Below are 72,089 nucleotides of genomic sequence, written 5' to 3' on the forward strand. Positions count from 1 at the left end.
TCTAAGTTCTTGAAAGAAACACTGCAAGAAGTAGGTTGTTGTGTAGAAAATCAAGGTTGCTGTGCAGAGTTTTCATATTGCTATGCAGAGTATTTAGATTAATGTGCAAAGTTCTCAAATTTCTATTGTAGAGTTGCAAAATGTTGTGTTGAGCGGTGCAGATTCATTGCAATTTTGAACAAATTTCTAAGATTTGGTAGTGCAGATTTTCAAGAAAAAGTGTAGAAACTCAATTTCCTTCAAAATATGGAGCAAGAATGGTACAGTGAGTTTGCCTAAACCATAATCTAATTCTAAAGTGAAATTTATGTAAGATTTTAGAGTTTGGTGAAAGATTAAGCGAGTCTTGATAACTTGGGACAAAGATTGCATAACAATTTCAAAGAAATTGTAAAAGCTTCAAGAGCAATGAATTACAAAGAATAGCAAGAAAATGATACAATTCTTAAGCAAGACAGTGTACAAAAACTGTTAAATCTTTTCAGAATTGTGCAAAAACAAGGTCTTATCATATATTAGTGTTAATCTTTCAAGGATTAATACTAAACACACTTCTACAACAAAGATTGTAGACTGTGTGCCCTTTGAGGTGGATTTTTCTACAACTGTTTGTTGTAAATCAAGAAAGCCTCACTGGGAGTTGAACCCAAACAATTGGCACTAGCCAATATGCTCCATACACCATAAAGTCAATATTAGGTAATTTGAGAAAAATCTCATATTTTGGGAATCAATTACTCCTTATAGTTTTGGACATATCTTAAACATACCAACTCCAAATTTTTCGGAGATCATAGATTTAGATTCTACTCTTCAATATCTTTCCAATGATATGTCACTTAGGGGGTTTTGACAAACTTTTGGACAAGTTCACCATGATCCCATTTTGCAAATGGGAATGGGGTTTTTCCCAAAATATCTAATATGGTGTTCATAAGGCTTGAGTTGTGTTGGCTGTTGGTGTGGGAATATCAGCCATTGATTGGTTAGCAACATTCAAGGATAGATTTATAGCAAGCTAGGCAGCATAGGAGGGGTCTTCTAACCTAGCTGGCCAACTGATTATTAAAGGGTCTTGACAAATGTAGGCAAAGCCTAACAGCATCACAAGTAACCAAGCAACTCTTGACAATAGCAACAAGCTCACACAATTTCTTCATTGAGCTATAGAAGCCTTTAGACATTGGTTTTCCAAGTATGCTTACAAAAGATTGAGATTAAAAGGCAAATAATTGGTAGCACATGTGCTTTGGATGTACCGGTGTGACTACTCTGAAGAAAGAGTAGACCCAGCTTACAAAGTGCAGAGAACAATTTACATAGATTTTGATGCAGCTTCTATAAAGAGGTGTGCAAAGTTGGTCAAGTCTGTGATAGAGCTTGAGGATCGTCAAGAGAACCAGGGAGATCAGGGTTTCTATTGAGTCTTGAGAACCTGGTTGTGAGCTTTGAAGGAAGCAAGAAGAGTCCAAGTTCAAGAGAACCTGGTTGTGAGCTTTGAAGGAAGCAAGAAGAGTCCAAGTTCAAGAGCTGCAGACTGCAGTGCACTCAAACGCTCCCAGACCTTATAGATCACTGTCGTTAAGCTATCTCTGTGTTTGATGTGTTTGAGCAAGCACTCTCTAGCCCACAACTATAAGCTTTGGAGAGGAGTTCGCAGCCTGTGACTTGGTGATAGCTATTGACTCTGTGACTTGGTCATAGCAACGAGGGCCTGTGCTACATGCGCCTCTCTAGGGTCAGGAATCATCTTGCGCAGGTAGTTGGCTTGTGGTTCAGACGTGTTGAGCATAAAAGCAATCAACAACAACGATCACAACTTGAGAAAAGTTAAACGTAGATGCAGAAATTTTTTTTTAAAAAAAAACGTAGCTATTCTTTCTTTCATTTCAAGTCTTACTTCCAGCGCAGAGATACTAATAAAAAATAAAAAAATAAAAAAAACTGAAAGGAGAAGAGAGCATCATTGAGCATGCAGAGCTCTCAAGTTAGCGCCCCATCCAAGCACAGAAGGAGAAGAAGAGAGTTAAAAAAAATTGGCTCCAAATAGGGTCACGTTTTGTTTTTAGACCCCAACTTAGTTTTGTTACTTTATTACTTTTGGGAGTCCATCTTTGCGTTGTCTCTTCACACCCTTACCTTGCTTTTGGTGTAGCCCAGCTTGTTTTATCCATTCACATCACCCAATTCCTACATTGCCTACTTAGCATTTTATGGACATGTATTGGGCCTTGTAGCAGCGGTTCACATGCAGTGTAACTTATGTGCCTCATGGAGGTTGTTCATGTGCATTGTGGATAGATTTGGGGTGTTCGCACGCAATGGGCAGGCATTTGGTGGATGGTGGCTACTAGGGTTGGTTGTTCATGTGCATTGGTATCACACGCACACTTTTGGCCCTTTTTTAGTGTATTTTGGGCGTTCACACACACATCTTGGCCCTTGTTCAGACATGGGCAGTCATTTTGAGCATTTTGGTCATTGTTTTGACCTTTGTTCACGTGTGGGTGGCCATTTGAGCATATTGGTGCTTTTTCCACATGTAATGTAGCATTCTTGAGCACATTTTGGGGGCATGGGGATCCATTACTACCTCTATCCTGCCTACGATCGCCATGCTACCCACCATCATCATCATCGACATCATTATTACTCCATTCCAAATGCTGATCGCGCGGCATCTACTCGTATCCTATCACTCTGGCTCCATGCCCGTCATCTTGATTTACCATTTCAAGTGTGGAGATGCATATCATTTGCCGAGTTCATACATACATTTGGCACATTGTGGCTTCGACCTCTAGATCCTTCTTCACCGACATCATGCTATTATGACACATCATATTCATGTCACATATGGATTTTTGAGCTTGAGATGTTGTTGCCTAGCTAGTTTCGACATTTATTTGATGAGGGGGATGTCTGTGCCAGATGGTCCAGATGTTCTACACATGATGATTTTGTTGAGGACCTATGTGGTTATCTTTACAGATATGGTTCGACATTGCTTGCATAGGATGATGTATGTGGGGACTTGATCGAGTGCCCTACACTCGTGAGCAGAGATGACTATATACTAGAGGATGTGTATCATGATGACATGCATTCAGTGGGTGATGATGTGGATAGTGATGATGATCATCATGTTGATGATGATGTTCATGCTATCACTATAGATTATTATATGGTTGATGATGATCATAATGATCATTCATGGGATACATTTTTTGAGTTATGGCATAACAGGATTGGATCCTTGGAGAACGTGTGTTATGTGAGTGAACTTTCTTGAGAATTTAATTATATTTATTCAATAAAAATTATAGTTAGAGATGAGAGTACATGAATATCTCTAAACAATTAGAGAAATATAAAGAAAATAAACTTATGTGATAAAAATAGCATATTTATGATAAAGATCCCCAAAAAGTAGGTCAGTTTTTGCATACGGTTGAATTTAGCAAGACTATGCCTATTCCCGTAATTTTAAGTACCAACTCAAATGTATTCTGATGAAAAACCAGAGAGATACAGTGGCTACAAGTTGCAGGCTTGTACTTGCATACAGGGAGTCAAGACAGGCTGAGACAGACAAACGTCTACAGGGAGTATTAGTTCTCTTATTATTTTCCTTATATGGTTTAATTATTTCATGAGTGAGAGAGAGAGAGAGAGAGAGAGATTAAACATGGTTTTTGCAAGTTCCTTGGATGAAGCTCTCTTTTCTTTCTATCTTCTCTTTTCTCCTCTGATGAGAAGATGTATGATTGTATCAAATTACTGCATACCTTAATAAATCATTGAAATACTCATATGTGAGACCGCGGGTCTTACGTATGGGGGGCAGATTGGACCCAATGCTTTTGTCTTGTGTTCATAAATATTTTTCTGTTTAAGTTTTTCGTTTAATTCTTCTTCTAAGGTTAATGTATTAACTTATAGTTAACTTATTTAAAGTAATTTATAAAATTTGTTGAAATCTTGTACTTGGAGAAAAGGTCCTGTAATAGTGGTATCAGAGCTACAAGCCAAGTACAAGATCTTTTCACATGCTTAGGGAAAGAAAATCAAAGATGTGGGTTATAGACTAACCTAGTATTAATAATTGGACTATAATGTTATTGCTATTTTGTAGAACATCATTGCAATCGAATCTATGTAAGGTGCTACCTTTCTACTCTTAACACTCAATCTTATGATTCAATTTGCCAAGTTTCATATTTATTATTCAAGTTTACTTTAACTTCAAATAGGAATTAATTTTTTCATCATTATCTCATTTGACATTAAGGTAAGCACATATACTTAGACTTGTTGATTTGAGCCATTTCAAACCTAAGGATTGCTTTTCTCAAATTTGAGAGATTCTTGCTATAAATATCGTATAAAGGCATTTATACAAGCCTCATTGAAATTATGCCTTACATTTTGTATAAGTTTATTTTGTTTGGCTTAATTTGACCTATCTTTCTTTTATGTCTTGAACTTTGTTATTTTTCAGTCATAAGAGTGAGTTATTATTAAATAGTTAAATTCAAGTTTTCATTTTATTAATCAAGATTGTTAGAATTGTTGCTAGTCACATTCATATTTATATTTGTATTTAAACTTTCAATGTATTGAAAAGTCATTTCTATTATTGTTTATTTATAATCTCACATCCTCTCAGATAACTTTTCAACACTCGAGGTTAGTATCTATTATCTTGTATCTATAATCAATTTATCTTTCATTGTTATGATGTTAAGTTTCTCACGAATTATGCTCAAGAATTTTATATTGCTTATTCATAATGTGTTGCTAACTTGTAGTGTGTTTGAATGGAAAACCTTGTGTAAGTTGGTGAGATTAACGGGCTTTGTGCTTGTAAGTTGGAATGGATGGGACGTGATGGTGGTGATATGGTGTGAGTAATTACCGAGAAGGGTTTTCTCAACCACACATTGGACGACATTTGTTTTCTCGGGAAAGAGGCACTGATCTGATATGTTTGACCACCCTCTGGTGGGGGGGTCATTGGGGATACCCATGGCTTAGAGAAAACTGGACTTGAGTACGGGTTAGTACTCATGATTGTTATCACTGTTAGTAGTTGTAAGCTGTTGACATTGTGTGATGGTGGACAACTAGTATAGTTGGAGAGAGTGTGAGCATGTGTTGCTCATTAGCTAGGGTGAATATGGCATGAATATAAGACAATGGATCGAGATGGTTGATATCTTAACAAAAATATCAGGCTTTTGGTATGACAGGTATGCTTCTTATCAACTGTTATTATTTTTTTGAAGAAGAAAAGAAATATATTTAACAACATGCATACTTTGTTATTGATGGTTTTGGTAGGACTTGCCAAACACATTTTATTGATAATGTATGATCTAATGTACCATGTGTACAACCCTACTGGTTTGGTAGACTTTTTTTGGTAGGACTTGCCAAACACATTTTATTGATAATGTATGATCTAATGTACCATGTGTACAACCCTACTGGTTTGTCAGACTTTTTTTTTGTCAAATTTCTAGGCCAAGTTTTGCAAGCTACGCACCTGAGAATAGTTGCTTTCTTAATCGGGAGGACTGTTATGTGAGTGAACTTTCTTGAGAATTTAATTATATTTATTCAATAAAAATTATAGTTAGAGATGAGAGTACATGAATATCTCTAAACAATTAGAGAAATATAAAGAAAATAAATTTATGATAAAAATAGCATATTTATGATAAAGATTCCCAAAAAGTAGATCAGTTTTTGCATACGGTTTAATTTAGCAAAACGGCCCACGCCAAGTTGTAAACCAAGCTTATTCCTGTAATTTTAAGTACCAACTCAAATGTATTCTGATGAAAAACCAGAGAGATAAGTTGCAAGCCTGTACTTGCATACAGGGAGTCAAGACAGGCTGAGACACAGGCAAACGTCTACAGGGAGTATTAGTTCTCTTATTTTTTTCCTTATATGGTTTAATTATTTCATGAGTGTGTGTGTGTGTGTGTGTGTGTGTGTGTGTGTGAGAGAGAGAGAGAGAGAGAGAGAGAGAGAGAGAGAGAGATTAAACATGGTTTGTAAGAATTGCAAATTCCTTGGATGAAGCTCTCTTTTCTTTCTATCTTCTCTTTTCTCCTCTAATGAGAAGATGTATGATTGTATCAAATTACTTAATACCTTAATAAATCATTGAAATACTCATATGTGAGACCACGGGTCTTACATATGGGGGGGTATCTATTAGACCCAATGCTTTTATCTTGTGTTCATAAATATTTTTCTGTTTAAGTTTTTCGTTTAATTCTTCTTCTAAGGTTGATGTATTAACTTGTAGTTAACTTATTTAAAGTAATTTGTAAAATTTATTAAAATCTTGTACTTGGAGAAAAGGTCTTGTAATAACGTGTATCGAGCATGCTGCCACTTTCGTTGCTATCACAGTGGTATTTGCATGGGCCTTGAGAGCTTCTATGACTCACCATCGACTAGCCATCATCTCATTGATTCTCATTTACTTAGACCGACTCATTCATTGTATTATGATGTATTATGATGGTAATGATGAGGATGATGATGTATTGTGTATACACACACACACACATGATGATATTGATGTATCGCACACACATACACATGATGATAGTGATACATGTGCACATGATGCCACTGACACATGCACATGATGATGATGTATGTTATAGTGATAGCGAGGGTGATGTGTGTGAGTTAGATCATGTGGCATGATCTCGAGGGCAGAGATGGCAACGAGCATACTGAGCATCGACACTTCTTTGCCTGTCATCTTTCATGCGGATCATGAGGATATTCTAGTCGATCGTGGTAACATTTTAGAGGATCGTGTGCATTTGATTAGTGACGCATCCATTAGTGCATTTGGGATGGGTGTATCCATTAGCACACTTGAGGATAGTGATACTCCGCATACGAGTCACGGAGACACCTATGAGCATAGGCCTCATTTACTAGTGTTAGATGCATCAGGCTATTCTTTTAGGATTTCTATTTGTGGAGATATCGTGATAGGACCACCACTCCTAGTATTCATAGCATTCCTAGCACTATTCGTGTGGATAGAGTTCATGTATTTGAGTAGTCAAGGATAGTGCATGAGAGTAGTGATGATTTCATTAATGTGAGACATCATAGTAGGATTATGCATATTGACCATTTTCATAGTAGATCATATGGCATAGATCTTGAGATATTTGCCTTTGATCTAGACATCTCCTTAGATCCTATATTATTGGAGATATATTTATCATGGGATTTAGGTCACATAGGGGAATCATTGATGGAGATAGACCATGTTTATGAGAATGACCTTGGAGGCCCTAGGATGCCACAGATGATGACTTAGGAGATGATACCATTTATCTTTCATATGAGGATACCTCTTTATTTTTTAGTGATGATTATGATGATGCTGATGATTATATTGATATCTTAGATCATCATACACACATAGAGGGTTTTGCACATGAGGAGGTAGTGTACGGTTTGCTCATGCCCATATACCTATTGACGTAGTGGATCATGTCTTTGACATTTTGAGTGATGCTACCTGGATGACAGCATTGGTTCACTCTTATCCTCACATGATGTTGACCTTAAGTATGTTCTTTTGGCTCCTATGGATGTCGACACGAGCCTATGTTCTTTGGAGCCAGGGCATTTTCCTTCGGATGCATTCTTTGCCACTTGAGGAGCATAGTTTTTGGATATGTGGCTTGACATTCACATGCACCTACGGCGTATCTGAGTGATGGCCTACACAATGACTCTTTCATGCTAGGACCATTTGACATTCTGGCCAGGAGTTTTGAGCTTTTTCGGTGGATACCTTTCGTGCCAGATTTACACTTCGGTCGTGAGTGAGGATGGGCTTATGAGTTTTCCTTTCGACCCTAGAGCTACTATTTCTTTGGAGTCGAGCTTTCCTTTTGATCCAGGAGTTACTACCATCTCAGCTTCGACAGTTTGAGATGTATACCATACATGTCCTTTTGATCCTGGAGGATACTCGACTAGCTTCGTCGACAATGGTTCCTTATCCTCTCCACTTGCACTAGATTATCATGGGACCATTGCCTTGGATTTTTCATGCATTGGATTTCCTTTCGATCCAGGCGGATGCATAGATACCCTCATCACAGGATCCCTTTATCCTTTCCATTTGACCCTAGGGTCATATGATTCATGTATGGGTCTTCCGCTACATCGTCGTTCAGTCATGGATGTGATTTTTGGCTTTTGTACATAGCCACTTGTATATGTATTTTCTTTGGGCATGACCACCCTTCGATTTTGAGGATGAAATCATTGTAGGAGGGGATGGTTTGTAACAACGTAGATTTCATTGCACATGCACATGGAGAACGGGGCCTAGGCACTTAGGCTTAGGGTCATTTACATGTGTACTTTTGGGAGGCCTTGGGCTATATTAGGTATAGGGCTCATGGGACTTGTACCCTTTTAATCATATACATTTTCATGAGTATACTTACTCTTTGGAGCTCTAAGCTTCCATGGTGAACTTCTCCCTCTTGAGAGAAGCTGTGTGTACTCCATTATGAGTGCAATAGGTGCTACTCCCTATGATGAGTGGGACATGCGTGTCTCCATGCTAATGAGTGCAACCCCTAGGTTCCCTTTCTTGCAGTTGACCCCTATTAGCACCACACTCAATGGCCTCCACCATCATGACCACCGATCCCCATCTACAGCTCTAGTCTTCTTGAGCCACATAGCCGTCAACACTAGCCCTTGTCTTTCTTTGCACCACACTCGTAGCTTATGTGACCACCTTATCTTGCATTTACCCAAATGTGCCAATGCCTCTTCTTTCCCAACCCATCGTCAAGTCGTGTTGCACAACAACAGGTGTATGAAGAACTGGAGGAGGATGTCTTCTTTGATGATGATGAGATAAGGAAGAGGATGGGCATGTGTAGGCATCCCCTCCTCCCCCCACCAGCCTGCTACCTCCCTCACCCGTTCCCACACCTTTCCAACGATGTGAGGAGAATTCCTTCCCAAACAAGCCCATCTGTGTCTGCGCTCACGACACATACGAACTCATTTTTGGGAAACAAGTTGCTCTCTCCCTCTCTCTAGTGCAGCCTCCGTCACCACCATGTGGCGAAGAACCAAGCCCAGCTATACCAAAACAAGTTCTCTCTCTCTCTCGCTCTCTCTCTCTCTCTCTCTCTCTCTCTCTCTCTCTCTCTCACACACACACACACACACACACACACACATGCACAAATGTGTGGGGATTGAGAAAGATAAAGCAAATGCATAAAATAAATAGAATAGAATTACTTGTGCAATAGAGACAACAAATCGTGCCAAATGAAAAGAAATAGAATAGAATAGAATTACCTATGCAATAGATAGCAAACCATGCAGAACCAAAAGAAGAAAAAAGCACATGCATTCAATAGTATTTTCCCATGCATGTACCCAAGGTTAAAAAAGTACCTTCATAATTTCAAATTCAAATTTCAAAAGTCCAAAAAAAAAATCATCCTTTCTCTTTGGCCCCTTTTCTCGCTCTGCTTTGGCCCACGGGGAGAGGGAGCAAGTTGTGTTTAATAAAGAGTAAATATATCAACTTCTTCATTTATAACTCATTGCTTCCAAAAGCTTGCAGTCAATTCTTTACCCAAACAACCATTCTTGGCCGAATCCACAAAAGATAGAATCATCAGTATATGAAATAATTTTTTTTGTGTTTCCTTTAATCTTGAAATGAAGGATCATGCAAATTCCAAAAAAATTGAGGGATCACGCAAGATGTGTGTTGAACAAATGTAATGAGATATAAGATGGATCGTGTGAGCATGTGTGAGAGAGTACATAGGATTATGTTTGAGCTTTCTGAAGGGGTAAGCCTGCATGCCATGGAGGTTTCAACCCCAACGACTAATTTGACCACCATCACCATGGTAGTGCACCTTGCTTTCAATCAAAAAGTCACATGTCAAGTGTCAAGGTGTGTATGCATTCTTAACTCTGTGTGCGAGAGAGCATGTGATAGCCCATGCCTTGCTCTGCAGAGCTGATGCGACCTGTTCCTCACCCTCAGGCCCAGAATTTGAAAGGCGTCCCTTTTTTTTTTGAAGGGATTTTCTTTAACTTGATTTTATTTATGAAGAGATTGGAAGGGGATATTTCCAAAACCTTTTGAAAGGTAATGGTGTTTTCACCCTTCTTGTGAAGGTTTTGACCCCTTTAGGAAGGGTACGGTACTTTTGACCCCCTTAGGAAGGGTACTGCAACCTTCAAATTCTAGCCCTCCCTTCACTGCCATAGCTAACCTCCCTCCCTTCACTGCCATAGCTAACTCCCGCCTACCTCGTACGTACGCGCCCTGCTCAGTGGGACGTTCGATCCCCGCCCAGGTACCTTCTGCACACCTGCAACCAAGCCTTCTCACGACTGGCCTCTGTGCCTTCTGGAAGTGTATTCTGGACTTTTACAGTGATTCACCTCTTGGCACAACTATCATTCCTCTTTTGAACAATTTCTGGTGCATCAAAACCGCTGATAACTGCTTTTATCAGCTTAATTACACCCATTTATTTTCTTAATCCCCTCAGCTGCTGGTTTTTTCGCCTTAATTTTTATCGTCGATCCTCAGTCACCCAAGCATTCATCCTACCAGAAGGCCTATAATATCGCTAGCAATTTCTTTTAGTGATTAATTTCGTCACACACAGGGGAGCAGGCTTAGCGAGATAAAAAGTACTTTTAAAAAAATACCTTCAGACTCTCATCGTCATCTTTTTAAATTCAAATTCAAAAATTTCAAAAATCCCAAAGAACCCGCCTTTCTCCTTGTCCCCTTTTCTCCCTCGCCATGGCTCTCTTAAATAAGAGTATAGATAGGGCACTATTTTCCATTTTAAAACTTGAGACATTAAACTAGTAGATTCAGATAGAGGCTAATACATTTAAAGACGAGGGCATGGGAGCTCTCCTCTTTTTGGGGATCCCAATTGAAAGCATGGATTTCCACTTGATGTGTAAATGCCCTCAAAAGTGTAGTAAAAGGGTGTTCGGGTACATTCAATATAAAAGTTTGCATTAACTAAGGTTTGTTATGTGCTCAACGTCAAGGCGAGATCACATTGGTCCAATCCGCATTGGCCCAGTGGAAGGGTGAGGTGCATCCACTCAAATAGCATAGGGAGGCCTCCTTCGATCCCTTGAAAGATGCTCTTAGCTAAAGTCTTGACAGGCATGGGATAGACGGGGAGGAGATCTCCCCATTCATGGGGCATGTGCAGAGGAGATCTCCCCCCTTTTGTAAAACTGTCAGCAGAGCTGAAAAAGGGTGTGGGCAAGGGTTGGGCATTGTGTGTGTAACCAGCCTAAAGAGAAAAACTGACAAACACAAGTGTTTTGTAAAAGACGTAATAAAAAAGATGTCAAAATCTTGCTATATACCCATGTCAATACTGGTAACTCTGCACGCGCATGACCTTTTGATATCCTAGGTATTCAAGCTTATCTGAATGAACTCAGCACAAGTGACAGCTAGATGGTGCATGGTTGCAATTGCATTGGAGTACAAGAATCTACTAGTTCTTGCCACACCCCCAATTGGACCTCAATCCTTATGTATGTTCATTTATGGTCCTAGTTTTCTTTCCAACCCTTAGGCCGCTTCAACTGTTTTCTTTTTCTTTTTAATGATACAAGATAGGGTACTGAATTACTTATGCCACAAGCCTTGTACCTCCTTTTTGAGAGGCACTACCACTGAGCCCAATGAGGCAGGGCACTATCACTAAGCCCAGTGAGGCAGCTGCTTCAATTGTTGGCACCCAAGGTTGAGGACTTGGTCTACACCTATCCACTTGGCCCATTGTTGCGCCTGACAGTGCTGTGGGGCAACGGAATGATCAGTGGGTAGCAAGCGAAGCAAAATCCACGATGCACGATGTGAGCACCACCTCAGTAGCACACGTGTGAAGGCGGTGAACTGTAACCACCGTAGAGCCGTTGCCAAGATCAAGAAGGCACCGTTTAAAAGGGTGACCAACTACTGCAGAAAGGATGATGTTGAGAGTAGAGGGATGCTGAGGGTAGTGTGTGCTGTGAGGAGTGTGTGCTAACTTACTGTCTGTGTAATGTGTAATGAAGTGTAGCTTTGTAAGCTCTCATTATTAGTTGACGTTTATTTCATGAAGCTTATAGCATGTTGAATCTTGCAAGTGTTGATCTGTATGAGGTATCAGTTCTATGTTACTCTGTAATTCTTCTAAAATGAAATCAAGAACACATTTGCCATTACTTTTCTCTTCTATATCACATGTTATGCTGACATGTCTAAGTGTGTTGTGTTTATGCTTAATTGTACATGTTGTGTAAGAGAGAGAGAGTGAGTGACATACAAAGGAGTGACACAGAATAAGAGCTAGGAAACACTGTGCATGAGTCTATCCAGTTGAGCGGAGTCTGGAATGTTCCCAATGACCATGTAAGGGTTGTTGTTTTGAATCCAAAATTTCTGATAGGAGTCTACACGTCTCCCATGGCATTGCCTGACTAGTCTGATACACCATACTATTGTCCTGTCATTCCGCTGTTAGGGAAAACAACGAGAAAGACCCATACTGCCACTACCCATGAATTTAAGGTCCAATGTGCTTTAATTATCTCATACTTCCTTCACAAGTATATAAAGTAGATTTCTAAAACCATCAACCATAAATATGGTATGATGTATCTATTTGGCTAGACCTAGAAATGTATGCAAGCATATTATTTTCCTAGAACTTGTCCTTAGTCTTTATAGATCCTGTAATCTTGTAAAAACCAATACCCACAGCAATGAGCACAAGATGTGCAATGGCCACACATTATACAAGCAACATGTAGATAGATATAACTGTCAGAATATGCAGCAGAGATGAAGACAAAATCTGAAAACACGAGCAAGTGCACTGCAGAAAAACACAGCAATAGAGAGGGGGAGAGAGAGGCGTATAGCTCTGCTATATACACAAGAAAATCCCGGAATACCCAATACAATGTGTGTGGGGGCTAGGGGCCATTTTAAATGGCCCCTATGATCCAATCGGCTAGCACATAAAGCAGCCGACAGCACTCTGATGGTACCCAACCTGCAAAATCTCCAGTCGGCCAGCTACATGCAATCGGCCAGAACTCAGGGACAGTCGTGGAGAAGCAGGAGCAGTCGGCCATCACAACTGGATCAGCCAAGAGCCACAGGACAGCCTCCCACACCAGAAAAAATAGGGAAAAATATGGAGAGTGGGGAGAAATGAGAAAACACCTAAATCGGGCGGGCACACCCACAACAGAGGCCCTGGTGTAAATATACAAACAGGAGATGACTGCTAACAATAACTGGGTGCATTGATAGCACTTCCTAGAGAAATTGCTAATGAATCTTTCTATTTAAAACAGTACATTACACTTTCTGTGTAAAAACTTTAAGTCATCTTAGAAGAAAAATTACCTCGAGTGCACAATTTCATTTCCTTCATTAAACCAATGCTGAAATCAGATAATCTCCTTCAATATTGAAATCTAAGCACCTGTCCTTTAGGTGTCATATCTACTAATGTACAGATTTATACACGGCAAGAGACACTGTAATATCATCACCAAGTCTCCAGAATGCCATAACCGAATGGCAATCATTGCAAACCCACGTGTTATTAACAAGACGTATGGTGGCTGTATTGAGACTAAAGCCAAATGCAAGAGCTGACTTCTCTCTAAGCCTACACAATGGTTTTCTTTGCATAATCAGGTATGCCCTGTGACACCCGATGCAAACTTGGGACATACCCTCACTTCTATAATTTCAGAGACAGCTATCCAATCTTTGCAAAAACAATTGGGGATGTTCTTTATCCCCCTACCAAACATGAACGTGCAATTCCACCAGCATCACTCAACCAACACTGTCCTGGCTTCTTCCATGCTTGTTTTTCCAATCTCATTGCCTCCACCTTCTTTGCATCCTCCTGCATGTCAGCATCTGCATAGATGTTATACATACAAATATAAGCTGCAGCTTCCTTTTCATCCAATCGTGCTGCCTGTTCAAAGGCCTGTCTTCCTAGCTCCACATTGCCCCACTTCCGACAAGCACCCAGCACCGCAAGCCACATAACAATATTGGGGTGGAATGGAGTTTTCTTCATCATTGTGACCGCCCCATCTAATTGGCCTGCACGGCCAAGGAGATCAATCATGCAAGTATGGTGACTAAGAGTTGGAGTGATGCCATAGTCTTTGCCCATGGCCTCAAAGTAGGTGTGGCCCTTATCTACCAGACCTGCATGACTGCAAGCATTAAGAACGCTAATGAATGTGACCGGATCTGGCCTGTTCCCTTCACCTTTCATTCGGTCAAAGATAGACAGAACATTATCAATTTCGCCTAGCTGGGAATATCCCGTAATCAATGCATTCCATGTGACCATGTTCCGAACCGGAAGCATGTCAAACACTTCCTGTGCTTTTACAAGGGAACCACATTTGGCATACATATCAACCAATGCACTGCCAACAAAAAGGTCTGTTTTCAACAGCCCCTCTCTGCAAATCTCAGCATGTATTTTGTGGCCCTTCTCTGCGGCTCCAATGCTGCCACACGCTTTCAAGACGCAAGTGAATGCAACAGCATTTGGAGAGACGCCCTCCAATTGCATCTGTTCAAAACAATTCAGTGCTTCCTCACCACACTCGTGTTGCGCAAAGCCTGCGATCAGTGCATTCCATGTTACTACGTCTCGAACTGGAAGCATGTCAAACATTTCCTGTGCTTTTGTGAGCGAGCCACATTTGGCATACATATCGACCAATGCATTGCCAACAGACAGGTTGGTATTCAACAGCCCCATTCTGGAAATCTCAGCATGTATTTCACTGCCCTTGTCTGTAGCTCCAATGCTGCCACAGGCTTTCAGGCTGCACACAAACGTGACAACATCTGGAGAGAGACCCTCCAGTTGCATCTGTGCAAAACAGTTCAGTGCGTCCTCACCTCGCTCGTACCGTACATATCCTGCAATCAGTGCATTCCACGTGACTACGTTCCTAACTGGCAGCATGTCAAACACTTCCTGAGCTTTTAAGAGTGAGCCACATTTGGCATACATATCAACCAATGCATTTTCAACACAAAGGTCTGTTTCAAGCAGCCCCTTTCTGGCAAGCTTAGCATGTACTTCACTACCCTTCTCTAAGGCTCCGATGCTGCTACAGGCTTTCAAGCTGCACGCAAACATGACAGCATCTGGAAAGACACCCTCAAGTTGCATCTGTTCAAAACAGTACAGTGCTTCCTCGCCACACTCATGTTGTGCATATCCTGCAATCAGTGCATTCCATGTGACTAAATCTCGAACCGGAAGCATGTCAAACACTTCCCGTGCTTTTGCAAGTGAGCCACATTTAGCATACATATCAACTAATGCACTGCCAACAAAAAGGTTTGTTTTCAAAAGCCCCTTCCTGGCAATCTCAGCATGTATTTCACTACCCTTGTCCAAGGCTCCAATGCTGCTACAGGCTTTCAAGCTGCAAGCAAACGTGACAGCATTTGGAGAGACACCGTCAAGTTGCATCTGTTCAAAACAGTTCAGTGCTTTGTCACCACAATCTTGTTGCACATATCCTGCAATCAGTGCAGTCCAGGTTACTACGTTCCGAATTGGAAGCATGTCAAACACTGTCTGAGCTTTTGCTAGCATGCCACATTTGGCATACATATCAACCAACGTGCTTCCAACATAAACGTCTGTTTTCAACAACCCCTTTCTAGCAATCTCAGCATGTATTTCACTACCCTTGTCTGTGGCTCCAATGTTACCACAGGCTTTCAAGCTGCAAGCAAATGTGGCAGCATTAGGAGCGACACCCTCGAGTTGCATCTGTTCAAAACAGTACAGTGCTTCTTCACTGAACTCATGTTGTGCATATCCTGCAATCAGTGCAGTCCATGTGACTACGTTTCGAACTGGAAGCATGTCAAACACTTCCTGTGCTTTTGCTAGCATGCCACATTTGGCATACATATCCACCACCATGTTGCCAACAAAAAGGTTAGTATTCAGCAACCCCTTTTTGGCAGTCTCAGCATGTATTTCAATGCCCCTTTCTGTGGCTCCAACACTAGCACACGCTTTCAGGCTGCAAGTGAATGTAACAGCATCTGGAGGGACACCCTCGAGTTGCATCTGTTCAAAACATTTCAGTGCTTCCTCACCACGCTCGTGTTGTGCATACCCTGCAATCAGTGCATTCCACGTGACTACGTTCCGAACTGGAAGCATGTCAAACACTTCCTGTGCTTTTACAAGTGAGCCACATTTGGCATACATATCGACCAATGTGCTGCCAACAAAGACATCGGTTTTCAACAAACCCTTTCTGGCAATTTCGACATGTATTTCATGGCCTTTTTCCACATCTTTCAGTTTAGCACAAGCCTGCAATAAGGCAACAAAGGTATAGGCGCTCGGATGTAGAGAATCCTCTTGCATTTTCTGGTAGAGGGTGAAAGCATGCCTAGACTCACCACATTTAATGTAGCCGTTGATGAGAGAATTCCAGGAACGCTCGCTCCTCCACACGAGCATGTCAAAAACCTTATGGGCATTGCACAGGCTCCCAACTTCCACCAACATGGAGACTGTGTAGTTTCCGAGTGAAGTATGAGCTTGAAGCCCACGTTTGCATGTGTAAGCATGCAAGCGCAGAGCATAGGGTACGTTTTTCTCTTTGGTGCACTTGTGCACCATGTATAAAAGGTTCTCGACCAAAGGCTGGGGCAGCATAACGAAGCGAGGGCGTTAGCATCTCCCGATCACCATCACCACCACTGTTGCTCTTGCTCTTCTTCTTCTTCGTCGTCTTCTCCTCTAGCTTCCTTTTTCCCCATCCACAGCGACTCCTTGCTAACCTCACCCTAGACATCTGGGGCCTTTGGGTAGTGATTCTTCCACCATAGGCGCTTGATCCTTGCTCTTGACCTTCCAGCTGTTGAGCCACAGCCCAACGAACAACACGCACAACAGCAACATGTGGGTGATCTTGTCCACTACATAGTGGCTTACACGACATACCTGAGCGACGACAGGTAGGCCCCTGCATAGCCACCTGCTGTTGAGCAGCCAAAGCTCAAAGATTTTCTCTGCTACATACTCGCTAACACAACGCATGAGCTGCGGTCTAATAAGACATTCCGCCAACAATGGTTAATGCCTTTGATTTGGCCAAATTATTTGATATGTATATATATTGAGACAAATTATTTGATATGTATTAATACAACCTTAGAATATGAGTTTCCACCCCCTCTCTCCTTCCCTCTATTCCTTGAGTGAGCCCTTTGAGGCTTTTTATAGAGAATTGTGGACATCAAATAGAAACTATATGGGAGGTCATCATTTTATTGCTTTAAATAGATAGGATTGCAAATAGAAAGCATATGGGTGAATGTATGCAAATAGAAACGATATGGGGGGTCATCATTTTATTGCCTTAAATAGAGAGGATATGGAGGTCATCATTTCATTGACTTTTTCAAGCATTAATCATTACATACTAAAAGGAAACCTTAGAAAAACACTCTTATTCTTGAAAATCTTACATAATATATTTAATGGAAATGCAAAACATATTTTGGTGCGATATTCGCCATTGCCTCGTTCTCTATAGTTAAAGTGGGCTTCGTTAAATGAAGCCGAGCAGGAAGGCTAAGTTTCCCAACTTTGACCCAATTGTTGACCTCCAATCCATGCATCATGGTTCTCAAAGGACAGGTTTGCTTTATCCTCGAGCCTACTCAACTTTTGAAAACTCTTCCTCATCTTGAGAGGAGAAGGAGAAATGATGCCTCAAATTTTTTTCAAAAATAATAGTAATTAGATGAAATACGCATATTCAAAACTGCCTTTTCCTCTTCATCCCATGGTTAGAAAGATTCATGTTAGGTTTACTCAAAAATGTTTCTCAAACACATGCATGCCGGTCATCTCCTTCTCTCCATCTCTCCTTGATTCATCTCCTTGAATGTCGTAACTTATCATCCATGTATTTAATGACCATTAGAGATTTTTCAGAAGACAACCTTTGCTCTGTTGTAGCCTATGTGTAGAGCCTATACATAATCAAATCAATACATGTACTATTCTCTAACTTTGTGTGTGTGCGTGCGCGCGCATGCAAGAGAGAGAGAGAGAGAGAGAGAGAGAGAGAGAGAGAGTTGTGGTTGAATTATAGTGTTGTTCTCGTACTTCATGTGTGTGTGTGTGTGTCTGTGTGTATGTGTGTGTGTGTGTGTGTAAGAGAGAGAGAGAGAGAGAGAGAGTTATGGTTGAATTGTAGTGTTGTTCTCATACTTCGTGTGTGTGTGTGTGTGTGTGTGTGTGTGTGTGTAAGAGAGAGAGAGAGAGAGAGAGAGAGAGAGAGAGAGAGAGAGAGAGAGACAAGGGAGAGTGATCTTCTCATCCCTCCCCTAGCCTGCATTACACACATAGACAAAGAAAGAGACAAGAAAACCTACATGCCTCTATAAAAGTTGGTGGATAAATTAAATCGTGAAGACAAGGCTTGTAATTGTGTGAGTGCCTCAATAGTGGGTATTAACCACATTGGTTAACATGGTTGCTAACACCAACTAGCATAGGTCGACACACCAACACTAGGAGCAACAAGAAGATCACCATCCACAAACAATTGCCTGTGAGTGAAGGTGTTACTTCCACAATCCCCTTCAGCAATGTGTGGAACAAGCTTGTAGAGATTCCTAATGAATGCGCTTATTGTGAGAACTACCATTGTAATTGTATGAGGCCATGAATAAGCCAAAACCATTCCATGGGCACCCACCGTGGATACACTTTAAGTGTGTGAACATCTATGGCCTTGTATATATACAAATTTCTCTCATAATACAAAGGACCCATTTAGCAACTTGAGCCTTGCTGAGGAAAGGGTCACTACCCATGGAGATGGAGCCAAAGTAACCGAATGCAGGAAGGAGTGAAAGAAGGAGCTCTTCACATGTGAGGGTAGCATCCCTTGAGCTCCATTTGGAATTGGTTTTATCGAGATGAATGCCCTATGACACTAAGGGATTAGAGGAGAGGAGAGGAGTGAGCCTTTTTCGCCTTAACATTAACACCATTGCCAGGGATGGCCGATGTGTGTGTGTTAAAACTCATGTGAGAAAAGAGTAGGAAAATTATTATTTTCATGCTTATTTGATCCCAAATTGCTTGTAGATTCTTGTCTTTTGTTTATAAATCGTGTTAAAAACTAGTTAGAATGCTTTAGAGTCATGTTTGCACATCATGTTAGAAACTAGGTAGAATGATTTAGAATGCATCTTTGTATCAAAAGCAAAAAAAAAAAAAATGATTGGTTTTTGCATTCTAGTAGCATTTAGAAGTGGCTTTTGCATGAACATAGTGTAACAATCCTTAATCTTTAGCTTAATCCTCTCTTAATCTTGTTGTTTTTAATGATTTGAATGCATTAGGATGTAAGCAATCGATTCAATACCCTTTCAAAATCTGTTGGTATTCTTCAATTATTCTTAATCTATTGGCTTTTTTATCAAGGGAGGATTAGTAGGTTCAAGAGACTTCAAAAACCATAAAAAAGAGCTCAAAATTGAGGTTTTGTACTCATTGAATTGATTTTCAAGTGATTTTTGGGTTGTTATAATTCAATTTCAATCATTACGAGCCTCAATCAGTGCAAAACTAGCATCAATTTTGAAAGAAAGTAACATCTAGGTTAGCTTGAGATTAGCCTAGTTAGCCTAGGATTAAGGAAAGCTTGAGAGATTAACACTAAGAACAATGAAAAGTAAAGTGTAATGATAGTCCAAAGATATCAAAAGGTGCATTAGGGGAGATTTGGACTCAAATTGGACCCTTTAAGGATTGCTACACATTCTCTCTCTGCAAAATCGAGACCTTTCTAATGAAATATAACATGATGGGCAATTTTGCATATTCAAGAAGTCTCCAAATTTGGTGATGATGTGGCACGTAAGGAGGGTTTACTGTAAATACTGGCTTGGCCCCTTATTGCCAAGACGATGGACTGCTTCTCCACATTCACACCGTGCAAGGCACGTTGTCATGGTATACATTTTTGTGTATTAGCCAAAGCATTACATATGTCCAATGGGAATCATATTCACTCTGAGACTGTAGTAGGGAAACTCGAGGGAGAACGAGAAGTCACTTTGGACTTTGTCGATTTGCCTCACGAATAATTTTTTCGAGAAGGAGCCTATATAGTAGGAGTGCCCTTAGCGCCTATCCCAACTATGTTTGTGGGAATAAGACTAGATGTTCGATAGACAAGTTCGGCTCCGGCAACATACCATGTCATCATCAAATTCGGGGACTTCTTGAATATGAAAAAATACACATCATGCTATATGTCATTGGAAAGGTCTCGATGAGTAGATTCCAAATATCCAAACTCCTCTCACTTCTGAGTTGATTTGTAAAAATTTCACCATGAGCTCATTTTTGCAGAGAGAGAAGGTGTAGTAATCCTTAAAGGACCCAATTTGAGTCCAAATGTCCCCTAATGTCAAAAGGTCCAATAGTCCTAGAGCACATGCCTTTTATAGTCCCAAGACCAAGGTGCCCTAATCCCACATGTAAATGACCCTGAGACCAAGGTGCCCTAATCCCACATGTAAATGACCCTAAGCCCATGTGCCTAGGCCCATCCCATGTGCATGTGCATCCTAAAAATACTTTGTTACAAGCCATCCCCTACATTTGCATCGTGTGTAGCGTTTGGCTCTTGTGAGGTTAGATCCCTCCTTAGGCTCCTTTCCCCTATCCTTTATTTCAACCTTGGTCTCGACAATTTAGCACTTGTTTTTCTTGGGTTTAAAAGGTTTTACATCCTCTTTTGGTTTCTATTTTAAGACATGCTCTTCTACCAATTTTGAAGTGTGTTCTTTTGCATTCTTTTTGATAATTTTTCATGCCTTGGCTTGCAAGCGTGTAAGCACATTCAAGGGTACCATGCACAATTGCCCGTTTTGCACACTCAAGATGTTAAGAGTTGTATTCTGTGAGACAGGTTTCATTGAGGCAACTCACCTTGGGAAATCTTAGAATATGTGATTGATACCACATCGTTCACATATGGGTTGCAAAGTGTCAGTGACCCGTGGGCATAGAAGTATTCCAAACTATGTAGTCTGCCACCTTGTGCAGTAGTCCACAACAATAGAAACATTGAAGTGTTTGCTTAACTGCTTTTTGAGTAGTTTCTACCCTTTGAACTGTGTTTGTTTGGGGCACAGAAGACTAAGGTTTTGAGGTAACTATAGGTGAATAGGGACATTGGGGTGTGTTGTGACCAAAGGTTTTAAAATGTATATAGTACAGAAAGATAGGCCTAGGGTACGTACATTGGGGTTTTGCAATGTATATAGTACAGAAAGATAGGCCTAGGGTACGTACATTGGGGTTTGGGATGGACGTAGTGTGGCAATGAACATAAGGCATTTCGCTCATCACTTTGAGAGGCATTAAGGATGTTTGGTTTTGAGGGGGCTCATCCTCTCTCTGACAGTTTGGTTTAAGGCTTTGAAGCAAGACTGTGTAGAATTCAGGGAATGACAATGTTGAGATCAATTTTTCTTTAGCCTTTGCTTCACTTGGTTTAGATGAGGGACATTTGTGATCATCCTCCATCATGTTGTCATCTAAATGTATTGCTTCTTTACAACATTGATCAAATGTTTCTGGATTGGATACAATGATCAAGTTGTGTAAGATGTTTTGCTTTATGCCCATCATGAAACATTTCTTCAATTGAGCAGCGTTTAGTTTCTCCCATGGCTCACATCATGAGTCCAAGTTCTTTATCCAAAGGATAAAATCTCTAATGATTTCATTTTGTTTTTTCTCAATCAAATAGAGTTCTCTTTCTGCACTCCACCAATCACCTTGTCTTGAAAAGTCGTGGATAAAGGCTGTTTTCAAGGTCCTAAAGTTTGTCTTAATTGCAGGCATCATTGTGATGAACTATCGACTAGCCTTTCCTACTAAGCAAAGGTTCAACGCATGTATCTTGGTGGGGCAATTTGGATTTCCAAAGGCTTCATATCTCTGTTCAAACATATGTATAAATTGAGTAGGATCAGTCATTCCATCATACTTATCCATGATTTGGAAATCTGTAAGGCCATGTTTTTGGATAAGTCACTGACGCCGTTTGTGGGTGCTAATGTGGTTAGGACCTCATTTAGTCCTTGGGAAACCCCCCTTCTTAGATTAGTCAATATGTCTATGTGGGCATTTAAGGGTTGCAAAGGATTGGTACCTAGCACTTCTAAAGGTTTAGGTCTTATGGTAAGGGACCATTCCTAGAGGGATTGATGTGACAGGGGATGTAAAACCGGATGACACGCTTGTTGTCCACATGGCAAATGGAATTGGGAGATGCATTTGGGGCATGGATCTCAATGGCTCAAAGATTTCAGCCATTGGGTTCATTTTGGGTGTGGGCCCATGTAATCCCTCTATTGTCGCCATATCTTCATGTTGTGCCAATTGCTCCTTAATGAGAAGCATACGTGGTTTTTTTTTTTGTTTTCTTACAGCCCGTTACAACCTCAGGAGGCCTGGCGTACCTTTCTCTCGGTCAAACAAGTGTTCGTTTGCCTTAATTTTCTTAGGCCCTAAGCGCATGTGAACGACCTCTTAGAGATGTTTTCAAAAAAAGTGTGTGCCACTGGTGTCTCAGATGAAAGCCGAGGTCTCAAAAGCGCATATGAATGCCCTTAGGATGAACTTTTCTGAAAAAAGTGCATTTGAGATGAAAGAGGTCCCAAACCTATTTTCCATTTCTATCCCAAGATGAAATTATTTTTCGGAGAGATTTTTCTTGTTTCACATCCCGTTTTTGAATGTGTTCCAAAAGGAATTTGGAAAAATGTTGTCTGAGAGAGTTGTAGTATTTTTGGAGTACTACAACATTGTCTCTCTGATTTTTTCATGATTTTGTCATTTAGATACTTAAAAAGTAGCCCAAGTATGGTACGCGGTTTTTTTCGAGCTATTTTGGGTGATTTTTAGTGCTTTAAGGCATGTTTTTGGTCTCAATTTCTAAGTAGAATTTTGAGGTTACTGGTCGGAGGCCAAAACGATGGATTTTGCCCTTCGACACTCGAGACCAATTTTGAAGAGCTTGATGCAAGCTTTCTGATTGAGCAATACAACGCGTTCTTGGCCTCACGGTTTGGGAGATATGAGCAAAAAAATTTACGCGGACCTGTTTCATGCCATGAAAGTCAAGGTTTTACAAAAACGTGAAAGTCATCTTTCATGGATTTTTTTTTGGACTCTACAGGGAAATTCAAGTTTCCTTGTGTGATGTGTGTGAACACACTTAGGACCGCCGGGGCACTTTTTCCCTCACTAGGAGGTTTTTTCCCCCGTGCATTGTATATACGCCCATTATCTTCTAGGGCTTGTCATCTTTCATTTTTGGCACTCATAATACACTACTGTGTTGTGCTCAAGCTTCCTCATCTTCTTGAAGTTGTGTGTGCATTCCTGCAACCCTAATTCCAACAATTGGTATCAGAGCAGGCTTCCTTCTCCCGGGCAGCATCACCGGCACCTGCCGCTTCATCTCCTCCGATTGCATCGAGGTTTCACGAGCGTCGTTTCAGAATTTTGATCTGAAGTCATTTCGCCCTCCGTTTTTGCATTCCAAGTACTGCGCAGGCAAAATCGTCCTACTGTGCAGATTTTCTGTCAAGATTAAAATCTGCAGGACAGGTGCCCATTCGTCTATTTTGGGCTGTGCTATATAGCACAGGTCGATTTTATACAGGTTTACCTCTTGCAGACAGCATTTACATCTAGTAGTACAGTCATTGGCCATGGCTGACAACAATGATGTATTCCGCATGTTGGCTGCTGAGGATAAGTTGGATGGCACCAACTATCCATTGTGGGCATATATGATGCGACATGTATTGGTAGCAAAGGGGTTATGGAATATTGTGCAGGGTATTGATGCACGTCCTATTGTGGCTGGAAATGTTGCAAACACACCAGAAACAGGTACTGTTGATGATGGTGCAGGCACAAGTGCTGTAGCAGCTGTTCGAGAACCACCACTTTCAGCAGAGCAGATTCGTTGGGATGGTAGAGATGCGCAGGCTCATGCCTTGATTGCGCTGTCTGTCAAACGTACCATTATCCCACATATTCGCTCCTGCAGGACTTCTAAGGATGCTTGGGATGTACTTGCCACATTGTATCAGGCAAGAAATGAGGCTCGTGTTGCTTACCTCCGAAAACAGTTGGAGAATGAGCATATGAACGAAGGTGATTCTATGGATAGCTTTTTGACAAAGATCAAGGATTTCAAAGAGCAGCTCATTTCTGCAGATGAAATCCTGTCAGACAGTTCACTTGTGCAGACTGTTTTGAATGGTCTACCAGATTCTTATCAGGGTTTTGCTTCCACTCTTCGCTTGATGATGAAAGGCAATCCCAATGCCTTATCATTTGAGGAGTTAGTTTCTGTTTTGCTGCAAGAAGACCAGTCAAGGCAAAACAGGAATATTATGCGTGTCGCAGATCAAGCTTTCGGTGCTAGTCAGAGAAGCGGGAAAGGTAAAGCTGGCTTTTCTTCTAGTAAGCAGAAATCTGCAAATGCTGCGCAACCAAAGAAGGAAGACAAAGATGAGAAGAAGGGTGACAAACAGAAGACATTTTGTAAGTACTGTAAGGGAAATGATCATGTCATCAAAGCGTGTCCTAAGCTGGCTGCGAAAGAGGCTAAGAAGAAAGAGGCTGGTATGGCTGTTGCAGATGCCTCTCCTTCTAACAATGAATCTGCTAATGTTGTGCTAGATACAGAATGGGCATTCAATGCGCAGTGCAGTTATGACCCATCTTTGCATGACACATGTATGTCTGCAGTAGATTCAGATGTATGGTACTTTGACAGTGGTGCCACTAAGCATATCACCTCGCAGCGCAGTTTATTCACTTTCCTTGAGTCTGCTCCCACAGGGAATACTGTCACTTGTGCCAATAACTCCTCTTATCCCGTTAAAGGAGTTGGACAGATTGTGCTGAATGTTGCAAATGGCAACACCTTTACACTTTTTGATGCATTGTATGTGCCAGGGATCAAAAAGAATCTGCTGTCAGTCTCCGCATTTGCCAAAACAGGTTTGGTTGTAAAATTTGTGGATGACAGATGTACTGTTCATGATCTCTCTTGTGGTGACATCATTGTAGCATCTGGTTCACTATGTCGAGGGCTGTATAAGCTCAATATGGATGGCAAATGTGTAGAGGATTCAGCATGTGCTATTATGGATACGCAGGCTATTTCAAATGCAAAACTGTGGCATGCACGTTTTGGTCATCTGAATTTTGCAAGTTTGCTGCGCCTGCAGAAATCTGAAATGGTGTCTTCTTTGCCTAAGCTTGAGGCACCTGTCAAGCATGTTTGTGAGGGCTGCATATTGGGTAAAATGCAGCGTGCTTCCTTTCCCAAAGATGGATCAGTGAGAGCTGAACGCAGATTGCAGCTTGTTCACAGTGATGTTTGTGGTCCCATGCAAACTCCATCATTTGGAAACTACCTTTACTTCGTGACTTTCATTGATGATTTTACCAGGCATGCATGGGTATATCCTTTGAAGGCAAAGTCCGAAGTGTTTTTGTGCTTCAAACAGTTTTTGGTTATGGCTGAAAATGTGTCAGAAAGTAAGATGGGCACCCTCCGTTCAGATCGAGGGGGGGAGTATATGTCTTCAGAATTTAATGCATTTCTGGCTGAGCGTGGGATAAAACACCAATGTACAGTGCCGTATACACCACAGCAAAATGGTGTGGCTGAGAGAAAAAACAGGTCTCTCATGGAAATGGCAAGATGTATGGTTAAGAGTCAAAGTCTACCACATGGTTTTTGGCTTGAGGCTGTCATGTGTGCCACTTATGTACTAAACAGGTGTCCCACCAAAGCATTACAGGTTGTCACTCCATATGAGGCTTGGCATGGCCGCAAGCCATCTGTTGGCCATTTACGTGTTTTTGGTTGCCTGGCATATGCATTAGTGCCTGTGCAACATCGCAGAAAATTGGATGACAAAGCTGTCAAATGTATTTTTGTTGGATATAGTGCTGAGAGCAAAGGCTATCGTTTGTATCATCCACAGACAAAGCGCATTTTGGTTAGCCGTGATGTTGTATTTGTGGAAGATGCAGTTCAGCCCTTGGTTTCATGTACTAAGGAGACAGATATCAGCTCACGTGATGTCTATGATACATTGTTGCCTCTTTTCAGTGGTGCACAGTCAAGTGCAATACCTCATGAGGCAGTTTTTCAGCCTATGCAGGTTTTAAATGATGGCACAGATCAGCCTATATCTGATGCAGATGTGCATGATGCACTTGAGGATGAGAGACAAGAGATTGAGGGCTCTAGGAATATGCCTAGATGGCTGGTGCAGACTTTGCGTGACAGCAAGTTGGATGCCCCTTTGTCTAGTCGCACTCGTTCTGGCTCTCATGGTGCCTCTTATGCGTCAGATTGTTATGCATTGGCTGTTTCTAGTATGTGCGATGAAAGTGAGCCTGTTTCATTTGATGAGGCACAAAGTTCAGAAAATTGGATGGCTGCTATGCAAGCAGAATACGATGCTATTATGAAGAATGGTACATGGTCTTTATGTGACTTGCCCCCTGGCAAGAAGGCCATTGGCACTAAGTGGGTATACAAATTGAAGCGTAAGCCTGATGGCACAGTGGATCGCCATAAGGCTAGGCTTGTTGCAAAAGGTTATGCTCAAGAGAAGGGCATTGATTTTGATGAGACTTTTGCTCCCACATGTCGTATGACCACTGTTCGTAGCATCTGTGCATTAGCAGCTCATAATGGTTGGAATGTACATCAGCTGGACATAAAGACTGCGTTCTTAAATGGAGATTTGCATGAGGAGGTGTATGTATCGCAGCCTCGTGGTTTTGTTCAAAGAGGGCAGGAAAACAAAGTGTGCAGGTTAAAAAAGGCTTTATATGGTTTAAAGCAAGCTCCACGAGCTTGGTATGAAAAAATACATGCATATTTGACTGCACATGGGTTTCAGAATAGTCCAACAGAAAGCACTTTGTATGTTAAACGTGTGGATGGTGTACATCTAATCATTGCTCTCTATGTCGATGACATGCTGCTCACAGGACCAAATAAGAGTCATATTGCCGATTTTAAGGCTGATTTGAATGCCTCTTTTGAGATGTCAGATTTGGGGCATTTGCATCATTATTTGGGGATACAATTTAAGCAGTGTGATGGAGGTATTGCTTTGTGTCAGACAAAGTATATTGAAACATTGTTGCGGAGATTTGGCCTTGAAGACTGCAAGCCTATTGCTACTCCAATGGAGACAGGTTTGAAGTTGATTCTTCATGATGCTGGAGATCACTTTGATGTCACACTCTATCAGACAGCTGTTGGTTGCCTCATTTATGTATGCATTACGAGGCCAGACATTCAGTTTGCAGTCTCACAGGTGAGCAGATTTATGCATAGCCCAGGCATTAAGCATTGGCAGGCAGTGAAGCGTATCTTTCGCTATTTGAGTGGTACTCGGCATCTTGGGTTGTTTTATCCCAAGGGGGGATCATTGCCGCCAGATTTACATGCTTTTTCAGATTCTGACTGGGCTGGTTGTTATGACACACGCGTGTCCACGAGTGGTTTTTGCTTCATGCTTGGAAGCTCATGCATATCATGGTTGAGCAAGAAGCAGCCTACTGTGGCCACTTCTAGTTGTGAAGCTGAGTACAGGGCAGCTTTCACAGCTACGGTTGAGTGTGTGTGGCTCAGACGCCTTATGGCTGATTTGGGTGTTGGGCAGCCATCTGCTGATTTGGGTGTTGGGCAGCCATCTGCCACCACCATCTTCACTGACAGTCAGAGCGCATTGGCAGTTGCGCGGAACCCAGTGTTCCATGCTCGTACGAAGCACATTGAGGTGCACTACCATTATGTCAGGGAGAGACTCTCTGCAGGAGAGATCAGTTTGGCTTATGTGCCAACACAGGATAACCTTGCAGACCTTTTCACAAAGGCTCTGCCTCGTGAGAAGTTCGAAGCTTTTCGCAAAGCTTTGGGCTTACTCCCTTTTGTGGATTCGTCCACATAGCTAGACACTTCCCTATACATGAGTGCTAGCTCTTGTTCACCGCATCACTCCAGGGGGGATTTGTTACCATATTATAGTAGTGATGTGTGTGAACACACTTAGGACCGCCGGGGCACTTTTTCCCTCACTAGGAGGTTTTTTCCCCCGTGCATTGTATATACGCCCATTATCTTCTAGGGCTTGTCATCTTTCATTTTTGGCACTCATAATACACTACTGTGTTGTGCTCAAGCTTCCTCATCTTCTTGAAGTTGTGTGTGCATTCCTGCAACCCTAATTCCAACAGTGTGGAGGGAATATTTTTTGAATTTTAAATTGGGGAGATATGGGCATTTTCCCAAAAAGGTAAGTGGGAATAAAAAAATCAATACTTTTATGACACCTCTTTACACCCTTCAAATGACCCCCAAAATGGACGAGTTGACAACTCATTGGTATCTTTTCATTCAATGCTCATTAGTCTTAATGAGTTATGGAAAAAAGAGCTTAAAATTAATTAAAGATTATCCTTCCACTAATCTTTCCTCCTTTTGGAAAAATTAAGAGTTCTAATTCACTCAATAATTAATTCACCTCGTTGAGCACATCATTGGATAGGGCATGAAATTGCTAAGCTATGTGCTTCAACTAATGTGTAAATTAGTCCATAATTAGAGATTAGTTAAACTCTTAATTTTAGTCTCTATGTAAAATTAAACAAAAGAGAGCAAAATTCCTCCAATTAATGAAGAAATTGATGTAATTAGATGTTTTGATGCATCTAGATGCTCCCAAAACACCCAAGAACACTAATTTCAACCTCTTGCATGATCCATTTAAAACACATTTTCTAGTTTTTTAACCTCTTGAACTGGATTAATTACCCTTTAATGACCAAAACCAGTCAATTAAGGAAGATTAGTTGATTTCAAGAGTATCTTAATGTTTTTGAGAAATTCTTTAAATGATTAAGCTACCCCTAATACTTGCTAACACTCTATAGAATCAAGTAAAAATTAATGATTTTATCTCTATGTTTAACTCTAAAGAGAGCTAAAAATCATAAAATTGCAATCCATTGCATTGTTTGATGCAATGGAAGCAAACAAAGCTTAATACACTCTATGTGCACACTTAACAAACACTAAAAACTAGATTAAAACTAACAAAACAACACATTTAAGCCAAAAAAAACATTCTTTCAAAAAACCAAAAAAGAGAGCTATTTCTCACAAAATCACACACAAATCTCCATATTAAGCACATCTTTTTCGTGGGAAACCACTAATCAAGATAATGGGCAATGGGTTTGCATAGATTAGAGAGCAAACAATGGAAAAAGCCAAGGGATCCCCGGCATGCGCCAAAAATGTTATGGCTCACCCAAACCCCCTTTGAAACACATCCAATAAGAAGATTACCTGGCGAACCGCAACTGTCATGGGGATCTTTCCATTGGCCGAGCTCGCAACCCTTGAGGTCTCCAAGCTTGCTCCACAACTCCTTGAGAAGAAATTCCACTGTGCTCCCACGATCGTTGTCACACCGTCGCATTGCACTATCCAACGTGCAAGATGCCTCCCCTATGATGTGCTCCAACAGCTGCACCATCGTGGATTTCCCCGTGGCCCTTGGGCCCTTAAAGGTAGAGGCAAAACTGCACTATGTGTACTCGCCCCTCCTCTCACCTCACTTCACTCACACACACTCACTAGCATGGATTAGAGAGAGATTAGCAAGAGGATTAGCAAGAGCAAGACTCTATTTCACAGTGGTAGAGTTCTTTGTATTATGAGAGATATTCACTTATATACATGGCCACCATAAGTATTCACACTCACTTAAACTGTGGCCGGTCGAGAACTTTAGGCTCATAAGAGCCCTAATGCTATTACAATGACTACTCTCATAATATATCCGTGAAGTACATCACTTGAGACTTCATCCTAACTTGCTACTACCACATGCTCTTGAAGCAAAAATCGCCATAAGTATTCCATTGGACCATTACGGGCGCCCATCCAAGCTGTGGATTTGGACACCATTACTTCATATCTTGAATGTATGATCTTTTGGTGTAACTATCTTGACTCCTTAATATAAGAATGATGGCAGTAGCTCTTGTTAACCCTAGGAATGGGTTAATAGTGTGTAATCTATGAAGGTAGAAGCATGATCAATAGGATCATAGTAGACCTCATCATCACTGGAGACAGATAGAGTGTCTACACACGAGAGGTAAGTAGAGTCACAAATCCTTAGAATCTCCAAGATCAATAAGGTCACCTCTATAGGAATGATCTATGCCAATCCATGATGCCCCTATTTGACACCTGGCACATATATCTCTAATAACAATGGATGTAAGTAGATATCTAGATTAAATGAAAATCTCTCTAGATCCATATGCATAATCCTCTCTCTCTTCCTAGGAGGTATCACCTCAACAAAGTCATCGCTATACTCATGTGCAATGCCTAACTGCCCAAATATATACACTAAACCCAAGTGAATGCTGCCAGGTATGCAATGAGAGCTAGGAGTAGAGATATAATCATAGATATTCCCGTGAATAGAAGACCTAAAAGAGTAACCCGACTCATCTAGCACTAGGAACTCAGGTCTATGCTCCTTATGCACTATCGTATATGCTCATCAACATGTGAAGTATCATCATCCCCAATCTCAAACGTTCAATGGGTGCATCACTTATCAAAAGCTAATCCCCATATAGTCTAATGCATCACTTTGATCCCCGCTAGAAGGTAAGTAGACATAAGCGTGTCAAAAGGTCAATGTTCATTGCATCCAAATTGTTTCATATAGTGAATTTGATTTGTAAAACTAAGAGGGATTGTATTTTGGACCTCATGCACTAAACTTTAGGAAGTCATTGCATTTTCATCTTGCATTCCTTATTTCAGTTTCTTAAAGAAAATTGACACCATGATGGATACTGCAATGCTTCAAAGCTTATTGCTGAGAAGGAGGCTCATAGTAGTGATCATAGCTTTCTAGAACCATGAATGTATGGAACTTGCATCATCTTTAATCTCCTTGTTGCAATATATCAACATTACACACATGCATAAGTTTTGCTTTGAACTTCCAACAATGTATTGGAAGAGAGGGAGAGACAGAGAAAGAGTGGAGCGGAACACAGAGCCTACAGGCTCACCTTCTCCTATCCATTACTTTCACACTCACACACATAAAAGAGACCTACACTTCTAATATCTAGCTGTGACTGGCTTATTAACTACGACACACATGTCTAGCTGTACCTAGCTGGTGTCGGTCACAACATAAAGACAACACACACGGGGTGCTTGACTTCCAACACTCCCCCTCAAGCTCAAACCATCTGCAACACTCCAAGTAGCTGCCTAAAATAGATAAACTTATCTTTACCAAGTGATTTGGTAAAGATGTCCGCTACCTGGTCTTCAGTCTTCACATGCAGCAAGTCAATCTGCTCTGCTACTAGTACCATTTCTCTGATGAAATGGTAATGAACTTCAATGTGTTTCGATCTTGCATGGTAGACGGGATTGCTTGCAAGCATGACACTGCTCAGATTATCACAATGTAGCTTCACTTTGCTGTCCAAGTGGATCCCAAAGTCATTCAGGAACTTCTGTAACCAAACAGCTTCACAGGCCGCTAAAGCAGCACCACGATACTCAGCTTCTGTACTAGACAATGCAACTGTAGGCTGTTTCTTACTCTGCCAACTGATCATGCTGCTGCCCAATCCAAATGCATAGCCACTGGCTGACCTTCTGTCACATAGGCACAACCAGCCCAGTCAGCGTCAGTATATCCTGTCAAGTCAAGGGGTTTCCCATATGCATAAAACAGCCCATAATCTGTCGTAGCCTTTACATATCTCATGATTCTCCTGACAGCATCCAAATGCGGTTTGCGAGGCTTCTACATGAATTGACTAATCAGCCCCACAGCATAACTCAAGTCAGGACGTGTAACAGTAAGGTAAATCAAGCTGCCCACCATCTGACGATACATGGTTACATTCTCTATTTCAGCCCCAACATCAATCTGCAGCTTGACATTTTGCTCTAGGGGTGTATCCGTAGCTTTGCATTCAACCATACCATACTTCTGTAACATGTCATGAGCATATTGCTTCTGTAGCAACCATATGCCTTGAGGTGTTGACACTACCTCAATTCCCAGAAAATATTTCAACTCACCAAGATCTTTGACTGCAAACATGATTTAATTTCAGCAATCCCACTTTCATCATCTCGAGTAATGATTAAGTCATCGACATAGACAACCAGAAATACATAGCCATGATCTGTCTTCTTCACAAACAAACTGTGATCTGCATCACCCAACTTAAACTCATGTTGCTGGAAATAGCTGCTAATTCGAGCATTCCATGCTCTGGGTGCTTGTTTCAGCCCATATAATGCCTTTTTCAGCCTGCATACATGTGCTGGAAAATCCGGATGCACATAGCCTTCAGGCTACTCCATATAAACCTCTTCCTGCAACTCACCATTCAGAAAGGCATTTTTCACATACATCTGCCATAACTTCCAGCCTTTAGCTGCTGCCAATGCAATGACAGTTTTGACAGTAACCATTTTAGCTACAGGGCTGAAAGTCTCCTCATAGTCAAGACCGTACTGCTGTGCATATCCTTTTGCAACCAGCCTGGCCTTGTAGCACTCTAATGACCTATCTGATTTGCACTTAACCTTGTACACCCATTTGCAGCCAATGGGGACTTTGCCATCAGGCAACTGCACTAAATCCCATGTTCCATTTTCAGCCAAAGCTGAATACTCCTCATCCATGGCAGCACACCACTTCTCATCTGCAACAACTGCCTCATCAAACTTAGTGGGTTCTTTAAAGCCTGTCACTTTCATCATGTAAGCATAATGACGCGCTGTATATCCAGTGTAAGTATACCTGTCAATGGGTCTCTTGACCCTCTTAGATCTCCTCAACTGTGGCTCACTCTGAGCTTGCCTCTCATGAGGCGGCACATAACGATTCTGCCTAGCACCTGGCGTCATGACAGACGGAATCCCCAACTCACTGTCCAAGCTATCACTGCTGGACGACTCATAACTTGCAGTAAGTGGTCCTGTTACATCTTCAAACATTTTTGCTTTTCCCTTATCCAATCTCCCCTCACTGACATGTCCGTGTCAGTGCACGTAGGAGTGCGATTCCACAATCTGCCAGACCAACCAAGGACTCACTGTAGATGATACATCACCTGGCTGACCACTCATGGATGTACTAACTGCAGGGGTATTTTTAGCATTACTTGTGTTGGCTGATCCATTAGTAGGCACAGCAATTGGATTCCCATACCAGGAAGCTAACTCGTCAAAGACAACATCTCTTCTTATCAGTGTCTCATGTGTAGACGGCACATAGCATTTATAGGCTTTTCTTTCTTGTGCATAACCCAAAACCACGCTGTTTACTGCCTTAGGATCCAATTTCTTTCTCTTTTCATCTGGTATATGCACATAGTAATGCAACCAAAAACTTTTAAGTGCCTAATGTCAGGTTTATGACCATACAACCTCTCATAAGGTACATCATGAATCCCTCTTGTAGGGGTTCGATTCAGCACATAGACAACAATCATCACTACTTCAGCCCAGTAAGTAAGCATTAGGCAGACATTTTTCATTTAGCATAGATCTAGCTGACTCCATCAGTACCATGTTTTTTCTCTCTACAACACCGTTCTGCTAGGGTGTATAGCTGCAAGTGAGCTGCCTTCTTATCCCATACTTTGCAAGATATCTGTCAAACTCCTTAGAGACATATTCTCCGCCTCCATCTGACCTAAGACAAGATACGTAGTAGCCCAACTCATTTTCAGCATACTGTTTGAAGTCTCTGAAGACATCAAACACGTCATCTTTATGCTTCAGTATGTACAGCCAAGTGTACCTGCTGAAATCATCAATGAAAGATACATAGTAATAACGAGCTCCTCTAGAGTGCACCAACTGTAAGGGTCTCGAGCTATTCTTTACATGCTTCATGAAGGGAAATCTTGCCTGCTTTCCAAACTGACATGCATGACATACATGACCAAACTCATTATACTTGAATTTGGGCAATCCAAGTACCACTTCCTTCTGTTGCATAGATTTCAACTTTTGTACATTGACATGGCCAATCCTCTTGTGCCAAATCTCAACATCCCGAATAGCACCCTCATCATGTGCAAACATGGCTGCCTTAAGTTTAGGAATGGATGCATCCAAGGTGAACATCCTGCCATCCCTTAGCAATTAATTTGTAACCATTACCATATTCTTCAATAAAGCATCCATCTTTATTGAATCTCACCTGCAGATTTTGTTCAGCCATCTGTCCCACAGACAAAAGATTCTTTGTTATTGACGGTACATGCAGTACATCATGCAAGCTCTTCTTCTTGCCATTAGGCATCATCAACGGAACAACTCCATTGTGCTGAATATCGTGCTCGGTATCATCCCCAGTACATACATAACCATGTGAACCTGCAACCAACTCATCAAACCACTCTCCATGGGGTGTCATGTGATTAGAAGCCCCAGAGTCAATGTACCATCTCTCATCTCTATTCTGTCTAGGTGCATTCTTGGACACATGCTGCATGGCAAACAATCTGTCATCCTGCTCATCATGAGCACCGCTAGAAGATGCATAGTGCCCATGCTGTTTGCCCTTTGTCTTCATATCTCTTTGCTTCTTGAAACAATCCTTTTCTATGTGTCCATATTTACCACAGTAATGATAGTCTTTGTCCCTGTTAGATTGATCATTTGACTGCCATGATCCACCACCTCTGCCACGGGGTGATCTCCCCCTGCCTCTAAAGCCGCCAAATCCACACTGGCTCTGTGTATCTATATCACGCCAATTACTCTGTTGTTGCTGTCCATAGGTGTTTCGAGTATCACCACGACCTCGAAATGAAGCACGGCCTCTGCCGCCTCTGCCACGCTGGCTAGAGTACAAAACAGTGTCTCTACTCTGAGACGCACTAGAACCTGTATTCAATCCAAGCTTTACCTCCTCTTGCAATAGCAAAGCAACTAGCTCATCCCAGTCAGGGGGTTCAGCTCTAACAGAAATATATGTATCGAATGCTTTGTATTTCTTGCCAAGTCCATTCAGTGTGACAGCAATCATATCATCTTCAGATACCTGTGATCCAATGGTGGCAAGCTGGTCTGCTATGGTCTTAACCTCTGTCGTATAAACTTGGATGATTCTGCCACTTGTAGACATGTTGAACTGTTGTTTCAATTGAATCTTCCTTGCATGTGTTATATTTCCATAGTTCTTCTCATGAGTATGTCCCAAGCATCCTTTGGGGACTCACATCCAGTGATCTGTATTGCCATAGCATCAGAAATACATAAAGAAAACCAGTGTAGCACTTTGCATGCTCTCTCTGTCCACTAAATTTCATGTTGTGAATCACCAGTGTAATAGTGGGTGTACTCTATAAAGCAATCTATTGAGCAACAAACTATTTATTAATTATGAAGCTCAAACACAACCCATGATGTTATGCAAGGGTGATACCTTAGTTTGCTTGGAGGATATGGAGGGGATGTTTTTCATATTTTTTTTGTGCCAATCCTTTTCTTACAAATGTCCTTGTTTGGTGACACTCGAGTATCGTCGTTCCAAAAATGCACCACACAGTCAATCACCTCTGCACTCAAGCAATTGGTCGTACACTTTCTACCACCAAACACCCACTTGAAGTGTATGATGTGAATTTCCACATGGTGTTGCTTAAAGTTTCATGGGTGTGTGTTGAGAGCATATGCTAGTTTCTTATCATGAATTCCCATAGCATTGGTAGTAGTTCCAGTGTTGTTGTTGACAATCATTTGCAACAGACACCCCTTTACACCCAATTGCTCAGTAGTGTGCAATCTTTTTACTTCATTAAGAGACATGGCTAGATTCTCAACTATTGCTGAGGATATCCCTTCTTTGGGAACTATAGTAGCGACTTACAAAATAGGTTTCATGTCACAATGAACCAAAATCTTACCCAAAGCAGGTCCCTTTGTGGATTAGTGAAGGTTGCGTGTCATCTGGTTGAAACGTTGTACAATTGACAAAGATAAATGTCTTTGAATTCTCTCTGAGCATTTGCTACCTACCAATTCATCTAAGCTTGAACATGTTTGGTATTCAACATCCTCTGTGCTTGACAATTGTGCTACACAGCATGGACATACATAAAACAATTACTCAATTGGAATAAAGAGCGAGACCTCAAAAAAATGAAAGCATGAACATACGTAAAATAATTACTCAATGGAATAAAGAGCCAAACCTCAAAAAAATAAAATTTAGTAAAGAACATACCCATGGCTTTTGTAGCTGTTGTTGCAAACGGAGATACCAACCAAATTCAAACCTACATTGAATGTGCAATAAACACAATTAAAACATCTTTTCATTACAAAATCAAATCACATAATTAATTTACCTACACTAAAAACATGTGAATAAATAAGTGATTAATGTGGCTGATTTATTGAACAATATAGGTAATTATCATGGCTAAAATTAAAATCTCTAGAGCCACATGATATGAGAGAGAGAGAGAGAGAGAGAGAGAGAGAGAGAGAGAGAGAGAGAGAGAGAGAGAGAGAGAGTCATCAACGATGGAAACCACAACCACCTCGATGGTGCATGCAACAATTACAATATGGTGGGAATTAAAATTACCCTCTTGGAAGGAGGAAGCCATGGCATACTATTGGGCACTACTTGCCTAGGATTGTTTGTCACCTAGAGCACAAAGACTTGACTACATGAAGCATATATGTAGAGGGAGGCACATTTGGAAGAAGATCTCCAAAGTTTAAAAAAATAAAAAAGAAAGAAGCCCGTGGGGTCGACTATGTAAACACTACCTATAGCACATGCGTTCAAGGAGAATTTAAAAATACCCTTATTAATAAATTTTTGTATATTAAACATACCCCTTATGTATGTATTTTGGTAATAAAACTAACCCTTATGTATGGAAATTTTCACTTTTGAAATTAAAAAACCCCTTATGTTTGTAAATATTTCTGTAAATCCATCCAAGAAAAAATCCCTTGTGTTAAATGCACGTGTTATCATACATATTAATTAGTGGACCCCACTAAGGCAAGAAGAAAATAGATATGCATGGTACCTTAATTGAGTTGTAGGTTTTTGTTAGTGTGGAAGGTAAACTAGAAGGCCTCCATAGAACCTTCTTCCCAAGAAGTAAGCGGTTCAATGAATGAGAGAGAGAGAGAGAGAGAGAGAGAGAGAGAGAGAGAGAGAGAGAGAGAGAGAGATTGGAGGGAGAAAGATGGGTGAGGGAGGGAAGGTGCTGAAACTTCCTCAAGGTAGATTCTTGAAATTTATGGAAAAAAATAAGTCCGCAAAACGGGTGCCGTCTCCTCTGCAAGCATGTTGAAGAGAACTGCCTAAACTTGCAAAACGGTCACCACCCCAGCAAAAACAATAATAATTTTATTCTACTCTACAAAAGATAAAAAAATTGACTTTAATTTTTTTTAAAAACCTTTTCTGCCCCACAGCTAGAAGGACATGTGACCTTTTTATTTTATTTTCTATTTGTTTTTTTAACTTCCCACCCACCACCTCCCCCCAAATTCAAAATATCATTCCTTAATTAATTAAATTAAAAAAAACTAAACCCCGTACTCCTTTTCAAAATTTTACTAAATCCCTTTATATTTCATAAGCTAGCCCCCTTTTTATTTTGTTTTTCGATATATATATGTGTGTGTGTGTGTGTGTGTGTGTGTGTGTGTGTGTGTATCGTCACTTGCATTTTGTGAGAGCACCCACTCTTAGCACTTACATTCGGGAGCTAGGATCCTCATGGGTGGATACTCTTACCTTGCCACCATTGAAATTTGAGGAGGTTCCCACCTCCACCCTTGTAACATCTTTCAAGAGGGAGTCTCTTTATTCCTTCCATTCCACAATACATTTGGATCCATCTTTTCCACCTTGTTCCATAGGCCATGGTGCCATTCACCCTTGGGCTTAGCTCGGGCACCTTCTTTGAGCCACTTTGATCTTGGATTATTCTATCTGGACTTTACATGGGCCTCATTGATGATACTATCTTTATCAACGTACCTTTCTTGGGTGTTTGTTGGAGCACTTGACTCTAGCCTCATACATTTGGGATCCCAACATACACCTTTGGGAGCCTCCTGAGTTCCCTGTTTTTATTTGGGATCCTAGGGATGGGACCAACTTTTGAGGTGGGGGAGAATCCCTCACTTTCATGGTCTACTTTTGAGATGGGGAAGTTTCCCTTGCTTCATTATTTGGTGCATGGAGGATCCTCTTCATTGACACATCTTCATCGTTTGGCCTAGGTCATTTCCTACATTGGCACATCTTTGGCATGATCCTTCCTTTGTTTGTGCTTCATCGACATCAACCCTATCGCTTTTTTGCCCTTTTCCCCATTAGGGGAAATATGGAGGACTACAAAAAGGGACTTGTATGGATTAGCTTAAGTTGCTAATTTTTTGGGTTTAGAATGCCAAACTTGGCTCCATAATAGGGGACAATCTAATGAATACCCTACTTTTGGGCCCCTTTTTAGACTAGTAACTCCTAGATCCTCTCCTATTGTTACTCTAGGGTCTACTTAATTTTAAAAAAAGTTACCACTATTTCTCCTCTTCAAGCCCCATACCTTTTCCATCATATCTCATGCATATATATGTGGTCTCACACCTCCCTCTTCCCCAAAAATATGAAAAACATGGGTATAAGAGACCCTAAAATTAGGGTTTTTTGAAATTTTTAAATTTAACATTTTTAAATTTAAAAAGGGTCCCTCAATCATATGCTACCTTCAGGAGTACCTTTTCAAGGTCATTTTCAACAATAACTACCTCATTTTCCTTTAATTATCCTTTAATCAAGTACTCTAATACTTCTTTCATTTTCCTTTAATCATCCTTTAATCAAGTACTCTAATACTTCTTTCATTATTACTGACCTTAGCCTAAACCATGCCTTCTTTAGAAGATATTACTAACATAAGAAAACGTAAAATAGATCTTCATATTCGTGTAGAAGAGGAATATGCATCAATGGAACGTCCTTACGTAAGACAAACATTGGATAATTAATGCATCCACTTCTTTACTTAGGGCTTAGGAAAGAAACATGTAGACTTATGGGTTGATGGTGCGCTCTATCCACGTGACCCATTAACCTTAGATATACCCACCCCTGATCTGACTAGTTTAGTACGTCACATTGGTGATGGGGAAAATGGGCTTCTTGGATATTGTAAACGTCTAACAATCTGTGGTGAGCTTACATGCAACATATATAGACATCAAATTTGCATCTTCAATTAAATATTGAAGATTTAACAAAACAAGTGCAAAATTTAGAGAATAAGAATAAAGACTAGGAGATACAAATCAAGGAACAAGAGAAAGAATTAAATAAGCTTAGAGTCAAATTAGATCATTTAAAGAAAACCCCAGTTGGTGCAAGGGAACGCCAAAGAGAGCTATTAGAAATTGATAGACTTGCAATAGGTAGTGGGGCTAGGAAAAGGCCAATCATGGCAACAAGGTGAATAAGAATAATTGAGTGTTGAATAATTTAAATAAGAGTTCTACAACTAACACTTTTCTTCAACATTTACATTTCAGGAACTTTTTGATTCATCGGTAGGAAATTCACAAACACATACCCAGAGTCTTTTGAAAGCTTGCATTAGGAAGCAAGACAATGTTTGCTATTGTTCATAACCCCAATTACAAGGGATTTTGTGATGTTTTGACAAAAGATATCATGAAGGACATTGAGGGGATTTTGAGTGCAAATGATATTCTTTTTGTGATGAAGCAGGGATAAGTTGCAAGGGCTATGAGTCCATACATGCCATCATAAAGGAGGCTCTTCACAAAAAGCGAGGGATCAGAAGCCACTTACTTCCACCTACATACAAAGTTGCATTGGCAAAGAAGACAAATAATGAACATGTAAGATCACTTGTCTGTGAGTATTTTCATGTGGAGGGAACAAAAGTATTGAAGGACAAATCAAAGGGTGATATCAAAGTAGATTATGATGCCTTCAACAACATTTTTGTGGATTTAAAGAGGCTTCAACAAGCAATGATTAGATTTTATAAAGTCTCTCATGAAGGTTAGTATGATTTAAACTTTCTTATTCATGGGTGAAAGATCAAATAACATGTATATCTAATCATGTGTTGCTTCATGATTGTAGAGTCTATGGGAGTTGTCTCTTTTGGATTGAAGCTAGATGAGTGTCAAATTGTCAAAGGGTGTACATTGGAAAGAATGGGACTTACACTCATGAATTAGGCAATGGCACATGCAAAGGACAAGGACAAGGCACCTTCTTTTAGTGTTCAATTTGAAAAAGACAATTGGTGGTTAGGAGCTTTTGAGGTGCCAAAGGAGAACCATGAAATGCTAGATTAGATGCTTCAAAGGTGTCCTTGGATTGTTGAGGTCATCAAGTAACAAATAAATGGTGAACAACTTGAAGTTCTAGGTGTGGATACCTTTGTAGTGGATTGGTATTTAGGAGGAGATTTGAAAACAATCAAATGTATGCTTTGTTGTGACACAAGTGCTACCTCTTTACTTCCTTGCCATATATGTATGAATAAATCAAAGCAAAAGTGTAAGAAGGAAGATGAATTGCAATGGATTGATGGAGTCATGTCATGCAACTTAGAAGCACCGCCAGCAGACAGGGATGTGAAGGATCCTACATGAAATCCCATTATTTCATTCCCATGTGAAAAAAATCACTTCTACACATTACATGCCATGATGAGAATATTTGATAAGTTTCTGAAATTTCACATTGACTTTGCATTCCGTATGAAGCCGGCTTCTCGATCCATGGAAGCCATTTCCAAAGTGGAGGATCTACTCAACTCTCTACTAGGGGTGCATGGAGGTAACGTCAAAATAGTGAAAGATGCAAAGATGTCTAGAGATATTCAAGTTGTGGTGCGACAAGTATCAATGAGTGGAGAAAAGACTAGACATTTTTTGCACATGTCAGGGAAAAACTCCAAAGCAAGATGGGAGTTGTGGAAAGAGTTATGCAAGTGTACTACTGATTGTGACAAGGATGCAAGTCTTCGTAAGGTTTGGGCTTGTTTTGACAAGATGGTGTTGATTATGCTGTTAAGTGCTACCATTGTTGAACAATGAAGCATATTCAAGACACCAGTTGAGTTCGCTCAACTGGTCATTGAGAGTTGGGGGGAAACATCAATCACCCATTACATGGTACTTTTTTTGTTATTATTAAGTTTTTACAATCTATATGTATTTATAATCACTTACGCAATTGCTTGTTTCTAGCATATTGTTTACGCTCATAGATTATATTACTTGGAAAAGTATGGTTTCCTCGATAAATAAAATTGGCTCCAAAAAAGTGTATTTTTATTACCAAAATAGGGGATTACATGATAAGCATTACAATTTACATCCCAAATTTTTTTAGTCTTTTGATTGCTTCTTTTTAGTCTTTTGATTGCTTCTTTTGAGGCCATGCTTCTTCTCTCTTGTTGAGGGCCCGACAAGATAGAATCTACAATACACTTGGCATATCTCTCTCTTACACTTTCGGTGATGGCTGTATTGACAAGGACCATAGGAACATAGCCTCCTTAAAAGGTTGCAAAAATGAATGACTTGCTGATGAGGATAATTTTCTCCACATTCTTGGAGATGCTAGATAAGCACAACACTTTAGATAATGCCTTAAGAGCAAAAAGTTAGAATCCTCCCATAGGGCTAAAAGCATTATGGTGGACAACCACAATGTCTTTAGTTGGAATATAGCCCACGTAATAGGCCAATGCTGAGTTAGTTCCAAAGAGATCCCTTATGCCACCCATACGATGTGCCCATGCATCCAACTCCATGACATGCTGCATACAAACCACATTTTAGTAACCAATCATGCCATAAATAGGAGTAAAAAACTAGGGATTATTAACTTACCGAGCGTAGTTCATCAAATGCTATCACATATGGCTACTTAATGTTAATTGATGACTTGTGATCCTCCAATTTTTGAGGAGGCGAATGCACCAAGCTGACTTGGGGATAGCTTGTACTTCTTTGAATTCCTCCTTGGGCACCTGACCCTACTCAGCATCTCATATTTTCCCTTGAACAAAATGGACACTCTCTAATATTGTACCATCAATTGGTACAAGTTGCTCCGTTATGTATTGAGAGGATCTATTGTCAAGTGGACAATCTAGCCCGATGGCAAGGAGAGACAAACACTCATCTTGCTTTACTTTAAACATTTTTTCTAAGTCTTGCAACAAGAAGAGAAACTCCTCTCCATCTACCACAACGGAGCTAAGTGTACTTAGTGCTAACTCAGGCATATATGGTGCGGCCCCTATCTCATCGGCCTCATCCGTGGGTGCAGCCATAGCCGCCATTGTTGGTGATGATGACCCTTCTCCACTGGTCCATGAGGTGGTACCTTCAGATTTTTCTACCTCTTCATGTTGTTGAATAAGAACCAAGACCAGAGCTTGCTTCACCATTTGATCAAGGAGCTTAGGCTTTGGATCTACCTCCTTTCCCTTAACTAAATCGGCCAGGGCAATGTCACCGACCTCAACCTCATCATCAAACTCTTGCTCATTCAACATGAGAATGAATGTTGAGATCCATGACAAAAAGTTTGTGCCGATGTTTCCCTTACCAAGGGCAGCCATTTCCTGAGTGGAGAGCACCTTGAAGCGCCCATCTTCTTGTAAGATTTGTTGGTACCTACACAATCTCTTAGGATAGTTTGCATCAATTTTGTTGATGTAGCATAGAAGCTCACAAGGGACCCAGAGAGTGTTACTATCAAGAAAGATCACAACAAAGGGCTTTATGTATGTTTCCATGTATTCCAAGGTCTCCTTATGGTCATGTTCTGACAAGGAGGATAGTTGCTTCGAAGTCAATGGTGCGAGAGAAAATGTGAAATAGCTCTTCGCTGGTGGCCAGCCCACTCAGTCCTCTCTAGGAATGTAAGAAAGTTATCATACACCATGAAATGATCCATTAGGATCGCGATGAGAGTGCAAGCCATGCTATAGGGAATATATGATAGCAAAGTGTGCGCGAGTGCTAGTGATACAAATCACAAAAATGAGGGAGGCTCCCTATTTATAGAAAAAATTAGGGTTTGAAATCCACAATTTCACACTTAACATAAAAGGGCCGACCACCTAAAATACTTTATTACACGTAGTCATTTTAATTAAAATACTTAATCCAAGTAATATATTTAATAAAACGTATCCAAATAATAATTTTATACAAAATTATTCAAATTGAACTTATTGCAATCATTCAAGCTTGATCCAAATAGTCTGTGCCATTTATTACATTATTAACCAAATAGGGAAAAGTTGGATTACAACAAAAAACAATTACAATGACATTACCCAATTACACTCCTAATTGCAATTCTACACCCTCGTCCCCTCCAAGAATCACGAACCATGAAAGACTTCTCTATACGTCTCCCAATCTACGCAAACACATCTGAAAAAATATCACTAGAGCATGGATGGTTAAGAAAAATCAGCTTAAAAATCAACCTAAAAATCAATGAGGAAAAAGCTAATACCTTTTGATGTTCTATCTTGAAGCTTGCATCTTGTACTTCCTCAAATCCCTAGATTAGTAGGTGTTCTCAAATGTCTGTTAAGCTCCATTCTTTGCTAGCGTTGACAAGGTCAATGGTGCAATTGGGTAGTTGATTGGTAGTTCTATGGGTGAATCAACACCCTTACATGACTACAATGGTATCCACTCCCCCTTTTTCTTCATATATTGCTCGTAGTGGAATTGGATGTATAAATTTGAGCATGCTTTTTTCAAGTATCAAAGTGTGATAATTGAAATCACAACTCTGTAAGAATATGCATCTCCCTTATGCACCCCTTCCACTATATCCCATGAATTTCCAAATAAACCATTCATAACCTCCGATTGAAATTTCTTGCAAATGAACATTTCTGGAGTGACTTGTGGTGGCAAGAGCTTACAAAACATGTGCACAAAAAGATGAATGGGAGCAAACCAACTAAGACCTATTAATCGAGATGGCTTTGCAAATTTTAAAGAGGATTGGTTATCACTAATCATATTTTGTATGAAGGTATCTACACTCCATTTGTCTGGGATTGGCCACTCAATATTTCCTAATGAGCGAAATGGAAGCTCTTCAACTCTTCCATAGTCTTTAGGCCTAGAGGGAACTATGTAAGAGTGTGTGAAAAATAATATTCTACTACCAAGAAGTGTCCTAGGGTTCTTGTTGGGAAATAAAACCTTATCTATGGTGGAATGGAAAGCATTTAAGGTCTGTGTTTTGCTCTTCAATGGTGATTGTTCCTCTATGTAGCTTGGTGGGAATATGTAACTTGATGGGAATATGTCTGCATACACAAAACCACCAAAAAAATAAGTGAACAACAAGGGTATAACAAAATGATTTGAATAGCACCACAATAGTAACAAAATACTTACAATTACAAGGAAACTTGGATTTTGCCATTTGAGGAGGAAGATGAATGTCTGAAGCCATGTAGACATGTTGAACCACTTCCACCATGCATTCATTTCAAGTTTTCTTGAAATCTAGTAATCTTCCCTTCCAATGATGTTCCAAAACACAACAAGCTTTGACTCTATGTGGCCCTCTTGAGCTTGGCTGTAAGTAAACCCAATCATTAACCCCCTGAATCTCTCTCCAACCCACATACCTTGCTCATTCCTAGAGTTGCTAAGAACATACTTAGAGATGGAATCACTAGGTCTCCTATTCAATGTTTCCATGGATGAGAACTTGCTTTTACAAGAGGATAAAGTGACTTAAGTGGGATTAGAGGACGACTAGGGAGGTTAGAAGGCTGCTAGAGGATTTGACAAGAGCTTGGAGAGACATTAAACCTTGCACCAAGATTTACAAGTGGTTAGAGAGGGATTAAAGAGGCTATAGCAAGATTAGTAGAGATATGGAAGCTTGCAGAGGGTTAGAAACTTGCTGCTGCAAGATTAAGGAGAGGTTCAAGACACACAAGAATATTGGAGAGAGATTATAATCTCACAACAAAGATTAAAAAGAGATTAGAAGGCTACATGCAAGATTAGAGAGGGATTAGAGAGGTTATAGTAAGATTAGTAGAGATATGAAAGCTTGCAAGAGGGTTTGAGACTTGCTGCAAAATTAAGGAGAGATTAAAGACATACAAGAGGATTGAAGAGAGATTACAAGCTTACAACAAATATTATAAAGAGATTAGAAGGTTATAGACAAGATTAGAGAGGGATTAGAGAGCTTTAGGACTAATGGTTTATAGGTGTAATTAGTTTAAGAGCATAGAAAGGGGCTAGGAAGCTTGGAGAATCCTTTTTCACTATAGAATAATATGAAAACACTTTTTTAGGGATAAGATCACATTTTTGGAGGATTTTTTTTAATTTTTAGGGTTACTTTTTGGTCATGCAGATCTGGTGGTGCTTGCCCAAGGGAGGTGAAGTGACACTAGTGGGGCTACTAGATAAAAAGGTGATGTGATTGGGGTTACTAGGGGGACAAGCCTAAAGTATATCAATAAATACCCCTACTTTAGGTCCTAAAGCTAGTGGATAGAATGTACACTCCCCCCCATCCCATTGGTCCAAACTTGATTAAAATGTCATTAAATTAATCCTGAAGGGCCCTTTTTGTAGTCCATATTTTCCCATAATGCCTTTATTTGTGTACTTATTACTATCTCATCTGACCACATATGTGGGACCATCGACATCAACCCTATCAATTTTTTTCCCTTTCCTCCTTTATTTTTGTACTCATTACCATCTCGTCTAACCATATATGTGGATGTATATTAGAGGTTGGGGAATGTTAAACCTTTTTTGGACACCACACTTTAGCACTAGCTACCCTCTCCACATAATGGTACACATGCACATTATGCATCCAGCTCCATGACATGGTACATACAAACCACATTTCAGTAATCAATCATGCTATGAATAGGAGTAAAAAACTAGGGATTATTAACTTACCGAGTATAGTTCATCAGATGCTATCACATATGGTTGCTCAATGTTAATTGACGACTTGTGCTCCTCCAATTGTTGAGGAGGCAAATGCACCAAGTTGACTTGGGGCCAGCTTGTACTTCTTTGATTTCCTCCTCGGGTACCTGACCCTGATCAGCTTCTTATATTTTCCCTTGAACAAATTAGACACTCTCTAAAGTCTTGATCGTCTTCCAAGTTACTAACATCATCACTGGAATTCTCTCCATTCATCATCATCACATGACTTTTTAAGGTTATCTAATTTCAACCCAATTCAAAAATCATCATCTTTCAATTAGAATAAATCCAAATCAATTCAACAATTTTCAACGAGAATTCTAAAATCATATCAACCAGCATTTGAAAAATCATCATCTAGGATAGCATTTTTGCTCATAACTTCAAGGTCTTAGATTCACTCCTATATATTGTCAGTATAGAGCTGCAGTATACCCACGGTATATACGGGTAGACATGGTCCTTGGTGTTATAAGGAAAATACCATCATATCTAGGTCTCAAGCAAGTCGGGGATTCCACACAATTGCGGTACTTCCACCTAAAAACCCAATTTCCAATTTATGAATTTCCATTCTGAATATCAATTCGTATGAATTTCAGCACACAATTACAATCTTTCACTGGTAACTCATAAATGTTTAACATTTCTTGCTTCTTGGTTTATCAACTTCAACCAAATCGCTCTGATACCAACTGTGAGATCCTTGCCCCCTCTGCACATTAAACTCTAGAGTGCTGGCAATGGAAGTAGCAACCTCGCGTGCAGAGTAGAGCTTCCCACTCGGGGCCTCGCCCACGAATGTCCGGACAAGAGACTAATCTGACGGCGCTTCCAAATCCAAACCCGAAAAAAGCTTCCCTCGCCCAGAAAGCATAGGCAATTCCTCCAGGAAAATCTTCTAACATAGTCAAGAGCCTTAACTATCCTTTATATTTCAACCGAACCCGCGGGTCACATGGCTAGTTCAAAGAAGGAACTTGCACTTGGTTCATAGAGACCAACACTTTTTCCCCCCATCAAAAGAGGCACAGCCGTTGATTCTTTTCCATAGAATAAGAATTATCCAGTGACTTACTTCAACTATCGTAACTTGAATAGAATTGAATTTTATTATAGGAATCCATCGATCCAGCCTAACCCCATTCAATCCCATGGGTTAGCCAACCGCCCAACCACTGTATTGATAGGATCCATTATAAAAATTTAGTTATGTTTTGTCCTGGTGGGTACCAGGGAAAAGAGTTCATAGGCCCCCTATCCGGCACTCATGCAAAATTTAAATAGACACACCACTTACACACCCGATATGAAATTACCTTTTCTTAGATTCAACTATTTCCAAAACAGCATTGTAATAAAACCATAGTGTTTCCATCATAGTCCTCAGTATTTCAACTCCAAGATCCAATTTCCAACTTTTCAACTTTCCAACCATAAAATCCAATTTCCAGTCATTCCTTCCTCGGCGTACCTATGGCATCATCGGCAACCAGAACGCTCACCACCTCGCTGCCAGCTACCGGGAATCCGATGCATAGAGGGGGCTATGGGATCCCACAAAATCAGGTTTGATCAACTTTCCTTGATCTAGTTATCAGAATTTTTGTTCCACAATCAACCAGGTTAAAAGTACAGTTACTCTACTTTTTATATTGATAGAACTTTCTAAGTCTCGGCCAAATACTTGGCTCAGTTAAAGGCAACTTTTCTCGACTCAATTCAATTAAGTCTACATTTTTGTTCACTTTTCGATCCTCGATCCTTTTAAGAATTCCATATTCCTTTCCCAAGGGATCTAGGAATAAGTCAGTCACAATTATTTACGTTCATCCAACTACGCATGTTTCTGGTCTTTTTTATGGGAAATCCTTTTCCTGTTCCAGAATGTACCCAAGATTCTATTTTTTGAGAATCTAGACGTATACTTCATAATTCCAAAAGGTAAATATGTTCGTGATTCCTTTTTTTAATTAAAATTTATCCATGTTTTCTCGATTCATTCCTATGAGTATTTTTCCATTCTTTTCTCGATTTTCCCAAAATAAAATATGCTCAATGTTCCTCTTTTTGAATAAAAGATTTATGCATACGACCTCATGGGATTTACAAAATCAATTATACCCATATTTCCTCTTTCAGCATAAACATTTATGCACACATACTATTTCATTTTTATCTAAATGAATTATATTCATAGTCATTTCCATAATTCTCATAAATTAAATGAATCTAGAGAATTTGTGCATTACCTTCCTTATTTTTCTAGTTAATGAATAATGCTCAAAACTCCACTTTTAGCATAAAATTTATTATGCGTAATTTCATTTCCTAATGATAAAAATTCTACCATAGTTTTCCCACATTTTCTATAAAATGAGAATACTCAAAGTTCCTCTTTTAGCATAAAATTTAATTTGTGAATAAACCTTTCTTTTCTAACGATAAAATTTTACCATAGTTTCCTCGTATTTTCTATATAATGAGAATGCTTAAAATTACACTTTTAGAATAAAATTTATCATGCATAAACCTCATTTTCTAATAATAAGATTTTGCCACAACTTCCCTGCATTTTCTATGAATTGAGAATGTTCAAAATTACACTTTTAACATAAAAATTAGTTTATGCATAAACCTAAGCTTAAACATAAACATTAATTCATGATAAATCAAGAAAGCATGGTTTTAAGAGGAAACCCATAAAATAAAATGCTTCCCAAGCATGAGGGAGGTTAGGAAGAAGATTAACATCAAAAAGAGAGAATAAACTTCATTGTTTAGGCTTAACCTTGGTTTGCTTGATTCTTTACCTTGAAAAAGTTGTGTAGACCTCAAGGAAGAGGCTTGCCCACCAAGGGAAGAGGGTAATAGTCAAGAGAAGAAGAAGTTTAGTGAAGCACCAAAGCTTCACAATGGAGGGCCAATGAAGAGGGAAGAGGAAAATACACTAAATTGAAAATTACACTATCATGTAAATACTCTAAGATGAAAATACAAAGGAATGGGGGTCTATTTATAGGTGAGGGAGGCCACCAACCAAGTATATCTAGGATCTAGAGGCTTCTAGCTTCAGTTTGATCCAATTTGGACAAGTTTTGGACCAGTTAGGCCCACTTTTCTGATCTAGTTTGAAAGAGGTGAGAGGAGAGATGAAACATCTCATTTTTTAAATTTAAAAATTGGGATAATGATGGAGATTCTAGGCCCCTCCTTCATGGGCTCCACTCACCCTCCTAAGGTGTCAAAATTCCCATTTTTTTACTATTAAGTGCCAGTACTAGTCAACTCTTCATCTTAAGTGAGAATTTATTCATTTTTGGGAGATTTTCTTTTATTCTTGTATTTTTCTTATTCAAACACTTGGATTAATTCTATAGGCCCATTAGAACACTCTTTGGACCTTAATGCATAATTTTCAGAAAATAGGTACCCTTAGGCTAAGGTGTCCAGTGCACATTTCAATTAATTTCTAATGCACATTAGAAAACTCTTTTTAAACTACTGTTTCAGGGGATATCTTTCTATTGACTAGAAGAAAATACTTATACAAAAATGTTTCAAAATTGTATTATCTCTCTCTAGACCAAAAACAAGGGAAAACAAGATTTTCTTCCATTTTGAAGGGGGATGATTACAAGAGACTGAAGGGAAGGTTATTACATCTTTACATCACCAAAAGCTGGAGGGAGGAATCTTACATGGCTAAATTTTCTTCTATCTTCTTCACTTCTGTACAACCATATAACTAAAAGGTAAGAGTACATAGATAAAGGGAAAGTAATCTCCTATGTTAGGGCATTAAAAATATGGACTTCGGGGATGCCAAGAGGTGTGTGTCTGTGTGGCACGAAGGGGTGCAATGCTTCTTTATATTAATGTAACTTCTCAATGATGAACATGATTCGGTGAATCAATTATCTCTCTTCTTGTTCGTACATCTAATTTGCTATTTTGAGAGTCTCTCGTGTATTTTATTATCCCTGTTGGGGATGTGGCCCCAACACATGGCGACCATGATCATGTGAATCTCCTTCCTTTGGTGATGAGGAGAGAACAACGGAGTGAAGCTACCTTGTGGGGGGGGGCCGCAAGCAACAACACTTGGCAACCACGAGACCTCGATACCCAGGGTGGTTTTGCAGATGATGAAGGTGGTTCAATACTGCTTTTGTCGGAGGCATGGTGATGGTGATCTCTCTTACATGTGTGCTGTGGCTAGCCGGACTGTGCTAAAGGAGGCGCAATAGTACTAAGCCGACCATAACAAAAGCAAGGGTGAGAGAATGCAATAGAAGTGAATGAAAATAACCCCTACTTATACTTATAAAAATAAAGGACACTTCAATAAAATATAATAAATAATAAATCATACTTCTATTTCTTGTTACATATTATTATTATATTTTATTATTTACAAAGTTACTTATATTATTATTTACACTTAAATATATACTTAAAGTTATATTTATTTTTATACTTATGTCCATACACTTAAAATTAATGACACTTCATTAAAACATAAGAAATCATAAACCATATTTATATTTCTAGGATAATTAATTATATTATTGTATCAACAATCAGTATCTTACAATGAAGTACTTATGAATAAAAACCATCAACAATTAATAGACACAGTAATTCTACAATCTTACCTAAAGGTAACATCTGACAAAGTAATTTTGCACTCAATGATATCATCGTGGTGAGTTCTCTTGAGATGCCATGACTCATTCAATAACTGAGTCATCTAATCCTCAGATGGGCACTTGCATTGATAAGTAATCTTAGTTTTCTTAACTACTTCACAGGATCCAAACAAATGTGCAAACAAACCAAATGGTACAAACCAACTTAGATGCACATCTCTAGAGCCTATGGATGGTTTCATGGTAGCATGAACATCAGTTTTTATCTTTACCCTACATGATTCTAACATGTCTAAGCTAGGATTATACCATTCCTGGTGGCTAGACAACGATGGTAGTGGAATATACTCCAAAATATGTCTCTCCACATCATACACTGAATCATAAAAGTAAACATTTTGAGATGCCAATTCGCTTACACTCTTGTGATAGATCAAGTGTGTGGCCTATGGAAACTCGCTCTCATGGAGGAAATCCATGAGGCATTCGTAGGCTGCCATGTGCTCTGAAGCTCGAGAGTGGAGGTGGCTTCGGCTCGTGAGAATGAGTGAAAAATGACACATAAGGCCTTCAAAGTACTATTTATACAAGACAGTGGCCATTTCACACTGGACCCAAAAAAAACTGTTGATTTTTAAAATATGAAACCACCTCTTCAAGAAACCAGACAACATATTTTAAATGTCAAAGTATCTCAGAAAATATTTTTTTATACAAACATCCGGTGGAGGGATATTATAAAATTGTTCCACTGGATACTCAAAGCTTAGATTCTTTGAACTAAGGTGACATCATCTGGCCCCCAATTTGAGGAAACCTTGGTGTTTGCTTCCACCCTCCTTCCAACCTATCCAAAAACCCAACACAATAAGTGACTCTAGAAAATATAGAGGTTTAAATGTCAAACAATCCTTACCTTCCTACCCTGCACATTGAAGCAAGCATTATTGATCCCCTCAAATCCCAAAATGCATAGGTGATCACGGACGTTCAAAAGGCTTGGCGTTCGTGTGCAAGTAATGTGTAAGATTCCTCCCTCTAGATTTTGAGGTGTACAGGTGTAAGAACCTTCCCTTCTGATCTTATAATTATTCCCCTCTCTGAAAAAAAAGAAAGATCTTGTTTTACCCTATTTTGGCCTGGAGAGAGAAAATGTCTAGAGGGAGGTAATTCAAAATTGAGATATTTTTGGATATAAAAGTCCTCCTAGTGTCTAAAAGGGTTTTCCCTGAAATAGGAATTCAAAAAAAACTTTCCAATGTGCAATTGAAATTAATTGAAAATAGGTATAAAGGACCTTAGCCTAAGGGTCCAGTTTTTCAGAAATTTTTAGATTATGGTTCAATTAAGGTTCCTATGGGTCAGTAGGATCAATCCAAGTGTAGGGAGATAAATTAAAGAATAAAAGAAAAACCCCTCAAAAATGAGTAAATGCTCACATAAGATGAAGAGTGGACTAAGGACCAAAGAAAAGAATTAAAAAAACTGAATTTTGACACCTCAGTGTGGGGATCTCCCCTCATGAAGTAGGCGCCTCTTTCTCATCATTATCCCCAATTTTTAATCAATAAAATGAGATATTTTCATCTCTCCTCTCTCCTATTTCAAAACTAGATCCAAAAAGTAAGCTGAACTGACCCAAAAATGGTAAAAAATTGACCAAACTGATCTCGAAAATTCTAGAATCAGTTTGCTTGGTCAGAGGCTCACTTTTTCTCTTCTTAAAAGGACTCAAAAATTCAACACTGCACACTTATCTCTATGCAAAGCATACAAATTTCAATGAGTGTTGCCATCACCATTAGTGTTTAAAAAACACGATTAGTGCTTAAGAGCACATTTCTAGCGTCTAATGACACACTTGTATTGGTGATTAGATTCACCATTAGTGTTTAATAACACTCTTAGTGTTTAAAAACACTTTGGAATAACTCCCCTTTGCTGGATTAAAAGCCTCATTAGTGTTAATCAACACTATTAGTGCTCACATAAGCACACTTTGAAGAGCTTTGTAAACTTGAAGATGATGAGGAAGCTTGATGACGTTTTGATGAATGAGACTTATGAATGCCTCATGTGGTTGGCCACCACTTCAAAATCAAGAGTAGGATCAGCAACAAGCCCTCACAAGATTACTTAGGTGATTAAAGCAAAGTGGAGAGGATTAGAGCAAGAAAAAGCATAATTATGAAGCTTTAATGGTGAGCTTCAATGGAGTTGAAGGAGTGTAGCCTGGTTTTTCTGCTGTAGCAGCCGCGTCGATGCACCATTGAAGCTGAGATTATAGCTGTGGATGCTTGAGACATTGGGCTTCAAAAGCCCTCAACACATGTAGCTTATAATGGCCTACAGGTGGCGAATCGTTGTACGACCTCCAGCGCAGCAAAAAATGGCACCGGCTCCCTCAGGCAGCAATGCCGCAGCAACGAAGCATGCTTTCCATCAATTGGCCGTACGAGTATGAATGCCCACGCCTCCTCTTCACTTCTCTAGTTGAAAGCTCGTTGAGATCTTGCCTCCACGAGTAGCTAGAGTTCCTCCAATGGCTGGGGGTTCAGCTCCACAAGTGAAAGGATAAGAAAAAATGAAGAAAAATGACCTATTCTACACCACAAAGGGGACTAATCAACCAAGGCTTTCCGTCAATTGGCCGTACGAGTATGAATGCCCATGCCTCCTCTTCACTTCTCTAGTTGAAAGCTCATTGAGATCTTGCCTCCATGAGTAGCTAGAGCTCCTCCAATGGCTGGGGGTTCAGCTCCACAAGTGAAAGGATAAGAAAAAATGAAGAAAAATGACCTATTCTACACCACAAAGGGGACTAATCAACCAAGGCTCTAGATACCATGTTAGAATTCGTGGTGCTCATGCTGAGATGCATAAAGGAATTTTTTTATTATAAAAGTGTTATTCTTATTAAATTTGATTTCTATGCATAGAAAGATGCATAAAAGAATTTTTTTATTATAAAAGTGGTATTCTTATTAAATTTGATTTCTATGCATAGAGAGATGCATAAAGGAAATTTTTTTATTATAAAAGTGGTATTCTTATTAAATTTGATTTCTGTGCATAGAAAGATGAATAAAGAAAAATTTTTAATTGTAAAAGTGTTATTCTTATTAAATTTGATTTCTATGCATAGAAAGATGCATAAAGAAATTCTTTTTATTTCAAAAGTGTTATTCCTATTAAATTTGATTTTATGCATAAATAGATGCATAAAATGATTTTTTTTTAAAAAATGGGATTCCCATTGAAGTTGATTTTTATGCATATATAGATGCATAAAGAATTTTTATATCAAATTAGAATTCTCTTAAATTCTATGATTAAATTCTATGAGTATTTGATAAATGAATAATTAAATACTCTAAGAGAGAAATTTCTATCGTTTAATATTCACATGGATTGTAAAAAGAAAATTCAAGAAATCTGTCGAGATTGAAATATTTAGATAAATGATTAATTTATTCCTCATTGGACTTCGTAACTAATTTAGAAATCAGTTAAGTGAATATTCAAAGAAAGAAATTCAGTAAAATAGTAACTGAATTATCAAACCTTTCGAGAAAGATAGTTCAGGAAAAATCTTATCCGACTCAAACCTTGAATCAGACTATGATCAAGACCAAACTCTTTCATCAGTTTCGAGGAAAGAAGGTGTGACTAGTTTAGAAAAATACACTCAAAACTCCTGCCAAATCTGAAACTAAGTTCGAGACCCTTCGAATTGATATGTGGATCAAGGTTATAGAATTCGAGGAATTCTGGTATGAAATTCAGAATTTCGATCAAGAAGTTTTGGGGATACTGATTCAAGAAATACTCCTTGTATTCAAAAGAAAATCAGACTAAAAACTTGCATAGAAACCCTGTTTTCCTAAAGGACTGTCTTACGCCAGAATGCTAGAGGGAGCATTTGGTATATGTTTTTCTAAGGGAAGTTCGGTTGCAAATAGCGGCCTCGGGGAGTGTTCAAAGGACGGCTCACGAGGGAGCATTTGGTATATGTTTTTCTAAGGGAAGTTCGGTTGCAAATAGCTGGCGGCCTCGGGGAGTGTTCAAAGGACGGCTCACGCGGCAAAGCCTGCCCAGGTCTTGACCAACCTCGGTATGGTTGAAAAATGGTGCGCTTCTGGTACGATGATGGGCGAGGACCGACGAAGCGGTCCCTGAGTGAATAGATGTGATGACATGTGAATCAGATAGATTTGAGTGAATGGATGAGATGTGATGTCATGTGAATTGGGATGTAAATGAATGATATGGGATGTGAATGGATGATATGTGATGAAAATGGATGTGAATGTGTATGTGAAGAATGGATGTGAATGTGTATGTGAAGAATGGACGTGGATGTGTATGTGATGAAAATGGATGTGAATGTGTATGTGAAGAATGGATGTGGATGTGAAGAATGGATGTGGATGTGTATGTGAAAGAATGTGATGTGATGTGATGTGACATGAATATATGTGGATGTGAAGTGATAGATATGAATGTATGGATAAATGTGAGTGAATGAGATGTGATGTGAATCATGATGTGAATGAATGAGATGTGATGTTATGTGAATCGGGATGTGAATGAATGATATAGGATGTGAATGGATGAGATATGATGTGATGTGAATTGGGATGTGAATGAATGAGATGTGATGTAAATTGGGATAGATGTGAATGGATGATATGTGGTGTGAGGTGATGTGAAACGAGATAGATGTGAATGAATGAGATGTGATGTGAATGGATGAGATGTGATGGGATGTGAATCGGGATATGTGAATGGATGAGATGTGAATCGGGATAGATGTGAATGAATGAGATGTGAGGTGAAACAAATGTGATGTGATGAGATGTGGATATGGGTAGATGCGAGTGGATGAGATCTGATGAGGATAAATGAGGAAAGATGTGATGAGATGAAAATGATGTGATTGGATGAGAATGGGAATACATATGAAATGGATGTGGATTAAATAATATGGATTGATGTGGAACAATGCGGAAAGACGAGAGTTCGTTATAGAAACTGTATTTATGACCTGTTTTTAAATGATTGTTTTATGTCAAGAATGCTGGGGAAGCATTTTGACCGTCTTGTGAATGAAGTCCTGAAGACCTATATGTTAAAGTTGCAATAGCTGATGGAGAGTCAATGGAGGACGTCTCACGTAGCAAGGTCGGCCAAGGTCTTGACCAGGCTCAGTTCGATTTAAATGGTGAGCTTTCGGTATGGTGGATGAGGGACCAAGGAAGCGGCCTATGAGTGAAGTGCTAGGTGACCTACGAAGGATCCTAGAGGGTGCTGACCATACGATGCTCGGGCTCTGGGGGGTCACCGTGGGGGGTCACCGAAGATACCCACACATGCATCGAGAAAGATATTTGGATCAAGGAGTAAGAGTTGTTTTTTGAATTTGGGCATGGATCTGATTGATTGACTTTGCTGGTTCTCAACGGATGAGTCCATGGCTCTTTTATATGGATCTGTTGGTTGATCTTGCTCATCTTCAACGGAGATTCCATTTTGATTTTTATAAGTGAATATATTACCGGGGGTACTATAAACTAGGAACTAGCAAAAAGACCCTTGAGTGGACAGGTGGTGAGTGTTTTGGTTGCCAATGATGCCATAGGTACACCGATGAAGGGAAAATTGGAAATTAGAATTCAACCGGATATTTTGGAGGATTATGATCAGTGATACTATAGTTTCATTAAGAGTTTGTTTTAAAGACAGCTGAATCTGTGAAAAAGGCAATTTCATATTGGGTGTGTAAGTGGTGTGACTAGTTTTAAGTTTGCATGAAGATCTGGCTAGGGGGCTTGGGAACTCTTTTCCCTGGTACCCGGGACAAAACCTAACCAAATTCTTAAATGGATCCCATCACTACAGTGGTTGGGCAGTTGTCTAATCCACGGGCCTAGATGGGGTTAGGCTGGACTGATGGATCCCTAAAATGAGACTTAATTCTGTTATGGTACGATAGATGAAGTAAATCCCGGATAAAAATTGTTCTATGGAAAAGAATCAACGGTGGTGCCTCTCAATGAGGAAAAAAGCGTTGGTCTCTACGATCCAAGTGCAAGTCTTTTCCTTGATTTGACTATAGGACTTACGGGTTCGGTCAGATCAGTTTAGTTAGTTAAGGCTCTTGACTACGTTAGAGTAAAAATATCCTAGAGGAATCGCTCGTGCTTTCCGAGCGAGGGAAGTTTTTCCGGGTTTATTCTGGGAAGAACTGAGGGATTAGTCTCTTGTCCGGATATACGTGGGCGAGGCCCTGAGTGAGGGACCCTGCCCCGCGCAAGAAGTGCTACTTCCGCTGCTAGCACCCCAGAATGCGTTGCACTGAGGGGACATGGATCTTTCATAATGGCCCGAAACATGTGGGCAAACACATGCACCGGGCTTGCCCAACTAAGACCAACCGATCTTGAGGCCTTTGTGTACTTCAAAGAAGAACGTATATCATTGGCCATCTTTGCTTTAAGAGCAACAATAGTCCAAACATCAGGCATTGACCATTCAACACTAGAGAGGGAAGGAGAGGGGACCTCTTCAAGCTTACCAAACCTGTTGACTTATGTCAGGACTACATATTTGTGGGTGTAGAAGAAAATATTTTGACTAGCAAGGTCAGAAGGGGACTGTCAAAGAATACACCATCCCCAATGTATGCGTGTATGGCATAGAATGTTCGTGTTAGGCTCCGTATGGGCTGCTCCTCAATGATATTGGAAGGGAAAATATCTAGAAATGAGAAAACTGTCAAATAAAGTTAAAAAGAACAGTTCAAATACCATGTACACTAACATACCAAAGTGAAAGCATATAGTTGTAAGGGAAATGAGGACTATGAAAATGTGGGCTCAAAGAAATTTTCGATGCACATGTTGCACTAGGGCTGCCAATCCATCATGCCTTGTTTCCTTGAATCCTAGTAGACGCCCCTTCCAATGGTGCTCAACCACATCTCGACGTCGAACTCGATGCGGTCCAGTGGCACTGGGCTGTAAATACACCCAATCTCCCTTTTAATTTTTTTTTTCAACCCAAGCACCATGTTCGCCCCTCGTATTGTGCATGAGCAGAGCCCCAACCTCATCCCTTGGCCTCCTCCTCGACAAAGATGCACTACCCTCCATAGTGTGTTCTGCTAGAAAGGTTTTAGGGGGGGGAGAGAAAGAAGGAAGGTTGCATAGTACAGGTTGTTGGGGAGAGGGAGTAGATGTGGGTGTGAGGAGATTCGAATGTGTGTACGCACACGTGATAGAGATAGAGAACACTGCAAATTTGAGCACAGTAGAGAGAACGAAGGGAGTGAGAGAGAGAGAGAGAGAGAGAGAGAGAGAGAGAGAGAGGGTTGCATAGTAGAGAGATAGGTTGAAGATCTACTTACATTATAGAGAGAGTGAGTGAGTGTGTGTGTGTGTGTGTGAGAGAGAGAGAGAGAGAGAGGGAGAAGGTTGCACAGTGGAGAGAGAATGAGCTATGGAGATTTAAGGTTTGGGGTGAAGAGGATGATTTTGGAGAGAAGAATAATGTGTAGGGAGAGAAATTTGAGGTGAAAAAATAAGTTTTTTTATATAATATGGTTTGGGTTGGGTTTTGAGAGGGAAAAATGCACTTTTGATTTTTTTTCTTAAAAAAATCCAAAATTTTTAGGGTTTTTTGAACCACGAGAATGATGGGGATTGTAAGATTCCTCCCTCTAGCTATTGAGATGTAAAGGTGTAAGAACCTCCCCTTCTTGTAATCATCCCCTCTCTGAAATGGAAGAAAGATCGTGTTTTACCCTGTTTTGGCTTAGAGAGAGAAAATGTCTAGAGAGACATAATTCAAAATTGAGATATCTTTGGATACAAAACTCTCCTAATGTCTAAAATGGATTCCCCTGAATCAGAAGTTCAAAATGAACTTTCCAATGTGCATTAGGAATTAATTGAAAATGGTATAAGGGAACTTAGCCTGAGGATATACATTTCCAAAAAAATTTGGATTATGGTCCAATTAAGGTTCCAACGGGCCAATTGGATTAATCCAAGTGTTGGGACGAGGTAAATCCAAAGAATAAAAGAAAATACCCAAAAATGAGTAAATGCTCACATAAGATAAAGAGTTGAGTGAGTACAAGGTTTATTAGATAAAAATTAAGAGATATTAGTAAAAAAATGAGATATTTTGGAGAAATAATGCATTTTTGACACCTTGGTAAGGAGAGGAAGACTCTTTGTTGAAATTTGAGCATTGTGATGAGCTATGGTGGATTAAACACTAGAATAAACATCATTAACAAAGTGATTAGTAAATAATTAAGATGTAATTAGTGGGTAATTAGCAAATAGATTAATGTAGGCATGGATACTCAAAAACCAGCAAATTCTCATTAGGGCTATGCCTCAATTTATAGAGTTTACATCAAGCATCAAATCCCACTGATTTCTCCATGATTCACTCCCAGAATATCTCCACCTCTTGCTTGATTCTCTCCACCTCTTCTCTTTTCCCTGAATATCTCCCAGAATAACTCCACACTTCCTAAATTCTCTCATGCTACCCTTTATTCTCTCCCAATAGATTCTTCTCACCTTTTCATAGGTTCTTTCACATTTACATCTTCTCTTTTATAGCCTCTAACCAAGGGCTTGTTCCCGCACACACCCTATTCACTTGTATTTTCAACACCTCCCCTCAAGTGAATACTCCTAGTACACCTAGACCCTATACCAAGTTTGCCTCCCCTTACTTGATAGTCCGTGACTAGTGTCTACTCCTCCCCTCAAGTTATCTTAGCACACCTGGACCCTGTATCAAGTTTCTTTCTTACTTGACAGCCCGCGACCAGTGCCTCAAGTCCCTAAACTCCATAGTCCTTGACACTCTCTCTCTCTATGTGTCCAAGGCTACTATAAGTACCTGCGACCTTGACTAAAGTGCTCACACATACATCTACCACGTGGCCTACATCATCGATGGCTCAGAGGTGGTTTTACTTTGTTGGGGTAGGTTACATTGGGTTGTGGGGTCTCTCTCTCTCTCTCTCTCTCTCAGAGATTTTCACATGGCTCCTCACTCTTTGGAGCCTCACATCTTCTCTTGTCTTCAGTCTTCTTGTTGTGGCAGCTTCTCTCCACGCGTCCGTCTCTTCTTTCAATCTTCTTGGGGCAGCTTCTCTTCTTGTGGGCAGCTTCTCTTCTCGTGTCCATGTCTTCCTTTAGATCTTCTTGGTGTGGATCCTCTTCTTGGAAAGAGATATTCTTCTTCTTTCATGGCTGGGGCCATGAGCTTGTCCGTTAGGTCTTTTTGCTCCATGTGAGCAACATATTTCAATGTTTTACTGACAGATTCTTTGGCATTTTGATGTTCATCTTGTGTCATTATGCAATGCAAACCCAAATTTATGCGGGAGGTCTTACCTCTTGCCTTATTCTGGACAAGGACAGTGTCTGATCCCATATTTACACTGATGCAATGTGCCCAATACATAATGCGTATAGCATTCATTCTCATGCACATTCCTGAATGCAACTCTGGATGTGAATAATCTTGATTTTGATTGATATTTACAGGAATTAACCAAGGGTTGAATGTAAAATGATGATTATCACAATTTTATCAGCACAATTTTACCAGAAATTACATTAAATCAAGGGTAACCAATTTGTACGGGATGGTTGGAGTATCAAACCAACTCCGAATTGTAATCTGAAGTTATAGGGATCTGTATCAGATACCTTGGTTAATTTGAACCCTCAATTGCACCAAAATATAGTGATTAGCACTGATTAATCATTGATTAGCAAATTAATCCACTGTTTTGTGTGCAAAAAACAGAGTATGCGGGGAGTCCAGATCTGGTGCCTTAGACTTCAAATGAGCTCAAATGCTTTCAAAGGCATCAATAGCAATGAGTCTAGTAGAGAATTAAGCCAAGAAACAAAAGATTTGACCAAATATTGAAAGCTTAATCTCTGTTTTACCAAAGTCACCTGCTGTGCAGATTTGATGAAGAGCTTGGATCTCACTGTAGACTTGATGAAACTGAATTCTGTCTTCACCAACTTGTAGAGCATGCTTGAAAACACCTTGGGCTAAGAGGAATTAGAGAGCTTTGATATGTGGAAGCTGCAATGTTCATTTTCCTCAGAAAAAAACGTGCCTGCAAAATCGTCGATTTCTCCTCAACACGTTGGCGGTTTTCGCTTCCGTTTCGACTGGCTGTAGCTCAAGGATGTTGGCTACCATGTGCTAGAAGGGGTTGCCCTAATTGTGAGTGTGCAAGATGAATGAGATCCTCCACTGGTTGGGCGTGAAGGGGTGAAGTGAAAAATAGCTAAAATTTTGATTATTTTCTAATTATCTACTAATCCTAATTAATTAGATAATGGGCTCATAAATCTGATGGATTCTAGGCATGGCTCTGATACCATGTTGAAATTTGAGCATTGTGATGAGCTATGGTGGATCAAACACTAGAATCAACATCGTTAACAAAGTGATTAGCAAATAATTAAGACGTAATTAGTGGATAATTAGCAAATAGATTAATGTAGGCATGGATACTCAAAAACCAGCAAATTCTCATTAGGGCTATGCCTCAATTTATAGAGTTTACATCAAGCATCAAATCCCACTGATTTCTCCATGATTCACTCCCAGAATATCTCCACCTCTTGCTTGATTCTCTCCACCTCTTCTCTTTTCCCTGAATATCTCCCAGAATAACTCCACACTTCCTAAATTCTTTCATGCTACCCTTTCTTCTCTCCCAGTAGATTCTTCTCACCTTTTCACAGGTTCTTTCACATTTACATCTTCTCTTTTACAGCCTCTAACAACCAAGGGCTTGTTCCCGCACACACCCTATTCACTTGTATTTTCAACACTCTTGAGGTAGGCGCCTTTTTCACATGTGTGGTTGGGTTTTTAAAGTTAAAAAAAATGTGATTTTTTTATCTCTCCTCTCTCCTAGAACAAACTAGATAAAAAAGGGAGCCAAAGTGGTCCAAATCTTGTCCAAATTGAGTCAAACTGAAGCTGGAAAATTCTAGAACCTAGTTGGACTTGGTTAGTGGCCTCCCTTACCTAGAAATAGACCCTCATTCCTTTTTTTGGTATTATCTTAAAATAATCATATTTCTATTATCCCTTAAATTTTCCTCTCTCTTGGGAGCTTGGAGCTTCTCTCTCTCTCCAACAACTCTTGAAGTTGCTCTTCTCCTCTTGGTTGAACAATTGATTGGTTGGGAGCTTAATAAAGAATCAAGCCAAACTTGGAGGTAAAATTAATTTATATGGTTTTTTCAATTATCTCAATGACTTTCTTCTTCTCAACCCCTCTCAAGCTTGAGAAGAAAATGCTAGTTTTTATTCAAATCAAGCTTTCCCTAAGATTCTTAATGTCCAATTAGCATTTAGTTAATCTTTATGCTTAATTGTAATGCTTTCTTTAAGTAAATCTCTCTCTCTAAAAGAGTAGCCATCTTTATGGCTAAATCTCTTGGAAAAGGATGCTTCTCAATGATAGTCTCTTATTTCAAATCTAAACTCTAGGCTCGATGAGCTAGAGGATAAGAATTGATATTTTCGTGATTTTGAGTTAGTGAAAATAATGGTTAATCCTTTTTAGATTGTTTATGAGTAAAAAATAATTACTTTAACTCATTCTAAATGAGAAAAGGATTATCCTAATAATTTGGGAAAGGAGGAATGTCTAAATTAGCTTAATCTAGTGGAATAATCATAATTATGCTTATAGTTATGGTTAAAATTATGATTTGAATACATAGTTTAAATTTAAGCATCATAATTTCATTACAAGTTCTTATTCTTTTAGAAAAATGGAGACTTATCAGTTATAGTAGTGAAGCTATGGCAAATTTTTTAGAAAATAATACATATCTTATTTTTATGCATAATGCTAAAAGAGGACTTCCTACCATATTCTAGGATTAGACATATGCTAAAAGAGGACTTCCTACCATATGCTAAAAGAGGACTTCCTACCATATCCTATGCAAAAAGAATGATTTTCATCATATTCATGAAAAATATATTTTTGAGTATTTATGCATATTATTTAGTTTTGAGAAAAGAGTATTTTTTGATAAATGTATCTTTATGAAAAAAGAGGAATTCCCATGATATTCGAGATCCAAGTAATTAAATGTTAAAAGAGAAATTTTTGGCATAATTCAAAAAATGAGTATTTATCAAAAGCAAAATTTTGAGTATTATCATTTGTTTTATTGAGAAATATGGGTAGAATTGATTTTTATAAATACCATGAATCTTTTATTTAAAAAAGAAGAATATTGAGTATATCTTATATGAGAAATTTGAGAAAGAATGTGAAAATATCCATAGAGAAAACTTGGATAATTCTTAATCAAAAAAGGGAATTTGGAATCCCTCGGAGGATCAAGGATCCAATAAGAAAACAGAAGTTTAGAATTAATCCTCACATTAATGAAGCTTAAGGAATGAAAATACAATACGTAAATGCTCTTTCCGAGTTTTTAGTATTCAATTCTGATAAGGTTTATTTTTCCTTTTTAAACCTTCAACAACACTCTGATACTTAGATTTAATGGGATTGAGAAAAATTACCTTTAACTAAGCTAAGCAATTGGCAGAAACTTAGAAAAGTCCTATCAGTATCAAAAGTAGAGAAACCATACTAAAAATGGATGTGATGAGATGTGAATGGATGTGACGAGATGTGAATGAATGTGATGTGATGTAAATGGATGTGAATATGATGTGATGATATATGAATGGGTGTGATGATATGTGAATGGATGTGATGAGATGTGAATGGATGTGATGAGATGAGAATGGATGTGATGTGATGTAAATGGATGAGAATGAGATATGATGATATGTGAATGGATGTGATGAGATGTGAATGGATGTGACGAGATGTGAATGGATATGATGTGATGTGGATAGATATGAATGTGAATAAATGGATGGATGTGAATGAATGTGACGAGATGTGAATGGATAAGATGTGATGTGGATAGATATGAATGTGACTGAATGGATGGATGTGAATGAATGTGATGAGATGTGAATGGATGAGGTGTGATGTGGATGGATGTGAATGTGATGTGATGTGGATTTGGGTAGATGTGAATGGATGTGATGTGATGTGGATGGATGTGATGTGATGTGGATGGATGTGATGTGGATCTGGGTAGATGTGAATGGATGTGATGTGGATTTGGGTAGATGTGAATGGATGTGATGTGATGTGGATCTAGGTAGATGTGAATGGATGTGATGTGGATTTGGGTAGATGTGAATGGATATGATGGATGTGAGATGAGATGTGAATAGATGTGAATGTGATGTGAATGGATGAGATATGATGTGGATGGATGTGATGTGATGTGAATGGATGGATGAGATGTAATGTGGATGAATGAGATGTGATGTGGATGAATGAGATGTGATGTAATGTGGATCTGGGTAGATATAAATGGATGAGATGTCATGTGGACATATGTGATGTGACATGATGTGGACCTGGATATATGTGAATGGATGAGATGTCATGTGGATGGATGTGACGTGATGTGATGAGGATAGATAGGGATACATGTGATGAGATGTAATATGATGTGATTAGATGATAATGGATGAAGGACGATGGGAATAGATATGATTGGATGTGGAATAAGCAATGTAAATTGATGTAGAAGAATGAGGAATAACGAGAAATGATGTGGCACAATGTGGAAAGATGAGAGTTCGTTAGAAACTATATTTATGAAACCTATTTTTAAATGACTGTTTTATGTCAAGAATGTTGGGAGAAGCATTTTGACTATCTTGTCGATTATGGTCATGAGTGACGACCCAAGTGAAAGTTGCAACAGCTGACGGAGAGTCAATAGGGGATGTCTCTCGTGGTGGCAAGGTCGACCGAGGTCTTGACCAACCTCGATTCGATTTAAATGGTGAGCTTCCGACGGTGGATAAGGGACCAAGGAAGCGGCCTATGAGTGAAGCACTAGGTGACCTGCGAAGGAGCCTAGAGGGTGCTGACCATACGATGCTCGGGCTCTGGGTCACGGAAGATACCCACGCGTGCGTCGAGGAAGAAAATGGAATAAGGAGTTAGAGTTGTTTTTTTAACACGGGCATGGATCTGGTTGATTGGCCTTGCTGGTCTTCAAAACGGATGAGTCCATGACTCTTTTATATGGATCTTATTGGTTGATCTTGCTGATCTTCAAACGTAGAGTCCATCTGGATTTTCTTATGTGATTATTATTTGCAGATACTATGAGCTAGGAACTATTGAACAGGCCCCTCAGTGAGCAGGTGGTGAGTGTTCTGGTTGCCAATGATGCCATAGGTACACAGATGAAGGAATGATTAGAAATTGGAATTCAAGCTAGATATTTTGGAGGATTATGATTAGTGATACTATGGTTTCATTAAAAGATTGTTTTAAAGACAACTGAATCTGTGAAATAGGCAATTTCATATTGGGTGTGTAAGTGGTGTGACTATTTTGAATTACGCCTGAAGCATCGGCTAGGGGGCCTGAGAACTCTTTTCCTTGGTACCCGTGGCAAAACATAACCAATTTTCTAAATGGATCCTATCAATACAGTGGTTGGCTAACCCATGGAATCGGATGGGGTTAGGCTGGATTGATGGATCCTAAAACTAGACTAAATTATGTTAAGTTACGATAGTTGAATTAAATCATGGTGGATAATCCTTGTTCTATGGAAAAGAATCAATGGCTGTGCCTCTTGATGAGGAAAAAAGCGTTGGTCTCTATGATCCAAGTGCAAGTTCCTCCCTTGATCCGGCCATGTGACCTGCTAGTTCGATCGAAATGAAAAAGGAAATTTTAAGGCTCTTATCTACGTTAGAATAATTTTTCCTAGAGGAATCGCCTATGCTTTCTGGGCAAGGAAAGTTTTTTTGGGTTTGGTTTTGGAAGAACCGAGAGATTAGTCTCTCTTGTCCAGATATTCATGGGTGAGGCCCTGAGTGGGAGACTCTGTCCTGCACAAGAAGAAGTGCTACTTCTACTGCTGCTAGCACCCCATTACTCATTGCGCAGAGGGGGCAGGGATCTTTCAGGGATAAAATTTGTGGAGACCTGTGCTTTTTAGAAGCTGCCTCCTTGCTTTATGGCACCCTCCTACTGTTTGCACTCCACCTCCCTAATTTATGAAGGCCACTGCCTACTTTTTGAACCCCACAAATGTAGGAATGAGGGAGATAAGCCTAGTTGCCCCCTACTTTTGGAGGAGACCAAATGTGCACACTCCTCTCTTCCTATTGGTCCATTGCTAATGAAGGTAATTAACAACAAAGGGCCCAAAAGATGCCTAAAGGTTTCCTAATGATCTCTTCGCACATTCCTATAGGCACCACATAAAACTTTCCATCCAAGGGATTATTTCCAATGTGGAACAAAAGTGTCACTGTGCCTACGCAGTGAACTTCTTGAGATGCCACTGTTGGTGACCGTGGGACATGAGTGTCTTTCAATGGGGGTTGCCCAAGGCAAAGCTATGTGTCATGAGACATTAAATTGTAATTACCCCGGTATCAACAAGAGCTAATTTTTGGTCGAAGCTTGTCAGGGTGGTCATTCCTAACCATAACCAAGCAGGCTTCACCTCCCACTCTTCTTCTTCAAGGTCTACCACTTGGGCCATGTTGACCACTATATTTTTCTACCTAAGTTTGGTTTGCCTCACTTTAGCCTCTTGTTGGGCTACGTGTTTCATTTCTTTGTGGTCCTTTTTTCTTTGTTTTTTTTGTCATGAATGGCCCTTAGGGTGGTTTCGGTTAGGGGGCCATAGTAGCGTTTTAATTTGCTACCATTGAAATATCCCACCATTTTGACATCGTCAAGTGTCTCTATGTGCATAGCGCCTTGCGGGGTTATCTTAGTGAATAGGAAGGGTCCTAAGCCTCTAAGATTGAGTTTCTTTTTATGTGTTTTTATGCTAAAGAGGAGGACCATGTGACCCTCATTCATTTTCTTATCGTTCATCTGGTTATCGAGCCATTGTTTACATCTTAGCTTTTATACAATTATGCTATATATAGCTTAGGAGGCATGTTTCATCAAGCTTTTCAAGATCGAGCAAGCAACAGCCTAAGACATTCCCCGTGAGTTTTTCTTGTACAACAATGTGTAAGCTGGCGACCAAGAACTCCATTGGCATAACCGCTTCAGTACCATAGGTCAAACTGAAGGGTGTGGAATTGGGAACTACCTTGTAGGAAGTTTGATAGGCCCAGAGTGCTGTCGGCGGTAACTTTTGTTCCCAATTGTTGCAGCTGGCCTCAACAGTTTTGGTGAGAATGGCACACAAAGCTTTGTTAGTGCTTTCTACTTGGCCATTTGCTTGGGGGTAATATGGGGAAGATTTTCTATGAGTGACAAGGAATTCTTGTAAGAGGAGTTGGATTACCTCATTAATTAAGTGTATTCCATTGTCGCTCACAAGATCAAGGGGGCAACCGAAGCGTGTGATTACTGACTCATATAGGAATTTTGTAATAGAGCGCGTATTAACTTTTTACGGGTAGCTTGAGCTTCTACCCATTTGGTGCAATAGTCTATGGTAGTGATTATATATCTAGCTTGAGTGTACCTAGCCGGCGGACTTATAGGCCCAATAAAATCAATGCTCCACTTTTCGAATGGTTGCAAGGACACAACAAGGTTTAGGGGCATGCTATCCTTAAAGCGGGGGATCGCCGTTCGTTGTCATTCATCGTACCATTTGACGTATTCTATTGCATTAGCCAATAAGGTGGGCCACCCCCATAACCTGGCTATGAGGACTTTCGTGCAGTGATATCTGCTGCAAAGTGCCCACCACCATAGGGAGAGTGAGCTTGAGTCTCAAAGAGAGACATACTTGTCTTCAAGGACACAACATCTAATAATCTTGTCTTTCCCTTACTTGTAGAGCTGGCCTACAATGAGTTGGTAGGAGATCTCCTGTTTAATGAGGCATCGGACACGGTCCTTATTTAGGAGGGGGTCAACTGGTAAGCCATTGGTTATAAAGTGTGCTACCTCCTCGGCCCCAATCAGGAATTAAACATAATTGAAATAAGGTGGCATCTGGTAAATCATCATCAACTCCCACCGGTGGCTCGCCATCATTGGGGATTCTTGACATGTGGGTGGTTTGCCAGGACATGCAGTGAGCCCTTCCTCACTGTGATAGTGAAGTTGAACTCAAGCAAGATCAGCCACCTGGTGATTCTTCCTATTGTACATGGCTTGTTTACCAAGTATAGAAGAGATTTATGGTCTACAAAAAGAAAGTAAATTTGGTCGCCAAGAGATAATGGACAAAACTTCTTAATGGTCCAACCCTTCTCTTTCAGTCGTGGTATAATTTCTTTCAGTCGTGGTATAATTTCTTTCGGCCTTGTTTAGTTGGTAGCCTGGCAAAGATGATGAGAAAATCCATCTTGTGTTTGCCAAGCTGGGCTAGCACACATCCAACAACAAAGGCAGAGGCATCGATGTGGACATGAAAGATAATGTCCCAGTTGGGGGACATTAGAATAAGATCACTTTGCCAAGGCTTTCTTGAGGGTCATATAAGATTGTTGGCATTCCTCCATCCACTCAAGAGGATCAAGAGTTCGTAAAGAGGTTAAACTATATCGGCATACATAAAAATGAAACGCTGATAATAGCCAACATGTCCCATGAAACACTAGACTCCCTTCAAATTGGTGGGTGGGGGCAGCTCAAGGAGGAGCCGCACCTTACTATCGTTCGTGGGAGATTCCATATTAGGAGACAATGTGTTCAAGGATGACTCCATGCCTCACATAGAGGTCATCCATAAAGACCTCAAGGACTTTATGAAGATATTCCTTATAGACCGTACTACCCATTAGTCACTGGAAGGTACCAGGGGCATGGTCAGCCCGAAGGGCATGACACGGTATGCTTAAGTGCCCCATTTTGTGGTAAAGGCTGTTTTGTACTGGTCTTTGGGGTCTATCAACACCTGGTTGTAGCCGGAGAATCCATCAAGGAAGCTGTAGGCTCCCTTTCCCGCTGTGACTCGTTCGAGTACATGTTCAGTGAAGGGTAAGGGATAGTGATCCCGTATGGTGGTGGCATTGACCTTTTTGAGGTCCACACACACTCTTACCTTTCCATTCATTTTCGGCACCATCACTATGGGTGATACCCATTATGTGTACTCTATTTCGTAGATGAATCCGGCATCAATGAGTCTATTGATTTCTTCTTGGACTATCTTGGAATACTTTGGGTTCATAGGATAAGCCCTTTGTTTGACTAGTCTCGCTCCATTGACCATCAAAATGTTAAATTTGCAGCATTGTGATGAGCTATGGTGGATCAAATGAAAGAATCAACATAATTAGTAAGTGATTAGATGATGATTAAGATAAGATTAGTGAGCAATTAATCTAATAGCTTAATGTAGGCATGGATAATCAAAAACCATCAAATTCTCATTAGGCCAATGCCTCAATTTATAGGTTGTACATCCACAAGATGCCAATCATCTAATCCCGTTGATTTCTCCTTGATTTGTGCCACCTCCCCTATATCTGGGGTGGGGCACCTTTTCTTAGAATCTTTCCACACCCCTATGTTCACTCATGCTACCCTTGATTCTCTCATCACCTTTTCACTGCTACCCACTTAATTACAGACTCCCTTTTATAGTGTCTTGCTAAGGGCTTGTTCCCGCACACACCCATTCACTTACATATTTCAACACCTCCCCTCAAGTGAATAACTCTAGCACACCTGGACCCTATACCAAGTTTCCCTCTTACTTGGTATCCCGTGACTAGTGCCTCAAGTCCCTAACTCATAGTCCTTGACACTCTCTCTCTATGTGTCCAAGGCTACTACAAGTGCCTGAGACCTTGACTAAAGTGCTCGCACATACATCTACCACATGGCATACATCATCGGTGGCTCAGAGGTGGTTTTACTCTATTGGAGCAGGCTACATTGGGTTGTGGGGTTTCTCTCTCTTTCTCTCTCAGAAAAGATGTCCTGACTCCTCTTCCTTTAGGAGTCTCCATGAAGTTTGCCGATGTCGATCCTTCTTGATTTGGTTTGTTATAGCAGTCTCTAGCCATCTGTCATGGCTTCCCATAGTTGTGACAAGTGAAGGTCCTTCCTCTTCCCCTGCCTCTTCCTCGTCCTCATCCTCATCCTCGTGAGAGTCCTCCTCAGGTGTAGAATGCTCTCTCCTCTCCAGTTGTTGGGTCCAACTCTTTCTTCTCTTCCCCTGCCTCTTCCTCGTCCTCATCCTCATCCTCGTGAGAGTCCTCCTCGGGTGTAGAATGCTCTCTCCTCTCCAGTTGTTGGGTCCAACTCTTTCTTCTCTTTGACTTTGTTCTCTTACTCTCTAGTAGAGCTCCTTCTATCTCATGTAGCTTCAATTCTAGTACATTCTTTAAGGTTGCCACAATGTTCTCATAATCTCCTTTGTCCACACTCTTCAGAAGCACTGCTAGTGCCTCATCATCCTCTACCTTCTTACCAATGGTTGCCAGTTGTTGCTTAATGCTTTTGTATTTGTTCAAGTGTGTGGTTAGAGATTCACTTTCCTTTATGTCAATTTTGTAGAATTGCATTAGCAAACTTATCTTTGAATTTTTTTCTTGAGTGCCAAATAATTTATTAAGTTCATCCCATGGATCCTTAGCTTGTTGTATCCCTGCAATATGGTAAATGATTTCATCATTTAAACTGAGTGCAATGAGTCCTAATGCTTTCTCATTCATGCTCTTCCACTCAGTTTAAATGATTTCATCATTTAAACTGAGTGCAATGAGTCCTAATGCTTTCCCATTCATGCTCTTCCACTCATTCTCCCTATGCTTCTCTGGACATTCATCTCTTCCCTCAACTAGCCCCCATAGATTCTTCCCCATGAGTAGATACATGGTCTTTGTTTGCCATGTATGGAGCTGCTCCACATTAAATTTAGCTATTTCTTGTGCATTTCTCATGTGATGTGAAGGGGGTCTTACCTCTTGATCCAATTCAAGATTCGAGGGTAGTGTCTACCCTTTACAACTTCAATTTGATGTTTAATGATGATAACAACAAGTTTATCAGCATGAATTCGCCAAAAATTACATAAAGCCAAGGGTAACTGATCTCTGTACTTAATGGTTGGAATATCAAACCATCTCCGAATTGCAATCTGAAGTGATAGGGATTTGTATCAAATACCCAATGGTAAATTTAAACCATCAATTACACCAAATATAGTGATTAGTGCTAATTAATCATTGATTAGTAAAATAGTCTCTTGTTTTGTGTGTAAAAAATAGAGTGTGCGGGGAGGCCAGATCTGGTGCCTTAGAGTTCAAATGAGCTCAAATCATTTCAAAGGCATCAATAGCAGTTAGTCTAGTAGAAGATCAAGCCAAGAAACAAAGGATTCGACCAAACATTGAATGCTTAGTCTCTGTTTTACCAAAGTCACTTTGCGAATTTGATGTAGAGCTTGATGCCAATTCTCCTTGAGGAATTTCTCAAATTAGAGATCACCAACATGTAGAGCACCCTTGAAAACCCCTGGGGCTACGAGGAATTAGATCAATTCCTTTTGTGTAAGTGTAGATCTACAAATCCCTTCAAAAACTTAGCTCTGGCAAAATTACGAATTTCTCCATATCTTTGCGGTGGTTTGACGAGTTGAGGTGATGGGCTAGAGCAAAGGGATTGTGGCTAGCTATGGCTAAAGGCTTTTGAGCTAATGTTGAGCCTAGAGGGAGAGGGAGCTCCTCCACCAGCTGGGGGTGCAGAGGTTAGTTGAAAATAGACTAAATTATGGATTAACTCTTAATTATGATTAGTAGAGTAATTAGCAAGGTAATTAGGCTCAAAAATCAGATGAATCCTAAGCTTGGCTCTGATACCATGTTAAATTTGCAGCATTGTGATGAGCTATGGTGGATCAAATGCAAGAATCAATATAATTAGCAAGTGATTAGATG

At 39.9% G+C, this 72,089-nt stretch overlaps 1 protein-coding gene across 1 annotated transcript; it reads right to left on the reverse strand.

Annotated features, from left to right (window-relative positions):
• Positions 1 to 13,488: 13,488 nt before the first annotated feature.
• Positions 13,489 to 17,271, reverse strand: LOC147611028 (pentatricopeptide repeat-containing protein At3g16610-like). The gene has a single exon (XM_086785681.1). It carries the CDS (start codon positions 16,833 to 16,835, stop codon positions 13,899 to 13,901), a length of 2,937 nt encoding a protein of 978 aa, XP_086641807.1. The 5' UTR covers positions 16,836 to 17,271; the 3' UTR covers positions 13,489 to 13,898.
• Between the last annotated feature and the right edge of the window lie 54,818 nt (positions 17,272 to 72,089).

Source organism: Cibotium barometz, chromosome 48 (assembly GCF_041138505.1).
Source record: "Cibotium barometz isolate CiBa-2024 chromosome 48, ASM4113850v1, whole genome shotgun sequence".
Classification (NCBI taxonomy): Eukaryota; Viridiplantae; Streptophyta; class Polypodiopsida; order Cyatheales; family Cibotiaceae; genus Cibotium; species Cibotium barometz.

Coding starts and splice junctions, on each gene's coding strand:
- LOC147611028 (XM_086785681.1), bottom strand. CDS start 16,835: ATGCTGCCCCAGCCTTTGGTCGAGAACCTTTTATACATGGTGCACAAG.